This window comes from Cervus elaphus, chromosome 28 (assembly GCF_910594005.1).
Source record: "Cervus elaphus chromosome 28, mCerEla1.1, whole genome shotgun sequence".
NCBI lineage: Eukaryota > Metazoa > Chordata > Mammalia > Artiodactyla > Cervidae > Cervus > Cervus elaphus.
Genome location: NC_057842.1, coordinates 58,396,818 through 58,468,906, shown reverse-complemented (window position 1 = coordinate 58,468,906; position 72,089 = coordinate 58,396,818). Strand labels below are relative to the sequence as shown.

Below are 72,089 nucleotides of genomic sequence, written 5' to 3'. Positions count from 1 at the left end.
GTAAATAAAAACTCTTTATTATAATTTGAGTGTGCCATTTATTCCTGTTGGGATAAATATCTTATAATCCTTTTGGCAATTTTTTTCAGATTTTGCCTTGAAAAAAATGTATTTGTGATAGAACACAGACATCAAAGATGTATACATAAAGTTCAACCTCATTAAATTCAAATCGGCTGTATCTTTATTTTTATGAATTTAATCTATTATACTCAAAGACCCATAGTTTTGTTTAAATCTCCCTATACATTTATGCATTTGTCCATTTCTCTTTGAATTTCCAGCTGTTTTAAAAATAGACTTTATTGCCATATATTTAAATATACAGAGTCTTGATCCATAAATCCTTATTATAAACACTACTGTTTGGCTTTTACTCACCTTATTATTTCCCTTTATTTCTCATGGGTGTGTAATTTTCTTAGGTATTAATATTCATATCTTTTTTCTTTTTAGACTTACATGCATTTTCCCAAACTCTTAGCTGGACTTTTAACATCTTATGTGTTTAAATTTGTCTCTTGTAAGTAATATATAATCTGATATCCTTTGCTTCTTTTGGAGAAGGAAATGGTAACCCACTCCAGTATTCTTGCCTGGAAAATTCCATGGATGGAGAAGCCTGGTAGGCTACAGTCCATGGGGTCGCAAAGAGTCGGACACGACTGAGCGACTTCACTCACTCACTTCTTCTTTTAGCAAAAATATTAGCAACAGCAAACACTTATAAATTTTCTATGTGCTGGCATTGTCCTAAGAGCTTTTCTTATTGAAACTAATTGAATCATCCTCATAACCCTTTGGGAGAGTATGTTATAATCCTCCTTTTACTTCTGAAGAAACTAAAGCCCAGAGTTTTTAAACAATGCCAGACACTAGCAAGCATTAGATCAGGTCTCTACTCTCAGGCTCTCTGCTCCAGATCCTGTTCTCAGCCACTGTTCTACAATCCTGCTCACAATAGTAAATTTAAATCATTGGATGGCATATCTGATGTATGTGGTCTTATGTCAGTTGTATTGGTTTAGATACTCCTTTTGTTGAATAAAAGTGAAAGAGATATAATATTTCTCTTCCTCCCAATCAAGATGAGATATTTGGTGTGTTCTCACTTTTTTCTCTCATTTGGAAACTATGCTAATTTTGTGTGAGTCCATAATAGGAAGGGTAGTTTCTCATTTGTGTTTTGTATGCCTGTGTTTTTTTGTCCACATGTTTTTTTGTTCCCAGCTTGCAGCATGCAGGATCTTAGTTCCCTGACCAGGGATCAAACCTGTGCCTCTTGTATTGGGAGTGCAGAGTCTTAAAGATCATCACAGAAGTCCCAAGGGTAGTTATTTTTAATAATACAATATTGTTAAATGTAATAATACTTAAATACAGTCTCTTTCAAAAATTCATTTTGATTTTATTGTACTCAATTTTTCCACAGTTTATTTTTATTACTTATTCCAGAAGATCTATATCTATGTATTTTGATGCTAATCTCTTATATATTTTTGTTTGAAACAGGACTTTTAAGTGTTAAGTTCTTATTTCATCTTACTTATTATAGCGTGATTCTACGTATATGTAAACATCTAACTATATCTATACTCTGCATTCATGCTTCTATACATTTATATAGGATACAATTGGAAAATATATTAATGTAGGTATACATATAGAAATATGGGCTTCCCTGGTGGCTCAGTGGTAAGAATCTGTCTGCCAATGCAGGAGACACATGTTCGAAGACATGAATTCCATTCCTGGGTCGTAAAGATTCCCTAGAGTAGGAAATGGCAACCCACTTCAGTATTCTTGCCTGGAAAATTCCGTGGACAGAGGAAACTGGCGGGTTACAGTACATGGGGTCGCAAGAAGTTGACTGAGCACAGATGCTTGTGCACATATAGAAATATACATAGATATTCTCATTTCCTACATATTTAATAATGAATTCCTATTGTGCTTCATATATAAACTATATAAAAATGAATATAGAATCTCAGCTAATAAGCACATTTTCTCAGAACTATGTTTCTTATAACCAACATGTTTTCTTTCAATTTTCACCATTGAAAAAGGAAAGTCTAATGTAGGAGGAGTTTATTAGTACGCATTTTTGTTATGAAAATTGTATGCAAGTTAAGTTTTTAATGTAATTTTTCAAATATACTAGAATTGTGGATTTTATGGTCTTAATTATATTAGAAAAGTGGTGATCTTTTTCAGATGAAAGTCTTAGTTTCTTTTTTGCAGCAGAAAAGCTTTGACTTCTACTCAATTTATTCTGGATTCTTTTTCAATGTCCATATGTTAAAGCCTTGTTCTTACATTTATGATTTTCCTGTAATCTGGACTATTTATTGATAACATTCAAAAAGGGTATGTGTGTGTGTACATGTGTGTGACTTGTGTCTATATGCTTGTAAGCAAACTGTTACTCTTAATCCAACTTGGCTCCTTTATCTCTTGACAACATATTCAGTGAATCTGAAACTATAAATGCATGTTACTTGAACCTGGCAGATTGCACGGGCTTCCCAGGGAGCACTAGTTGTAAAGAACCCGCCTCTCAGTACAGGAGACAGAACAGATGTGGGTTCAGTCCCTGGGTTGGGAAGATCCTTGAAGAAGGAAGTGGCAACCCACTCCAGTATTGCCTGGAGAATCCCATGGACAGATGAACCCACTGGGCTACGGTCCACAGGGTCTCAAACACTCGGACACCCCTGTAGTAACTTAACAGTAGCAGTGGTAGGTTGCACATTCTGACATATTTGACTGGTTAGTAATACATGTTTACTCAGAATGAATAATAGATTATAAAATGTATAGAGAAAGACCAACCTCTACAATAGCCATTAGTAATCTGCCTAGCTAGACAAAGAATCAGCATAAATATACCTGGTCTCTCTTTCTGCATCCTCTCTTCTCAGTTCCCAGACAATATCTTGCCCTTAGAGATATTACCTAGAGTAAAGATAGCACAGGTCTTTTAGAATGAAATGTATGGCTATTGATACAAAAGTAGACACATTTCTCCTTCTTACCACCCATTTTAAGTAAAACATCTATGTTTGGGGTTAGCACACTGATGAAATTGAGTTAGACAAGGCTGTGGTCCATGTGTGGCTAGTTTTCTGTGATTATGGCTTCAGTGTGTCTGCCCTCTGATGCCCTCTTGCAACACCTACTGTCTTACTTGGGTTTCTCTTACCTTGGACATGGAAAAAAGTTGGCTTAAAGCTCAACATTCAGAAAACAAAGATTATGGCATCTCGTCCCATCACCTCATGGGAAATAGATGGGGAAACAGTGGGATAAGTGTCAGACTTTATTTTTTGAGGCTCCAAAATCACTGCAGATGGTGATTGCAGCCATGAAATTTAAAGATGCTTACTCCTTGGAAGGAAAGTTATGACCAACCTAGATAGCATATTAAAAAGCAGAGACATTACTTTGCCAACAAATGTCCATCTGGTCAAGGCTATGGTTTTTCCAGTGGTCATGTATGGATGTGAGAGTTGGACTGGGAAGAAAGCTGAGCACCGAAGAATTGATGCTTTTGAACTGTGGTGTTGGAGAAGACTCTTGAGAGTCCCTTGGACTGCAAGGAGATCCAACCAGTCCATCCTAAAGGAGATCAGTCCTGGGTGTTCATTTTTAGGACTGATGTTGAAGCTGAAACTCCAATACTTTGGCCACCTCATGCGAAGAATGACTCATTGGAAAAGACCCTGACGCTGGGAGGGATTGGGGGCAGGAGGAGAAGGGGACGACAGAGGATGAGATGGTTGGATGGCATCACCGACTTGATGGACATGGGTTTGGGTGGACTCTGGGAGTTGGTGATGGACAGGGAGGCCTGGCGTGCTGCAGCTCATGGGGTCGCAAAGAGTCAGACACGACTGAGCAACTGAACTGGAACTGGACTGATGAAATTTGTTTTTGTTTTGCAAAGTTTGTGTTCTATGAATCTGGTAAGTGTTTCTTTAGAAGGAAAATCTAGAACATTTTATGCCGTTACTTTATTTCTTAAGTGCAACAATTATTTACCCACTACTAAGAAAGCTTTCTTGACATGTAACTGTGACAATCTTGAATTTAGTCCCAAAGTTTGAAATTAGCTTTCAGGTCCTAAAATAGGACATAGGATTAATGAATGCAGAAGATGGCTGTCATAGATCAAGATATAATAAGACATTAACATAATATGATTAATTGTCTTTAATATATACACTTAGATTTCAATTTATACCAAGTTGCAAATGAAAGTCTGTAATAAATGCAGATCGTGGGGAAAATGCTGATTGAGCTCAGTAAGTAGCTTTTGTGTTTTTAATCTTGTTTACCATGTCATGCTAAATATATTGAGGTCATAAAAATGATTGGGTATGACATTATATAAAAGAGACTTAATCAAATACTAAACATTTAACTTAATTAATTTTATAATTTTCATACATATAAATTAATGCCTGAGACTAAATGTAATCAAGTATATAAACTTAAGAGATATTTTTGTTGAAAAAAAATAATGTTCTTACTACCCAAGAAAGGTGTTCTTATTTGACTAAGGATGCATCCTAAAAAATTGATTGCTGTTAAATGTATGTCCTGCCCAATGGTCACTGCTATAAGTTTTTTTGCAAACTTTATAACTGGTATGTGCAAAGATGAACTTTACATTTTTAAAGTATTTTCAGAATTCTTATTGCTAATTACTTATCAAAAATAAGGAATCACTTATTCCTTCAACTTAACCTCACATTTTAGTCAACTGATTATCATCAGAGACTCTTTCCTACAAATGCCCTGTTATCCATTCAATTTCTGTACATTCTGAAATTCTTAATCAGAATGCTTCCAGAAAGCTCCCAACCATTATTCACCATCCTCTTTTACCTCTATAAAAATATCATTCATCCATTTCATACAATTTTACTAAAATAACAGACTGTGGTGTTGCAACAGTAATACATACAAGTAGTTATTTAATAAAGACTTGACTGATAGTCTGTTATTTTTAAGTAAGATACTAGTGTTTGTACAAAAGAGTGATTTATAATGATGAATCAAAAAACTTAATCTAATACAGAAAGAAATAACTGACCAAACAATTTATTGGACCCAATTGATTTGAATTCTAAATGAGGTAGAAAGAATCAACACAACAAAAGAAATTAAAAACAAACAAAGAGTAACCTACTGAATGGGAGAAAATATTTGCAGAGGTTCTGGCTATTAAGGGATCAATATTCAAAACATATAAAAACTCATACAACTCAAAAAAAATCCAATTAAAAATTGGGCAGAGGACCTGAACAGACATTTTTCCAAAGAATGCATACTGATGGCCAACATGCACACATGAAAAGATGCTCAACATCACTAATCACTGGGGAAATGCAATCAAAACCACAGTGAGATATCACCTCACATCTGTCAGAATGGAAAATGTCTTGTATATAAAGAACAAAAACCAAGTTTAAGTGAGGGTGTGGAGAAAAGGCAACTCTTGTGCACTCTCTGTGGGTTATAAATTGGTACAACCATTATGGAAAATATTATGGAGGTTCCTCAGAGAATTAATGGAGAAGGCAATGGCACCCCACTCCAGTGCTCTTGCCTGGAAAATCCCATGGATGGAGGAGCCTGGTGGGCTGCAGTTCATGAGTCAGACATGACTGAGTGACTTCACTTTCATTTTTCACTTTCATGCCTTGGAGAAGGAAATGGCAACCCAAACCAGTGTTCTTGCCTGGAGAATCCCAAGGATGGGGGAGCCTGGTTGCCTGGGCTGCCGACTATGGGGTCACACAGAGTCGGACACGACTGAAGCAACTTAGCAGCAGCAGCAGCAGAGAATTAAAAATAACATGACCACACAAGGCAGGATTCCAATTCTGGGTATTTATCTGAAGTAAACAAAAATGAAAGCTCAAAAAGATATGCAGTACTTGGGTGCGGTCTCAAATATGACAGAATGATCACTGTTTGTTTCCAAGGCAGACCATTCAATATCACAGTAATCCAAGTCTATGCCCCAACCACTAATGCCAAAGTAGCTGAACAGTACTATGAAGACCTACAAACTTCTAGAACTAACACCAAAAAAAGATGTCCTTTTCATTATACAGGACTGGAATGCAAAAGTAGGAAGTCAAGAGATACCTGGAATAACAGGCAAGTTTGGCCTTGGAGTACAAAATGAAGTACAGCAAAAGCTAACAGAGTTTTGCCAAAGGAACACGTTGGTCATAGCAAACACCCTCTCCAGCAACACAAGAGATGACTACGGATATCAACAGATGGTCAACACCAAAATCAGACTGATTATGTTCTTTGCAGCCAAAGATGGAGAAGCTCTTACAGTCAGCAAAAACACGACCTGGAGCTGACTGTGGCTCAGATCATGAACTCCTTACTGCATAATTTAGACTTAAATTGAAGAAAGTACAGAAAACTACTAGACCATTCAGGTACGATCTAAATCAAATCCCTAGGACAATACAGTAGAAGTGAGAAATAGATTCAAGAAATTAGATCTGATAGATAGAGTGCCTGAAGAACTACAGACAGAGGTTTGTGACATTGTACAGGATGTAGTGATCAAAACCATCCCCAAGAAGAAGAAATGCAGAAAGGCAAAATGGTTGCTTGAGGAGGCCTTTCAGATAGCTGAGAAAAGAAGAGAAATGAAAGACAAAGGAGATAAGGAAAAATATATCCATTTGAATGCAGAGTACCAAGAAGAGCAAGGAGAGATACGAAGGTCTTCTTAAGTGAACAATGCAAAGAAATAGAGGAAAACAATAGAATGGGAAAGAATAAAGATTTCTTCAAGAAAATTAGAGATACCAAGAGAACATTTCATGCAAAGATGGGCACAAAGGACAGAAACAGTATGAGCCTAGCAGAGGCAGAATATACTAAGAAGAGGTGGCAAGAATACACAGAGAACTATACAAAAAAGATCTTCATGACCCAGATAACCACGATGGTGTGATCACTCACCTAGAGCCAGACATCTGGGAGTGTGAAGTCAAGAGGGCCTTAGGAAGCATCACTATAAACAAAGCTAGTGGAGGTGATGGAATTCCAGCTGAGCTATTACAAAGCCTAAAAGATGATGCTCTGAAAGTGCTGCACTCAATATGCCAGCAAATTTGAAAATCTCAGCAGTGGCCACAGGGCTGGATAAGGTCAGTTTTCATTCCATTCCCAAAGAAAGGAAATGACAAAGAATGTTCAAACTACCACACAAATGCACTCATTTCACATGCTAGTAAAGTAATGCTCAAAATTCTCCAAGTGAGGCTTCAACAGTATATGAACCAAGAACTTCCAGATGTTCTAGTGGATTTAGAAAAGGCAGAGGAATCAGGGATCAAATTGCCAACATCCATTGGATCATACAAAAAGCAAGAGAGTTCCAGAAAAACATACAAAAAAAAAAGAGAGAGAGTTCCAGAAAAACATCTACTTTTGCTTCACTGACAATGCTAAAGTATTTTATGTTGTGGATCATAACAAACTGTGGAAAATTCTTAAGAGACGGGAATACAAGACACCTTACCTGCCTTCTGAGAAATGTGTATGCAGGTCAAGAAACAACAGTTAGAACTGGACATGGGAAACTCAGCAGTGGCCACAGGACTGGAAAAGGTCAGTTTCATTCCAATCCCAAACAAAAGCAATGCCAAGGTATGCTCAAACTATCTTACAATTGCACTCATCTCACACACCAGCAAAGTAATGCTCAAAATTCTCCAAGCCAGGCTTCAATAATATGTGAACCTTGAACTTCCAGATGTACAAGCTAGGTTTAGAAAAGGCAAAGGAACCAGAGATCAAATTACCAGTAGTCACTGGATCATTGAAAAAGCAAGATAATAGCAGAAAAACATCTATTTCTGCTCTATTGATTATGCCTAAAGCCTTTGACAGTGTAGGTCACAATAAACTGTGGAAAATTCTTGAAGAGATGGGAATACCAGACCACCTTACCTGCCTTCTGAGAAATCCATATGCAGGTCAAGAAGCAACTGGACATGGAACAATGGACTAGTTCAAAATTGGGAAAGGATTCCATCAAAGCTGTATATTGTCATCCATTTAATATGCAGAGTACATAATGCAAATGCTGGGCTGGATGAAGCACAAGCTGGAATCAAAATTTCAGGGAGAAATATCTATAACCTCAGATATGCAGATGGCACTACCCTTATGGCAGAAAGCAAAGAGGAACTAAAGAGCCTCTTTATGAAAATGAAATAGGAGTGAAAAAGCTGGCTTAAAACTCAACATTCAAAAAATGAAGATCATGGCATCCTGCCCCATCACATTGTGGCAAACAGATGGCAAACAGTGGAAACAGTGAAAGACTTTATTTTCTTGGGCTCCACAATCACTGCAGATGGTGACTGCAGCCATGAAATTAAATGATGTTTGCTCCTTGGAATAAAAGCTATGAAAAACTTAGCATATTAAAAAGCAGAAACATTACTTTACCGACATAAGTCCTTATAATCAAAGCTATGGCTTTTCCAATAGTCATGTCTGGATGTGAGAGATGCAACGTAAAGAAAGCTGAGTGACAAAGAATTGATGCTTTTGAACTGTGGTAGTGGAGAAGACTCTTGAGAGTCCCATGGACTGCAAGGAGATCCAACCAGTCCATCCTAAAGGAAATCAGTCCTGAATATTCATTGAGAGGACTGATGCTGAAGCTGAAACTCCAATACTTTGACCACCTTATGTGAAGAACTGACTCATTGGAAAAGACCCTGATGCTGGGTTAGATCGAAGGCGGGAGGAGATGGGGACGACAGAGGATGAGACGGTTGGGTGGCATCACCAACTCAATGGACGTGAGTTTGAACAAGCTCCGGGAGTTGGTGATGGACATGGAAGCCAGGCATGCTGAAGTCCATGTGGCTGCAGAGTTGTATATGACCAAATGACTGAAATGGACTGAACTGAATTGGTGGGACTGCAACATATGGCATAGGGAATATAATCAATAATATCATATTGGTAATAACTTGGATGATTACACATGGTAACTAGACTTAGAGTAGTGGTCACTTTATAACGTATAAAAATATTGAATCATGATTTTGTATACCTGAAACTAACATAATATTGCAAGTCAATTATACTTTAATTGAATAAAATAAAATAAGGTGGAAAGATTATTGTAGAGGAATACTGAGCAAATGAAAAAGATGAATGAAAGTAGATGGTCATTTCCTGGTTGGCTCAATTTTTTTTTTTTTTTTTGGTTGGCACAATTTTTGATTTTACTAACCTGAAGGATAAGACACAGGGTAGAGTTTAGATGGGAGGCAGTGATATTAAGGGCAGAGTGCAAGATGGGTCACCCCTAGGGATAGCATCATTTTCAAGCCCCTTCTTTGATGGCCAAGAGTATAGCATCTGGTCTCACTTTGTCTAAATGTCCCTTTTTTTCTGGTTTGGTTAAGCTTCTACTGTATTCTTTCTATAGATCATACATGCCAGGATTTCATTACTTCCTATGTTTAAATTCAAACTCTATGGAAAAGGTTTATATTTGATTTGTCCCCCCTTTGAGAACAAACCTTTCTCAATAAATGTCTGAAGAAGTTTTTTCCGTTATTTTCTAGAAACGATATCATCTTGTGTTAAAATCATATGAATTTGTCTGTTTCCTTGATCTTTGAACAGTCCTTTCAGCCTGATAAGCTATTTTCTGTTGTCTTTGTTGTACTATATTAATTCTGAAATGTGCATTTCACTGTCTCTGACAGGAAGAATTCCTATTTTAGTTAAATTTTAAAAATGCATTTTCTCCATTGTATTAAATCATGACAATCATTTGACATTACTCCTTTTAATATTCTTTTGGCATTAGTAGTTCAGATATTTCACCATTTAATTACTTCCATCTCTTCTATCATGAAGATTAGACTTGCTGTACTGAATGGTTTCACTGTTTTCTCCAAGGAAAACCAAAAACTGCACTGAGTTAGGTTGGTGCAATAAGATCTCAAGTTGCTAAAATTCTTTATTATTTATTTTTCTATCATTATTGACTATAATACTAACACTTTTTTTAAGGCTTCAATTTGGGAAAACCATCAGGAAACACTATATGATAAAACTAAGATAATCATAGACATAAGAAAGCAAATTAAAACTTCTGAATTGAAAAAGAAATGAAACACATGTAAATCCATGGCTGATTCATGTCAATGTATGGCAAAAACGACTACAATATTGTAAAGTAATTAGCCTCCAACTAATAAAAATAAATGGAAAAAAAATGAAGAAGAAATGACAGCTGTACTCAAGGTAAAAAAATAAATATGATAAAAATACAACAGGAAAAAATATCTGTCTGAAAAATCTGATTAGCTTACTTCACTGATTTTAAAAATGTTCTGTTCAGTTCAGTCGCTCAGTTGTGTCCGACTCTTTGTGACCCCATGAACCGCAGCACGCCAGGCCTCCCTGTCCATCACCAACTCCCGGAGTTTACTCAAACTCATGTGCGTTAAGTTTGTGACGCCATCCAACCATCTCATCCTCTGTCGTCCCCTTCTCCTCCTGCCTTCAATCTTTCCCAACATCAGGGTCTTTTCAAATAAGTCAGCTCTTCGCATCAGGTGGCCAAAATATTGGAGTTTCATCTTCAACATCAGTCTTTCCAATGAACATTCAGAACTGATTTCCCTTAGGATGGACGGGTTGGATCTCCTTGCAGTCCAGGGAACTCTCAAGAGTCTTCTCCAACATCACAGTTCAAAAACATCAATTCTTTGGCACTCAGCTTTCTTTGTAGTCCAACTCTCACATCCATTCATGACCACTGGAAAAACCATAGCCTTGACTAGACGGACCTCTGTTGGCAAAGTAACGTCCCTGCTTTTTAATATGCTGTCTAGGTTGGTGATAACTTTCCTTTCAAGGAATAAGCATCTTTTAATTTCATGGCTGCAATCACCATCTGCAGTAACTTTGGAGCCCAGAAAAATAAAGTCAGCCACTGTTTACACTGTTTCCCTATCTATTTGCCATGAAGTACTGGGACCGGATGCCATGAGCTTTCTTTTCTGAATGTTGAGCTTTAAGCCAACTTTTTCACTCTCCTCTTTCACTTTCATCAAGAGGCTCTTTATTCAATTATTCTCTATTACCTAAAGCAGTTGTCTGTATATCTCTTTTTCTATCATATATCTGCCTTAGTAGAACAGTATTGGACAAGCACATCCATTGTATACATAGTTTATATTTAAATTGTAGTAATACATTATTCTACCCATATATTCTATACAATTATGTATATATATATAATATAGGGATTCCTAAAGGATAAGAGAAAATATATAAATGAAAGTCTTTTGTTTTTCCTACATTCTAGGGGTTCATCTTGTATAACTTAGCACATATTCAATCTCCTGTGGCAACTACGAACCTAGACCATGGGTCAGCATCTATGGTCTGCAGATAAAATCAAACGTGACATTTTTAATAAATAAATAAAGTTTTACTGAAACACACGCACATTTGTTTACATATTGTCAGTGACTGCTTTCATACTACAATAATGAGTACTTAACAAACGCCCAGATGGTCCGCAAAGCCCTGACCTATCTTTTATATATTGTTTTCCTACCAATAACACTCAATCTCCAAATATCTGGAGCTCCTGTCTGAGAATATTCCTCATTGTTTTTTACAGTATATCATATGTTTTCACACAACTTCAGCTTTAAGCATGTTTTTCCCTTTGCTTAAAATTCCTTAGTGGAGGTCTTTTGTTTAGTTCTTTATATAGCGTTCCTTACTTTTTGTCTGTTAAGTTCCTCCTCCTTGTGAGCTCTATGGCATTATAAATTGTGGGTAATAAACTGTAGTCTCTGTGGTTAAAAATAAGAGCCAAGCAAAGCAAATGTAACTCTGTATCCAAACTTTGAATCACAAGTAGATACTCCAAGAAAATGCAATTGGAGTATTTTTTTTTTTTTCCCAATGGTAGTGTGCCCATAGAAGGGTTCACAAAACTCACTATAGAGATTCTTGGAAATGTCTTTATTTGCATCATTCACCTGGTCTGGTCATTTTAGGTCTTCCTTTGATTTTGTAAAATATGTAATATTTTTCTAATTTATTTGCTTTTGCTTAAGCTAACCGTGATCTAACATTATTTGTAAAATGTGAACAAGTCTATCAGTATCTCATTTGCTGATTAGAAACTGTCCACATTCTTTCAAGGAAAGTTTTTAAGTTATTAATTATTAAAACAAATATTTAACACATTCAGCTTGTCATATAATTAAATCATGTCTATAAAAATTAGGACCAACTGTAAGTTATAGAGACTCGAAACAATTTTCTTTTCAGCAACTATTTGATTCCACTACACTCTGGGAAAGGATACTGGCATAGTTTCCAGTGGCCCAGTGTAAAAATCTGCCTGCAGTGCAGGAGACGCAGGAGACTTGAGTTATATCCCTGGGTCGGGAAGATCCCCTGGAGAAGGAAATGGCAAACGCACTAGGTATTCTTGCCTGGAAAATCGCATGGACAGAGAAGCCTGGTGGACTGCAGTCCTTGTGATCACAAAGAGTTGGATATGAATGAGCATGCATGTACATTGTAATGGTCAGTATTAGTATAGTTGTGAAACCCATTTATCATTATCATGCATAACATTGGATTCAGAGACTGACTGGAGGTGAGTAATGAGAAAAAAGAAATAGTACATATTTTTGAAAGAGAATTTAGCAAATGAAAATGTTTGTAATCTTAAGAAATTTATATTTAAACAGAAGAAATCAGCAACCTTTTTCTATAAAAGGCATTTGATAAATATGCTCAGTTTTGCAGGCCATGTAGTTTCTGTAGCCACTAAACAACTCTGCCATTGTAGGACAGTAGCAGGCCACATATGAACAAGCATGGTCATGTTCCAATAAAACTTTATTTATAAAAACAGATATAGTTAGCTGACCTGGTATATAGACTGGAGTTTATGCATATAATACTTTGGCCACCTGATGCAAAGAACTCAATGGAAAAGACCCTGATGCTGGGACAGATTATTGAAGGCAGGAGGAGAAGGGGACAACAGAGGATGAGATGGTTGGATGGTATCACCAACTCAATGGACATGAGTTTGAGCAAGATCCGGGAGTCGGTGATGGACAGAGAAGCCTGGCGTACTGCAGTCCATGGGGTCACAAAGAGTGGGACACGACTGAGTGACTGAACTGAACTGATAGGCATCTATACCTGAGGTTTCAACTGTCTTGCATGGTTTTAAAATGATTATAGCTCATTTATTGATTGGTTGAATGCATATTTTTGAGCCCATATTTTAAATCAGGGGCTTCACTGATGGCTCAGATGGTAAAAAATCTAGCTGCAATGTGGGAGATCTGGGTTCGAACCCTGGGTTGGGAAGATCCCTTGGAGGAGGGCATGGCAACCCACTAGAGTATTCTTCCCTGCAGAACCCCATGGACAAAGGAGCCTAGGAGGCTGCAGTCCATAGGGTCGCAAAGTCAGACACAACTGAGCAACTAAGCAGAGCACATTCTGAATCAGGAAAAATATGCAAACTCACAACTGCTTTTCCATATTTCTAAAGGCAAAAAAGTGCATTGCTCAATTTAAAGCAATTCCTCAGATTAGGTACTGGAGAAAGAGCTTTTTAGATTCCAAATGTACATACATAACAGATGATCTAATGGCAACAGAAATCTGTGTTTGGATTTATCTTCTGTTAGTTTGAGGGACTGTGTCCCAGAATCTATGCTCAGATTCATTTTAACAACTAAGCCCAGGAACTCCTTCTCCTTTATTAGTGATTTACTTTGCTTGTGTCATGATTTGTTGGCTTTTATATTGTAATAGAAATATGAATATATATTCATATTTAGAGTTAATACATTTTTTGTGCAGTACCATCTTGAAATGTACTATCATTAACTCCATCATGGTTTCATAGTTGAAAGTCTTTATGGAGCTAAGAAAAAATTCATTGCATATGAACCTTGAAATTTGTTTAAAACTCTGGATTTTGCAGCTATGTTTTGAGAATGTTTCTTCCATTAGACTTACTTTTATGTGATAATCTTACTGTTCAAATTGTGAATTAAATATACTTGGAAAGTGCTATGTTAAGGCTCAAAATGGGGAAGGAGTAATTGTTTTCATCTCCAATTCAGAACCCCTTATCAAGACTATAAGTAAAAAAAGAGGTTACAGCTTTTAGGTAGTCAAAAAATGGAAGCTTCTCCATTGAACATGTGGATAAAGTTTCGTCTTGTTTTAAAGATAATCTTGTAGTTGTAGTTGTGTTTCACTTATTGAGTACATTTTCTTGATGCTTTCTACTATCATTATCTTCTTGACAAAAAAGTTCCCCGTCCCTGTTTTTTACCCTGCATTGCACGTTATTGATTTGCTGTCCTTGGGCAGTATTTATATGTATAGTTTACAAATTCTTAATTCATCATACTGTCTTGTTGGGCTTACAGCTTTAATATTTTAAAGACAATCCTTGTTCCCAGCAGTTTTTGAAAAAAACAGTTATCCACATGAGCTACTGGGATTCAACCCTGTCATCTAAATGTTTATCTGTCTCCTCTGTTTGGCATAGAGATCAGGGTCATTGCTAAAAGAAAAAATGATACGCCTTCTCTTGTGAAAAATGCCATTATTTGCCCTCTAGAATTTCCTGTCAGGTGTAAATAAAAGCAGATAAAATTGAAAAATGCATAGTAATGGCTCTCCTTCATCTTAGAAAAAACCTAATTATGCTTTAGTATTCCTCAGTTGTTTTCATTATTCATATTTCATATATTTAAAAACTTTCATATGAAAACAATCACTATGAAAATAAAAATTTAGTCTATCTGTAACATTCCTTTTTTCACAAGTTCTAAAACAAAAATTTCCTCTACATCAAAAAGGGAGAGAAAAGCCACTGCATTAGCCCAGAAAATAAACTGTACAATTATAGTTTATTGCTCTGAAAAGTAAAACAAATGCTGAATTCACTTAAAAATAACACATGTAGCCACCTTCGTAGTCTCGCTTCTTACAGGGGCATAAAATTTAGTTATTATTGATACCACATGAATGGGCAATTAGAACCTGTTTAAGGAAAACCCCCAGAATGGTTGTGACCATGCTCATATAATACTGCAAATAGCTTCTAATTGCATAGCTTACATTCAGGTTAATTGTGGTACAGACGTTGGTTTTGCTGGTCCACTGTGAAGTTGGCACCTATAGTAAACATTGCATAGTTCAAGATTAAGTGTTACTTAATACTCACCTTAGATTCAAAATGACTCAATACAGGTTGATTAAATGTTTCTCTAGTATCTTAAGCTTCACGGTTTTTAGGAAGAAATATTTTTTTCTCATTTTAATGTAATTATGAATATTGTTTTAACCCCAAAATATTGGGCACTTGAGGGGAAAATTATAAAAATATTACTCAAGAGATATGTTTCTTTCAAAAAAACTAATGAAACATTAGAAATAAAGATCTGAATGCCAAAATACATAGAAATACTTGATTGTAATTGTTAGATCCAAAGGCTTTTATGCTTTTAACAGGAGGGTCACTGCAGACCTACTGAGTGTGGATAAGAGAAAACTTAGCTAAGAGTGGAGTGCATAGTAGACACAAAATATTTGATTACATTCATTTTTGTTATTTGTGTCTCAAAATGCTTTAATTTCAAATTTTTAAAACTGGAAAGAAAACTAAACCCATTCATTTCACAGAGGACTTCCCTGGTGACTCAGACGGTAAAGCGTCTGCCTACAATGTGGGAGACCCAGGTTCGATCCCTGGGTGAGGACATCCCCTGGAGAAGGAAATGGCAACCCACTCCAATACTCTTGCCTGGAAAATCCCATGGACAGAGGAACATGGTACGCTAAAGTCCACGGGGTCGCAAAGAGTCAGACACGACTGAGTGACTTCACTTTTATTTTACAGAAGAATAATTTGTGTCTCAGACAGTTTAAACAGCATCAAAGAATTAAGAACAATCATTTACCAGGGGGAGATCTGGATAAAACTTATTTGACCTTAGGATTGTGGGCTTTATAATTATTTCAAGAAGAGATTATGTATTTAGGATGGAATATATGTTATTTCTATTTATTGCATAAATGTGTGTGGGTGTGTGCAGCTGGAGTGGGCACAGTAGAAGCTTACTCAGCTATCCTGGAAACCAAACTCTTCTCATTCAATCACCAATGAAATGTTCAGGCAAATGAACACATGTAAAGCATATATGAGTTATAAAGCAAACGCTTCAAAGAATACTATCTCCCCAAGTTTCAGTATGTAACTATTTGATGATGTCCCTTGAGATTGTTTAGATTTCAATTTAAGTCATTCATAATTCAACACCTTTACAATTCCAGACAGACACAGTTCACTTCCTGTAATAGGTGCAAGTGAATCAAAGTGAATGTGAAAGTGAAGGTATGAAAGACTGAAATATGTAATATGACAATGCAGAAGAATACAAATTCTGATGATGTGTGTGTTGTAAATAACCTGTATGTAATTAGCAGCTAAGTCAAACAGGAGAAACATAACCTTTGACTATTTGACACAAAGTAAAATCTTTAAATTTGAAAGTAGCACAATAACTTCTCATAATAACATGATTGCTGATCTTACGCTGTTTCATACATCTCTGGTGGAATGCCCCATAATGTTTCCAGATTAAACATGTGAACTTATCCTTTAACCTTCTAAGAGAAATTTCAAGTTTTAATGGACTCATACTTTAAACATTTTTTAGCCTTTTACTATAATAGCCAATGTTTTCATCATGGTAATTTCACACATATTTCATACATGCGTACATATATCAGTGACAGGCTCCTGTAAGCTTTGCAGCATGTCACAACAGCTTCCTTTATCCTAACTTGCCAGGATTAAGTTTATTCTGTGGGATTAACCAAGAAGAATCCTTACTGAGTATTTTTGTCTCTTCATGGCTTGGACAGAGGAGCCTGGTGGGCTATAGTCCATGGGGCTGCAAAGAGTAGGACATGCCTGAGCACACACACAAACACACACCGGTGCATGTTCGGGGGCACTGTGCTTTCTTCAGTTCAGTTCGGTTCAGTTCAGTTCAGTCGCTCAGTCGTGTCCGGCTCTTTGCAACCCCATGAATCGCAGCACGCCAGGCCGCCCCGTCCATTACCAACTCCCGGAGTTTACTTAAACTCATGCCCATCGAGTCGGTGATGTCATCCAACCATCTCATCCTCTGTCGCCCCCTTCTCCTCCTGCCCTCAATCCCTCCCAGCATCAGGGTCTTTCCCAATGAGTCAGCTCTTCGCATGAGGTGGCCAAAGTACTGTAGTTTCAACTTCAACATCAGTCCTTCCAATGAACACCCAGGACTGATCTCCTTTAGGATGGACTGGTTGGATCTCCTTGCAGTCCAAGGGACTCTCAAGAGTCTTCTCCAACACCACAGTTCAAAAGCATCAATTCTTCAGTGCTCAGCTTTCTTCCCAGTCCACCTCTCACATCCATACATGACCACTGGGAAAACCATAGCCTTGACTGTGCTTTCTTACCATGTCCCAATTGGTTAAATTAATACCACAGAGTTTAAGCCCAACTCCGGGCCCAAATATATGAGAACTGCTTAAACATTAAGTGCACTTTACTCTTTGTAGAAAATGCATTAAAAGAAATTTCACACTAGTGCTCTTGAAATACCTATAAATTTTCTGAATTTATTCTCCTCATTAAGTAACAACTACTGGACTTCCTTTATAAAATTTTATTTCCCTATACTGTAAGACTGAGAGGGAATGAATACAAAGGCTCTTTCAATTATTCATAACTTATTAATTTATTTAATATTACTAGAACCTTAGAAATGTGGCAAACAGAAATGGTGAGCTTCAGTTGACTTGTGATTGCATTTTCAAGGAGGGCCAATAGGATTTATTGTTGGCATTGTTGTGAGTGCCCCCTGTTGGGCAAAAATAGGGGTGGGATATGTGTTTACTTGTATATGGATACAATTTTAGAAATATACATAATACACATGCATAAAATCTACATACAGAAATCTATTTAACGGTGTGCCGCTTGCTGATGGGGTGGAACCGGACAAGGAATGGGGGGAGACACTGATGGTATATCGTCTGTCTTAAAAAATAACAGGCATGTTATCAAAGATACCATTAATTTAAAATAAGATAACTCTAATGAAAACTTAAGACACAAACTATTACAAACAAAAAAGAATAAAAAAATAAAATATCTTTAAATGAATCCTCTGTTATAATTATTTTGAGGATTATATTTACTTAAAATTACTTTGTATACAGTAAATCAAGCATCATTTACTATAAATTCACATTGCTTAGAGCTACTTCAAAGCTTCCCCAGTGAATCTGAGTGCAATGCAGGAGCCCCAGGAAACATGAGTTTAATCCCTGGGTCAGGAAGATCCCCTGGAAGAGGAAATGGCAACCCACTCCAGTATTCTTGCCTGAAAAATCCCATGGACAGAGAAGCCTTGTGGGTTATGGTTCATAGGGTCACAAAGAGTCGGACACGACTGAGCATGGACATGGATAGAAAACTACTTCAAAAGACTCTCGAATGATATATAATACCTTTAATCAAGTCACTCTAGTCAGATGTTTAATAATGGTATTTCTTTAGTTTTATAGCTGTGAATTAAAAAAAAAAAAACCCAAACTTACTTTAAAAAAATAAAATAAATTTCAACTCAGATAGTTTCAGACAACCTAGTCCTGCTGCTCAAAAAGTCATCACAGATGTTTTTCTTGTCCTCCTGATTTTTTTTCTTTTCCAGGTGAGGTCTTTCCTTTTTCCATTTGTTGGTGAAGATGGCTTCTGGTCTCTCTAGGCTTCCATGGTTCTTCTTATCAGTGAGCTCAGGAGGAGAGTATCTTTTTCTATGTAGTTCTGGCAAAACTGGCAGAAACGAGCCACTATACCCAAGCCTGAGTCAGTGTCTGTGTTCTGAAATGAGGTGTACTCTGATTCAAAAACTAGAATTCATTGCAAGTCTTGAGAACAGAGAAACAATTTTTCCCCAAGAAAATGCAAGAAAGAAGCCAAAAAGCTGATGACCACTATAGATATCTTCTTATCATTCAGTCTGTACAAATGCCTATCTTAATAGTAATACACAATATACCATAGCAGCAGAATAAATGTTCAATTTTTACTTCCTCTCATTACTTTTTTCAGACATCCATGTCTAAGAGGAAAGGAATGAGGAAATATTTTTCCCAAGGCAGTGTATGTTAATTCATTGAATGTCAAGACAATAGGGTTTATATTTTATCTGCTTAACTACTGGATATGAATGGAGGTTCATGAACAGGGAGAATAAGGCCATTATAATGTTTGAAATGATTATACTCGTAAATTTAAATGATATGTGTGGTTGAGGTACAGAGAACACAAATAGGACTTTGTACTCAGAACATGAGGTAGAAAATCCAGGTTTAAGATTGTTGTAGAAATGGAGATGAATAACTTTTCTTTTCTCTCTGGAAGAAAGATTTAACCACACGTGGATTCAAATGTAACCAATTTAAACATGTTCACATAACCTTCTTAAGTGAAATGAAGCAGCTTTCATTTCAAAGAGCCAAAGGCAATAGGCTTATATTTGCAACAATCACCATAACAAAACATTTTTCCAGTGGAGCCATACTTTAAAGAATGACTCATATATTCTTTCTATAATGGATACTGCCCCTTTAAGTAGCAGGAAACAGCTTTAGAGGATAATAGTTGTTATTATGATTGTCAATCTATCCCAGATCTGCTATTCTGTATTTTGTTGCTTATAGTCATAAATAGTACTTTCAGTGTGAGAATTTTATCTCAAGCCAGAGTGTCAAATCACTGATGAATAGGAAAAGGATGATATCTGTGTGTGTGTGCGTGTGCGTGTGTGTGTGTGTGTGTGTGGAGAGAAAATAGAGAGAATGAAAGCACTTGATGCCAAAAAGGAAGAAAACTACGCTATAGACCCTTAAATCAATATAATAGTATATACTTTAAATTAACTTCTTAAAATCAATTAACTGATAATTGCCTTTTACTGTTTAATTAGAAAAATATGTCAAACCAGTATACGGAGAATACATGGGATCACAGCATGCGCTACCACATCTTTGAAATATCTCATTTCTATTATTTGTCAGTAATGCCTTTGAAAGCATGTATCTGACTGTGTAGGATTAGGCACCATTTTAATGGATCTGAAACTATCACCTCAAGCTTACATGTATATCTTTATTAATTTCTCATTAGTTTGTTGACTAAACAACAGTTAAAGGCTCAAAAGCCTTTAGATTTTTTTTGAGTAGTTTATAATTTTTTAACTCCAAGCATGCATTTAATTTCCTTGTGTTGGTTAATTCATCTGTTAAATGGGTCTCTCCATATTTACAAAGCATTATTTGAAATGTTACGTCAACAAAAGTGCCATGAAGCATCATGCTCAATGTTTCAGAAATATAAAATTGTCATAAATGGAAAGTCAGCTTATTTTATTTAAGGATGAGTCTCTGGTTCATCTCAGGAAAATCTCTGCCTAATCATGAGTTTGTCATCCAATAATGAACAAGTTCTCTGAATGGCTGATTTACTTCTCATACATCATCTAGGATGAGATCTTATTTTAAGAACTCAGTGTCAACATAATATTGTTCTTCCAGATGTTATGTCAAGAAATAAGGAAGAAAAAAATTTGAGCATTTTTTCTAATGAAGTGATATTTATGCCACTGGGCAGCCGAAAGAACAAAATACTCCTCAGGAAATAAATAATATAAATGCCAAAAAATACACTGCTTAGAACATAAGTTGATGAAGCAAACATTAGCGTTAGAAAAGATTACATAATTAACAATGACAATTAAGGAAATTATAGAGGATCTGGGCAAAGCTATTCTACAGAGAAAATTAGAACGGGGTATGAAGCAAAAATGACTCGGTAAAATCTTCATGCCCCTTTACTGTCTATATTAGTAGGAAGAAGTTTAGTAATCTGAATCTTTGTCGCCAAAACTGGAAAAGTGGGATAAAAAGCATATCGGAGACTCCTTTAAGAGTTAAAAAGTAATGGTAAGCAGGGACTTCGCTGGCGGTCCAGGGGTTAAGACTATGCTCTTCCAGGGCAGAGGGTGTGGGTTCAATCCCAGGCTGCGTACATGTCATTGCCAAAAAAAAAGTAAATTATAAATGAATAAAACATTTTTTTAAAAAAGTAGTGGTAAGCATAAGCAAATTGCTAAACACATTGTCTAGAACATTATAGCAGCTTACTAATGGTGTGTTCAACCTTCCCTAGTGGCTCAGCTGGTAAAGAATTCGCCTGCAACTTTCACTTTACAAGGGTTAGTTCTCTTTACCTATAAAAGAGAAATAAGCAAATAACATGAAGATTGTAACAAGTGAGAAGGATTTCAGGTTTTGGCATACACATTTTTAAAGGGCTCTACTGGAGGAATTATAAGACTTGAATTCTAGTCTCAAATACGGTAGCCATCTGCTCTCTTCAGTTTTCATAACTAAAAAGAGAAAGTTGGCTAACTTAACACTAAGAAACTTATAATTTCTAATATTGATGACTGGGTGACTATTGGTATGTTTTTTTGGCTTTATTAATACAGACTATTAGTCTATTTCCTAATGCTTGCAAAAAATTTAATAACTTAGAAAATAACGTAAGTTTGGGTGAAATGAGTTCTCCAATTTAGCATCCTTTGTTGTGGATTTGATGACTAACTTTTATATAATAGCTGTAGAAAATACAAAATAAAATTCAACTGTTCAGGAATCATGCAAAAATAAGAATAAAATCAGTACGTCAGTAAAATTTGTACATAAAAGGTAGAAACTGATGTACCTTTGAGACACTATAGAATCATGCAGCTAGTAAAAACAGAAATAACAAAATCAAAAGTTCAATAATGTTGGGCACTCAATAATACTGGGTACTGGTTCTAGTTTCCATAATGATTATTAGACTGTGGGTTTTGACTTTGTTTATTAATATAGTTCACAGTTGGTGGGGTAGTGGTGTTTTTTTTTTCCCACTATTACTTTAAAATTATCACCACTTTTGAGGAGAATTTAGAAAAAGTCTATCTCTAGGAAACCAAAGATTTCAATTCTAGTTAGAATTTCTTCCACCATCATTGTATGCCTATTTTCTTTTTGTGTTCTAATCTATAAACCTCAAATGTCTAACTCGTTCAGTTTGAAAACTGATTTTTGCTATAAACAAGTCTTACAGATGATTTTTTAAATTCATTTTGATCACTATTTTGCAGAGGACTCAACAATTTCTAACTATCTTCTACTAAATCTACCTGTTTATGAGTAATGCTTATAGTAATTAAAAAGTACCATGGCCCAGTGATTTAGTAGGCATGGCATGAAGCAACATTCTTCAGAAGCATGAATCTTTCCACATGTGAACATGCATCAGCGCTCATGGTAGGAACATGTGCAGAAGATGCACTATACAGATAAACGTTTCAACTCTCTTTGACCCCGAAGCAAAATAAATGAGAGTAATAAACTTCACCCCTTTGAGTTTTGCCTTGTTATCAAATATTTCCCAAATCATGAAGCCAATAAAAGTGAAAGAGTCTGTCAGGGGATAAACAACAAAAAATACTTCCTGGTGTTTTCCCCCAAGCATTTTAAGAAAACTTCAATTCTAGATGTATGAATGAAATTACTTCTAAAAATCAGAAAATTTTATCAGCTCAGAAATAAGTGAACATCTTTAGCAGGAAGTTAGGCTTCTATCCTCACAAAAAAATAATATTATGTCATTTCATGGGTTTTCCCTGCCTCATTATAAATTGAGGGAAATTTTTGACATAGCTTTTCATGTTTTACTTTAAGTCAATTAGATTCACATTTACAAAAATACAAGATTGAAATGGTCCTAGGGAGACTCAACACTTCCCCTCATTAAATGGGTGAAGATCATTGCTGAAGAATCTTCATCACAGTTTTAGTGGATTGTAGGTGATCAAAAAGTTAATGCTTATTGAATAAATGAAAGGATCAAAGTCATAACCCAGGACCTACTCCACTGCTTAAATGCTACCCTGGCCTTGGGGTGGACTCTCTCCCTTTGAAGTCCTTCGACAGCTATTTCAGTCACTATTTAACTGAGATTTTGATTCCCTTGGGCCTCACTCTCCTCCACTCACACTTCTCTCCTACTTATTAAACCAACTCAGAGGCTAGCGACTGTGGTTCAAGAAATATATAAACTTATGCATATGGCCTTCATCTTCATTTAAAAATGCCTTATCATCTCTCCTTAACACTTGCTTGTATTTTTGTATCACCTTTCCAAACGTGTCCCATTTCAATCCTCATATAAAGGAGAAACAGACCTTCAATTTCCCTTGCCACCTCACCTTTCCCCCCAGTCTTTATGAATCTACATGTGACACACCCATTATCAGAGGATGACGTGGTCCACACACTGAGGCTTATTCCCTTCAAGTCTCCTTCAGAACTCTGCTGCATGACGGATGACCCCATGTCCCCATCTTCAGTTCCTCTCTCCTCTGGATCCATCCCCTCAACTCTTTTTTTTCATCTCTCAACCTTTTATTGATTACCTATTTCATTTCTTATTTCCTCCAGTTGAGATTATCCACTGGCTTCTCCTGGTTTTTCCTCAATAATTAGCTGCCTTTTCTACATATATATCTGTACCTACTTTTCATTTTTAAATGGAGGTGTCCTTAAGCCTGGAGCTAAAGGCCTATTTTATCTTTCTTTTATAAGCTCCCCCTTAGTGATCTTATCCTAAAATCATAGCTTTGTTTATCTTTACTTTATGGGGGATTTCCTAATAAACAAATGTATGTATTCCCATTTCTATTCTCAGTCCTAAAGTCCTAGTTCCAAATGCTGCTTCTTTAACTACAAAATCACACCTTCCCCCCTCTAACCACTATATTTTTTTTTATAAATGGTGCCTTCATACTATGCCCCTGCACCCACACCTATCATCCTAATCAAAAGAGAACAGTTTTTATTCCAGCCTCTTTTCTCTTGGTCCCTACATCCAATGAGTTGCCCAGTCCTGTCCATTCTACTGTATTACTCTTTTACTCATCTTCTGGAGGCATTGGATTGCCTGACAGAAGAAAATAGAAGAGAAAAATTATGTAAATTAATTTGCAGTTCTTTCTCATCCAGTAACATGCTTCTCATGCCCCTCCTAGGCATGAATTAAGATGATTACTTATCTCCTTTCCTCCTTACATTAAAGGCTAGATGCCTCATCTCAAGGGACTTAGAAACCTTACACTGCTATTTCAATTATAATTTAAATTCACACCTTTCAGTTATTTTCTGTAGGTGTTTATTATTTAGTCAAGTAGAAAACGTATCCTTTAATCCTATTCGTAGAAACATCCTGAGACAATTTTTGTTTACTTCTGTAGACTTTTCTCTCTTGAGTACATCAGAATGAAACTCTACTGTTTTCCAAGTTTCTCCTAAAGTGAATATAATAAGTAGCATTACATTTAATTGCAGTAAGCTAATTCATAAAGAAATAATAACCTATGAATCTGAATCCTTATTTTGAAGTCAGCTTTCAGAAATTTTGATATTTTACTAGGCATGGTTGAGGTATCTAACCATGTACCTTAAATTATGGTGCTTCTAAAATAAAAATCTTGATTCAAAGCAATGCAAAAAGTTAACAAAACAAAAATTCTCCAGCGTATTCACTTGATTTGTTGTTATATAAGTGGATTTTATAACAAACTTCTCAGTAATAAGTAGTACAGTCAGTATACATATGTCTATGTGAAAGTCACTTAGTCGTGTCCAACGCTTTGAGACCCCTCAGACTGTAGCCCAACAGGCAACTCTGTCCATGGGATTTTCCAGGCAAGAATACTGGAGTGGGTTGCCATTTCCTTCTCCAGGGGATCTTCCCAGACCAGGGATCTAACCTAGGTCTCCTGCATTGCAGGTAGACTCTTTACTGTCTGAGCCACCGGGGAAGCCCATAGTACAGTTTATATCTTCACTTAAATTCATCAAGAAATTATATTTTAGTATCAAAGCTCTCTGTCACTGAATGCTCCTGGAATGCATTCTTATAAGGAGTCACCATTGATCCTATCCTACAATTTACTGACCGCCAGAAAGTGAAAATTATATTTAATTGAGCTGAATCAGAGAATCACACAACAAAGAACTCTGTATTATTCAATTCTCAGATATTTCTATCGTGGGATGACAAATAAACATAATTATTGACAGATGGTATATATTAATGTGCCACATAGTTTTAATCATAAAAGTATATTTTAACCTCATCCTAATCAGAAACATTTTAAAGCACAAAATGTTACCCACCAATGGGAGGGGGGATCGGGATGGGGAATACGTGTAAATCTATGGCTGATTCATATCAATGTATGACAAAACCCACTGAAATGTTGTGAAGTAATTAGCCTCCAACTAATAAAAAAAATAAATAAAAATAAAACAAAAAATAAATAAATAAAAAAATAAAACATAAAAAATGTTACCCACCAATTTCAAACTCATGGTTGCTGACAAAGGTCCTTATAGTCAAAGCTATGTTTTTTCCAGTAGTCAGGTATGGATCTAAGAGTTGGCCCATAAAGAAAGCTGAGCACCGAAGAACTTACGCTTTTGAATCATGGTGCTGGAGAAGAGTCCCTTGGACTTCAAGGAGATCACACCAGTTAATCCTAAAGGAAATCAACCCTGAATATTCATTGGAAGGACTGATGCTGAAGCTGAAGCTCCAATACTTTAGCTGCCTGATGTGAAGAGCCAACTCATTGCAAAAGACCCTAATGCTGGGAAAGACTGAAAGAAAAGAAGTGGGCAGCAGAGGATGACGTGGTTAGATAGCAACACTGACTCAAAGGACAGGAATTCTAGAAAATTCTGGGAGAGAGTGGAGGACTGAGGAGCCTGATGCCTGTAGTCCATGGGGTTGCCAAAGGTCAGGCATGACTGAGCATGCATGCATGATTTGTGGTAAATCTTTCATTTCTCTCCACATGATTTATATCAGCCATATACATGGCTTACCACAGCTACTGATCCTTCTTGATACAGTCTCTACAAGAAATTTTCTGCAAGAATTTTCTTCTCAGCACCCTGGATGAGAACGTACATAGATTGTTACCAGAGAGATACCTTAACGAATCATAAGTCCTGCTAAGAGCTACCAAAATGGCAGATCTACCATCTCCCACAACTATATGGTAAAAGCCTCTATGAAATAGATTCTTCTTTCAAGGATCTCTGACTGGCTAGCACAGTGCAGCAGTATTTGTGAGTGAATAGCTCAGGGTTGAGGAAGTAATCCATAGCATAGCTACGTGAACATGTAGTGTATCTTAGATGCCTTCTCTTAAAGCAAAAGGACTCATAACCCTTACCTGACCTGAACTCAGAAAAAAACACATGAATATTTATTCAAAAATTGCATTCACTGAACATTATTTCCATTTAGGTTGATATATGAATGCTGAGGTTTGAGTCAATTATTTTCATGTTTAGGATATGACTTCTAGACTAGATTAAAAAAAAAAAAAAGACTAGCAGGCTCATCCTTACCTTGAAAAAATATCATTACCATTATCTAGAATGCAAATACATTCATAAGTCTGTTCACTTTTATTGATGAATGAATACACAATTAGTTTCTATAACAAAGTGTACTCAAACTTCAAGCAGTCTCTGTTTATGTATATATTGATTCTATATTTCCCTGATTTAAAAATATGTAAAAATTTCTATGTAGACATACAGAATTTTTATTTTTTGAATACATTAACTACTTAATTTTGACCCAGTTGACATATTTCTCTCTTAGTTAAAAGCAAAAGGATTTGCCTACAGCACTTTCTGCATCTCTTCCTATATTATATATAAAGAAAAATGATTAAGGTTTTTAGTTTAAATTTTTAACTTTCTGAAGCAAAGCAGTTATGACTTTTTCCAGGTTTTTTTCCCCATATTTCTCAGAGACCCTTATCTGTCAAAATCCACATTTGATCTTTAATTTCTTGAGGCTATTTAATACTGACATATGTGTTAACTGACTATCTTTAGTTCTTCAGAGTTTGGTTTCATCCATTCCATAAAGTATTTTAAGAAGCTTGAAATGCTCCCAGGATTTCTTATCTAAAAGAGATTTAAAGAAAGACAATGCTAGTAGGATTTTATTATATATCTATCTAAAAGGAAAATTAATTTTGCCTCAGGTATCAAATGCAAATGAGAACTCCATCATATAAAGCTTTGTATGAGTAGCCTAATTGAATTAAGGTATGATATTCAGATATTTTATGCCAAAAGATGTACTTTGTTTAAATTATTACAACTCAACATCCAATCTCTCCCCAATTCACCATTCTAGCAATGTTTCATGTTTTGTTTCTATATCGGTGATATACTTCCTATAACATCCTAATGAAAATGATAAAATGATCTCATATTACCTCAACGTTTCACAGTAGAGTACATAGATTTAAATGAAGAATGGCAAAAACTGACTTGGAGATGTGAGACAAGATCAATCACAGATGATTGGAAATTATATTGCTTTTATTCCCCTCCTATAATAATTCTTCTGAAGAGTCAATTTTGTGGGATAACCTACTCTTCCCACTTAATAATTTGATCCCATTGTACTATAAATATAATATCAAAATCTCCTGCAGAACAATGGCTGGCAAAACCTTGGAATATGAAGGAAGCATATTTCTTTCCATCGTTTTAATGCACAAATACCCAACATCTGGCCCACATTGAAATACATAGTTCCTGGCAGCTGGTATCAAACTTTGTACACCAAATGCAGTCAGAATTTTTTCTGAGCAGGTTCCCTCTACATGATCTGGGACACATGTTTGATATTATCTGGGAAAACAAAAACAATGAGTCAATGGTTTGAGCTCTGCTTCACACTGAAAAGAAGTTTGGCTCCATAAACTATTTCTGAGAAGCATATTTCTCTCTGAGCGTAGTAGCTAAAAGTTCCATTATTAATGTAAATACATGAGAAGGAAGAGGGAAACCTTGATGATTGCCATGGTAAAAAATTAAACAGCCCTGGGACTGTTGATCAGAGTTGACTTTGGTAACTGGCTGGGAATGCAGACATTTGATCCAGCATATACGCTATTACCAGAATTCACACTGACCAATGTCTTCTCCTATAAAACATTTGCACTCCAAGGAATTATAGAATTTCCAGTGACATTTGTGAAACCTCATGAATTTCTGGAAAATAGCTTTAGGAATAAACACTATCTGGATTTTAGAGTTAAATTTAAAGTAGTTTCATGTGTAAAAACCAAATATTTTCCCTTCCTTAGACAACATATAGATTTAAATAATTTAGAGACCTCTTGTTGATTTTAGACTACATATGCACTTCTGTGTTAATATACAGGTCCCAAGATAAACAGGACCCATCTTTCAGAGCATCAGTTTTACTTACTGGTAATACCATATCAGTTTGAGCTCCAAAACAATTTCCCAGAAATGATTGGAAATCATATATACCTGCTTAAAAAAAAAACAAAACTGTAGACAAATGAGTAAAATTTTATTTTTAGACTTCATGATTACTTTGATGGAATATTTTGACAATAATTCGTAAGAGGAAACGTTCCCAAGATGTAAATCATCTTTGCAAACTCCTATTTGGATTAAGTTACACATATGTTGCCACTAACTGTTAGTTAATAATGTCATGGACCAAGTGACAGATGGGTGTTGCCTTAAATTGAATTTATTACAATACACATACTTAGGAGTTCCAGATACAAAGACATACAGATACATATGTATGTAAAGTAATCATTCCTCTCATTTCAGTTAGGTATCTCATCCTAAATATCAGTTTTATTATTCCCATAGAATTCCACCTGCTTGTTGGTAGAACAGATTGTTAAGCTAAATCCATTCTTCTACAGTCCCCAAATGTGAAAAGAAAAAATTAGGTGGGGTGAAAATATGCTAATCTTTAGTAATTTCCATTTCCTATTTTCCAAACAATATCTATTGGATCACCATAATAAAATGGTATATCACAATAAAGTGATTTGAAAGATAATTCTTTTTTCATGATTTTCAGTGAAATAACTTATTCTATAAGTAGATAAATGAACTCTGGTCTATACAACTTAGAATAAAAGGGAATTAATGGACAATAAGTATCTGATGATCCAAGCCCATTTGGGGTTTGAATAAATGCAAATGAAGACCATATCAAGTTATCATTTTGTACTCATTTTACTGTAAAAAATAAAAGTCAGACAATAAAGCAAATGTCAGAAAGTATGTGAATGCTTAGGCTCTCTTCATTTTGGAATAAGGCAAACACACATCCTTACATGAAAAGGGATGGGATTGTTACCACAATATATCAGTAAGGTGAGAAATAGGTAAGGGGAGAGGAAGAGATTTAAAAGATGTTAGTTTTTGTGTTTAATGGTGGTTTAGTGAATGTTTATTCTTTTATTAAAAACAAAAAGTCCATCCAGTTAAATTTAAAAAGGACATTCATAAAAAATAATGTCTGTCATTAATCAAAGACTACATTTATGTTAATTCAATGTATCTGAGGGAAAATAAATATATAAGTAAATCAAGCTGTAGCTGTGAAAAAACATCTGCCATATTAGAAACAGCATATAAGTTTATTGCATGTTTTGCACCTGAATTTTATTTGATTTGCCCTTCCTTTCTTTAAATTCAATTACAAAGGAGCAAGGATGAGAGAATAACAGAATAAGATTCAAAATTCAGAACTGTTTTAGTCTCTACCTTAACAAATTGATTATCTTGCACTTCATTCCTTTAGGCTTTTGTTTCTCCACTTGGAAAAATAACAGATATACTTATTTCTGAATTTACTCAGAAATATTAAAACAAATTTTAGTACTTTTATGTGCCAGATTAGGCTTCCCTGGTGGCTCAGATGGTACAGAATCTGCCTGCAGTGCAGGAGACCTGGATTAGATCCCTAGGTTGGGATGATCCCCTAGAGGAGGAAATGGCAACCCACCCCAGTATTCTTGCCTGGAGAATCCCCTTGGACAGAGGAGCCTGGCGGGCTACAGTCCACGGGGTCATAAAGAGTCAGATACAACTGAGCAATTAAGCACATGTTCCAGATGGGCTTCCCAGATGGATCAGTGGTGAAGAATTTGCTTGCAATGCAGAAGACGTGGGTTCGATTCCTGGGTTGGGACGATCCCCTGGACTAGGATTGCAACCTACTCCAATATTGTTGCCAGGAAAACTCTAGGGACAGAGGAGCCTGGTGGGCTACAGTCCCTGGGGTTGCAAAAGAGTCAGATACAACTGCATGACTAAACAACAACATATTCCAGATACCATTTTAAATAGTAGAGATACAGAGAGGTGTGTGTGTGCTGTTGCTCAGCCGTGTCTGACTCTTTGTGCGGCATGGACTGTAGCCCGCCAGGCTCCTCCTTCCATGGAACATCCCAGGCAAGAATACTGGAGTGGAGTGCCATATCCCTCTCCAGGGGATCTTCCCGACCCAGGGATCAAACTCAAGTCTTCTGCATTAGCAGGCGGATTCTTTACCACTGGGGCCACCTTGGAAAATCCACAGAAATGAATAAATATCAAATTTCTACACTTAAAATTTACAGTATAGTGGAAGAAAGAAAATCTAATTAAACTCCCAATTAAATATAGCATTGTCACTGAGGTCACTGCTATGAAAGAGAAATGTGGTGGTCCTTGTGGGGGTAGAGGATCACAGCACATTAAAGTGACTTGAGCTCTTCAGAAAGATAAGGCAAGGCTTTCCAGCATGTGATGGCTGAGCTGAGATCTCAAGAATGATCATGGGCATTGCCTGGTAAGGGAGAGAAAGAAAAGAACTTCGTGCAAAGGGCTAATATTGGCATGATGGGTGGGAGGGGTGTGACCTCTCTTAAAGGATGAAGCAAGAAGATGGGGTTCAGAGAGAGAATGAGAGAAAGAGAAAGAGCAAGAAGGGGAGGGCGGGAGAGAACATAACAGTAGAAGGGGCTGAGGGTCAATACAGAAAAAGACTACAAAAGACCTATAAACTGGGTTGGAAGATTTTGTCATAGTCCCGAGAGCAGTGAAATTCCATTCATGGCTGTAAACAGGAAGGTAAGGTGCTCATATGTTTTGCTTTAACAATGATGCTTGACTCAAGTGAGAAGACAAGACGGGTTGGTCAAGAGTGAATGTGGTGACATAGCATTTTCAGAGTAGAACCACACAGAAGAGAGGATAATTTGCATTAGTACACTGGGGATAAAAAGGAATATAATTTGATGAACTCGGTACCTATATAGCAAGCAATATCTGGGACCCAGCACTGAGTTAGACACGAAGGAAAGGGGAGAATGCAGAACCAAAGATAACTCTTCCATAAATTGGTAAAATATTCCGGGAAAGATTGGTATTACCTTGTAATTGTGATGCCTTCTAATGAGATAAGGAAGAATGGGAGAGGATCTAATTTGGTAAGAAGGAAATACTCATGTTTCATTATGGACAGGCTGAGTTTTGTGTGTTGAAATTCTCCCAAAATGTTTGGCTTTGACGGGTAACAAAAATGAGTGCTGTAACGTAAGTCTTAGGTAAGTTTCAGTCTTCTCATTACTATAAAAATTACATTTTCATCCAGGCATATTAAAGGCTACTAGGATAAAGGACACTGGAGAAAAAAGCCTGCTGAATCTTCTACATCCCTCTTGGGTTATGTGTTCCCCTTGACAGTGATGACATTTTACTTGCTTTTGGTGAGGTGCTGCCAAGTCATAGAATATATTAAATAAGGGTTTAACTTTAACAAGCTTCTTTCATCACAGATTGTGTCCCATAGACCTAACTACTAAGTTCTATACACACTCTCTAAGTCTGTATTGGCGCTAACTTATCAACATCGACCTGGGATTAAATAATTATCAGTAGAGTTGATGTATGTATGTATGTGTTGCAGTTTTTCACTGATAACTTGTCTTTGAGCTTACAGAAACACAAGGCTAGTCATCAACAGCTTCCTGCTGTTACAAGGAGGTTTAGGAGGAAGTGAACACAACAGACCTACCTGGCACTCACTGTAGATGCCATCGAGACATTCATGAGAAAGTTCTCAGTAGTGAGGAGAAGTAGGGAGATAGGTATTTTTAATCTTTTGAGCACAAACAACAATTAAAGCCAAGGGCACAAAGCTGATTTTAGAAAGTGTTGGAGTGAGCAGAGAGTCAGGCAGTGTAGGTAATACTCAGATGATGAGTTTAACAGAGAAAATTGAATTGTAAGCCAAATAATAAAATAAATATCTATGAGTCCAAAATGATTTAAAAAATAAATTACTTTTAAGGACAGTGAGTGAATGCCGGATGCAGAAGGATTCAAAATAATTTATGAAGATATTCCACCCTCAAGAAGGTAGAGGATAACTCCCTACTCTTTGTCTTTACAGTAGAGAAAACCCATACTGTCTCAGCCAGGTAATTAAGGTTAACATCATCAACGGTAAGCCATATTGACAAGATGTATCTTTGCTAGTCTGTGAAGAGATTATCACTTTACTTCATCCTTCCTGCAAACCCAAGACTCTAGTCCAGTCATGAGATAATATCAGACAGATACCAATTTGGGGACACTCTATGAAATACTTAACCTGTACTCCTCAAAAATATCAGCATCATCAAAGCCAATAGGAAGCTGCTTATAACACAGGAAGCTAAACCTGGTACTCTGGGACTGACCTAGGGAGGTGGGACGGGGTGGGGGAAGGAGAGAGGTTCAAGATGACAGGGACATATGTATACTTTTGGCTGATGCACGTTGTTGTATGGCAGAAAGCAACATAACATTGTAAGGAAATTATCCTCCATTAAAAACAAATTTTAAAAATATGTTTAAAAAGGAGGAGGAACTAAAGTATCCAGGTAAGCACATGTTATCTCCTAAGGTCACTTCATAGATTTCATTTTGTTTTTTAGTACCTCTATTCTATGTATCTCCTTTCTTAGCCAGCTTCCTTGCATTACTTCATGGCAAATAGAAAGGGAAAAAGTGTAAGCAGTGACAGATTTTATTTTCTTAGGCTCCAAAGTCACTGAGGATGGTGACATAGCCATGAATTTAAAAGATGTCTGCTCCTTGGAGGGAAAGGCTATGACAAACCTAGACAGTGTAGTAAAAAGCAGAGACATCACTTTGCCAACAAATGTCCATATAGTCAAAGCTACGGTTTTTCCAGTAGTCATGTTTGGATGTGAGAGTTAGACCATTCAGAAGTCTGAGCGGCAAAGAATTGGTGCTTTCGAATTGTGGTGCTGGAGAAGACTTTTGAGAGTCCCTTGAATAGCAAGGAGATCAAAACAGTCAATCCTAAAGGAAATCAATCGTGAATATTCATTGGAAGGACTGACGCCGAAGCTGAAGCTCCAATCCTTTGGTCACCTGCAGCAAAGAGCTGGCTCATTGGAAAAGACCCTGCTGGTGGGAAATACTGAAGGTAAAAGAAGGGGGTGGCAGAGGATGAGATGGTTAGATAGGATCACTGACACAATGGACATGAATTTGAGCAAACTCTGGGAGATAGCGGAAGACAGAGAAGCCTGTAATGCTATGGTCCATGGGGCTGCAGAGAGACAGACATGACTTAGTGATTGAACCACGGCAACATCCTCTATTCTATACAACCCCTTTCTCAGCCAGCTTCCTTAGCTTGATTAAACATGCTAAAAAAAAAAAAATGTGACTGACATCTAGTTTCCAAGTCTGCATAACTTTGCAGCACCTGAATCAGCAGACAACTGATATCTTCTGTCTCTAGATCCAAATCCACAAGGAGATAATTGGTCAGCCTATCTTTGGTACAAGTTTTCAGATATCATAAATTATTGGCTAATCTATAAATGGGCTCCTTCTTCAGTTAGATGTTCCCCTAGTTCCATTCAGCTGTGACCAGTGGAGATGGGCAAACATTTGAGAAAGGGTACACTCAGGGTGGGTCTTCCCAGGTGGCACCACTGGTAAAGAACCCAGCAGCCAACGCAGGTAGCTGAAAGAGATGTAGGTTTGATTCCTGGGTTGGGAACATTCCCTGGAGAAGGAAATGGCAACCCACTCCAGTATTTTGCCTGGAGAATTCCATGGACAGACGAGCTTGGTGGGCTACAATCCACAGGGCCACACAGAGTTGGAAAAGACTGAGGCAACTTAGCACGCATGCATGCTTAGGGTGAGCACCCCCAAAACATTTCTACTGCCGCCACTGTGGTTAAGGAACACAACACCTGAGCATGGAGTGGTAGGCCATATAATAACTGCCAAAGATGTCCATGTTCTAATATCCAGAACCTGTGAATAATTGTTAGTTACATGGCAAGAGAGAACATGGCGTGTACAGATGCAACCACGCTAATGATCTGACCTTAATTAAAAAAAGGAAGAGTAGTAGCCTCAATTTCCCAGGTGGGTCCTGAGTAAACAATCATAAAATCCTTAGAAGTGGAAGGGGGAAGAAAACAAATCAATGTTAGAATGATGAGATGTGATATTCAACCTGCCATCACTGGCTTTGAAATTGGAAGGGGTCCTGGAGCCAATGAATGCCGGCTTCCTCTAGAAGCTGGAAAATGCAAACAAAAGTATTCTCCTCTTGATCTTCCAGATCGGAACAAAGTCCTGCAGACACCTTGAATTTGGCCCAGAGGAACCTAGTTTGGACAAGTGTGGATTGACTGTAGGAAAATTTGCATTGCTTTAATCCATTGAGCTCATGGCAATTTATCACAGCAACATTAGGCAACAGATGTAATTGGTTTGCAAGTGATATACATATCTTAATCTACACCTGAAGAGTACTTTAGCAGAGTCTGTATATTTAGTAATTGTGGATATCCCTGTATGGACTATGCCTGATTTGCTGATTCATTTCTCATAAAAAAGTGGGGATTATCCATTAAAAAAAGATAAATGATCCAGAGAATTAATATAAGAATAACCCCATTAATAATATGAGTCAAACTCTACCCCCCACATAATAAAATACTCATGAAAGGTTCCTATAAAATATTTGGTTTTGAGAGGAAGCTGTCTGGATCTTGAGGCAATGAGATCCATGCTTATTTATATCTTACCAAGTGCTGTTGTCAGACATGATCTATTTGTATTTGTCATAGTCAAATTCTTATGACTTTAGCACAGTAGGCAATGCTATATAAAGAAACTGAAGAAGGATAAGTAGTATCATTCACTGATATGTGTAGGTTAATATATGTGTTAAGGAACATAATAAAAAAATTAAAGCTAAAGGACACTTGGAAACTATTTACTTCAATAAATCCTCAACATTTTCAAGAGAAATCCAAGAGTTCTCACAGTTAAGAAAAGAATAGAGCTTCCAAATATGCTTTCCTCATAAATGGTACAAAGGAAAGGAATGCAAGGCTGATGGTGAAATTTTGCTGTGCTTAGAAAAAAAGGTCTCTAAATTATGAAGCCTGCTTCCTTTTTACAACTGCGTGATAACTAAAATTTCCCAACAGAGAACAGTTCTGCCTATATCTTTCTCTACCTCCTCTATGCTTTCTAGGTCTCAAGAAGGTTTTTCTGGGCATCAGACCTAATGCATCTTATATTATCACAGAACAAAGGTATTTTTAATCAGCAGCCCAAGTTAGAGGAAAATTGAAGTAATTTGGGGTCAGTGCCAGCATCAATCTGAACTTGAGTAACACTGTCCTGATTTCAACTCTCTCTGTCTGCCAAACCTAGATTTTCCCACATTATTTTAATATGACTTGGATATGACAAATGCACATGCTGTGGTGCCCAGACTTTGTCTTGGAAAGGAGGGGACAGAGTCTTCCGGAGAGTGAAGAAAAAGAGCATGGGCTCCTAATGCAGACTAGGACTGCGAGATCAGAAAAACATCTTGTAGCCAATTTTTAAAAACAGACATGCATTCCCAAGTGTTTGGCAAATACTTTCAGTCTCTCTCTCTAGAAATGGTTCATCAGAAAGAACATAATGGGAAGGGTGACATGGGCCACCTGCTATTGTTCCTGTCATCCGCAGGGGACAGGGCTCCTAAACTGTCAGTGTTAGCATCTGTAGCTCTGAGAACTGGAATCAAGTAGCTCAGAAGAGGGACTAAGCAGACATCTCACGTTTAAAACAAAGTCACTGGGGCAGAATCCCTTAGGAAAAGGGGGCAACAGAGGATGAGATGCTTGGATGGCATCATCAGCTCAATGGATACGAGTTTCAGCAAACTCTGGGAGATAGTGAAGGACAGGGAAGCCTGGTGTCTACAGCCCATGGGGTCACAAAGAGTCAGACACGATTGAGAGGCTGAACAGCAAGAATCCCTTAGAACACCAAAAAGGACTCCTGTTCTCATTATAAATAGGCTATGCTTCTTACTGATTTTAATATCTAGCTTAAGATAATTAGATTTATATTTAAATATTTTGAAAAACAAGCTAATGAAAGAGACATGTTTGTAAGGCGCAATTTTAAGATATAATTTTAAAGTTTTAAGCATCTGCCTTAATAAATAAACAAGATCATGTATCCCAAAGCAATTTACATTTTGTGGTACTTTGTCTTAAGCTGAGAGCCAACCTCTTGATGAAAGTGAAAGAGGAGAGTGAAAAAGTTGGCTTAAAGCTTAACATTCAGAAAAGTAAGATCATGGCATTTTGTCCCATCACCTCATGGGAAATAGATGGGGAGACAGTGGAAACAGTGTCAGACTTTATTTTTGGGGGGATCCAAAATCACTGCAGATGGTGACTGCAGCCATGAAATTACAAGATGCTTACTCTTTGGAAGGAAAGTTATGACCAACCTAGACAGCATATTAAAAAGCAGAGACATTACTTTGCCAACAAAGGTCCATCTGGTCAAGGCTATGGTTTTTCCAGTGGTCATGTATGGATGTGAGAGTTGGCCTGTGAAGAAAGCTGAGCACCAAAAAAATTGATGCTTTTGGACTGTGGTGTTGGAGAAGACTCCTGAGAGTCCCTTGGACTGCAAGGAGATCCAACCAGTCCATCCTAAAGGAGATCAGTCCTGGGTGTTCATTGGAAGGACTGATGCTGAAGCTGAAACTCCAGGACTTTGGCCACCTCATGTGAAGAGTTGATTCATTGGAAAAGACCCTGATGCTGGGAGGGATTGGGGGCAGGAGGAGAAGGGGACGACAGAGGATGAGATGGCTGGATGGCATCACCGACTCGATGGCCATGAGTTTGAGTAAACTCTGGGAGTTGGTGATGGACAGGGAGGCCTGGCGTGCTGAGGTTCATGGGGTCGCAAAGAGTCGGACACGACTGAGCGACTGAACTGAGTGTAGAACACGTCTCTAGGCTCTTCCTTCAATTTATTTCAACAGAACGTAAATGCAATGTCATAACTCTCTTGTTATTTCAAATAAAATGTTTACTCATCATAATACATGGGCATGTACTCAGCATCTCTTGGACTCTTTCTCTAGGAACATCTCAAACATAGGACTTCGGTTCAAGGTACACCTCCTGACATTCTCCTACCATGCTGTTCCTACTCTTGGTTGATCACCAGTTATCTACTAATGCATGCTGGAATTTGGATCATTTTTCTTCTCTCCATTTTCTGAACTTCTGCACCTGACATTACTCAATACATCTTATCTAATCCATTTTTGAAATGACTCAGAATCCCATCTCTATGCTCCCCTCTTATAGCCCTTGGATTAACTGATTCTTTCATTTTCAGCCTGGATTACAAAGCTGATTTCCCTTACTAAGTTTCTTCACCATTCTCATCCATGTGAAGCAGCTAGCATTATCTTTCCAAGTGCAAATTCAATCATGCCATACTCATGATTAAAACTATTCAATAACTCATTTTCTGTAAGACAAAGTGCCACTTTGAGGCTAAGGTATACCCTCAGCCTTTCTTCTTTTAATTCTCCATATCCTTTGTCTCCATATGCAAGCTGTATTAAATTCTTTGCTGTCCCTTAAAACTCCCATCAATTCCATGACCCTCAGATTTCCATCCAACTATCTTTGACCTTATCTTTCTTCTTTTTCCATGGGAAAAAATAGAAAAGTCCAGGTCAGGTCAAAGTAATGTCATCACACATTTGGATTTCCCTTTGTGATTTCTGGTTTACATCTATTGTTTCAACATAATCGGTAATATCACTCCCTTTCACTCACAATCATAGTTGCCCAGATGGTGAAATAGATGATTCCCTTAGGCAAAAGCCATCTTTATCTTTCTTTCCACTAAAACTTTCCTTGAATTATTTAGGATCAAGTAGGTGTCCAGGGAACACAAAATATGTTTACATAGTTTGCATGGTAATATAAAAAACTTATGTAGCAAATGTTCTACTAATGTATACATTCTATAGTAGTAGGCCTTTGACTGTGTGGATCACAACAAACTGTGGAAAATTCTTAAAGAGATGGGACTGCCAGACCATCTTACCTGTCTCCTGAGAAATCTGTATGCTGGTCAAGAAGTAACAGTTACAATTGGACATGGAACAACAAACTGGTTCCAAATTGGGAAAGGAGTATGTCAAGGCTGTATATTGTCACCCTGCTTATTTAACTTACATGCAAAGTACATCACGCAAAATGCCATGCTGGATGAAGCACAAGCTGGAATCAAGATTGCTGGGAGAAATATCAATAACCTCAGATATGCAGATGACACCACCCTTATGGCAGAAAGTGAAGAAGAACTAAAGAGACTCGTGATGAAAGTGAAAGAGGAGAGTGAAAAAGTTGGCTTAAAGCTCAACATTCAGAAAACCAAGGTCATGGCACTTAGTCCTATCACTTCATGGCAAATAGACGGGGAAACAGTGGAAACAGTGAGAGACTTTATTTTTGGGGGGATCCAAAATCACTGCAGATGGTGACTGCAGCCATGTAATTAAAAGACACTTGCTCCTTGGAAGAAAATCTATGACCAACCTAGACAGCATATTAAAAAGCAGAGACATTACTTTAGCAACAAAGGTCCATCTAGTCAAAGCTATGGTTTTTCCAGTGGTCATGTATGGATGTGAGAGTTGGACATTAAAGAAACCTGACCACCAAAGAATTGATGCTTTTGAACTGTGGTGTTTGAGAAGACTCTTGAGAGTTCCTTGGACTTCAAGGAGATCCAACTAGTCCATCCTAAAGGAAATCCAGCCTGAGTATTCATTGGAGGGACGGATGCTGAGCTGAAACTCCAATACTATGGACACCTGATGTGAAGAACTGACTCATTTGACAAGATGCTGATTCTGGGAAAGATTGAAGGCAGGAGGAGAAGGGGACGATAGAGGATAAGATGGTCAGATGGCATCACTGACTCGATGGACATGAGTTTGAGTAAACTCTGAGAGCTGGTGATGGACAGGGAGGTCTGGCATGCTGCAGTCCATGGGGTTGCAAAGAGTCAGACATGACTGAGCAACTGAACTGAACTGAATCGTAGTAGGAATAACAGTTAACATTTAATGCAAGCTCCGTGTGTGTCAGACAATTTAAAAACCCTAGTAAAATTTCACAACAATCCTGAAAGGAAGACATTCTTGTCATCCCCATTTTGGACATAAGGAGATTGAAGCAAAGCAAGTTTAAGTAACCTGGCCAAGGTTACATACATGATAAGAGGCGAGAGAAAGGCAAACCAAGGCAATGGTTTCAAAGTGCACACTATTCTGAAGTGCAATGTGCATATTTACCTGTGTGTCCCTTTCCCTTCAAGTAAGTATCTAAGAGATGCATAATAAATGCCGTTGTAAGAAAATGGTTATTTTAAGGATAAATGTCAATTCAAATAGCATAGTCAAATACAGCCTTAGATGACTGGTTACGTCAGAATGCTATCCCCTTCCTCTTTGTTTTATTTTATAAAATTCCTGTGATAGCACTGTTAACTTTCTCTCCCTCAACCAAGAATGCTACTCCTGAAATTATTCTAATTATACAGCTAAATAGTTATACAAAATGCTTCTTTGAAAGTTATAATGAGTAGATTTCTTTTAACCACTTCTAATTTTAGAACTATTTGTTGCTTTTCATTTTCATATATGTGTTTATCTTAATAGTAGAAGTACACTCATGGTTTATACTGGTATTGGGAAGTCTTGAAATAAGAATAGATGGAGAAAAATTAAAATTTCAAATTGTATGTTGCTGGCAAGTGGAAGGATTGCTCAGATGCTAGCATCAGTAGTGAAAAGTGACTAGAATTCCTTAATCAAGTATTTGGCTTCCTACATAGAAGAGAACTTGCCTCAACAGTTGGTAAATTCCTTAAGAGTTAAGTAGAAAAACATGGCAATATCTTATTTTCAGAGCAATTAGATTTGCAAGTTAAGTTTAGAGAGAGAGAGAATACTTAGGAATACTCTGACCTCTGAAATTAAATATAGTTATTTGTAATAGAAGAGATTTAAAGAACTGAGAAAAATTGTATGCATTTAAGAAGAATAATCATAAAGGTACCAATCTTCAACTCTCCCTGACTGGAGTCTGATTCCATAATGAGTTGTGTGCACATACACACACACACACACACTTATCTGTATAAAGTTTCCTTTGGATCACAGCACAGGAAAGAGAATCTGATATCCTTCAAGAACAGACAAGTCTATATTTAAGCAGACAGAGCCTCAGATCAATTAAACAAAAATGAGCTTTGTGAGAGAAAACATTAAGCTGACTCCTTCCTGGATTATTTTTCTAAAAGAAAATTTTAGTTCTAATTGATGTCTTGAAGTTTGTTGCTGCAAATTGAAGTTTATGTCAAATATTTGGCAGGGCTTCAGGAAAAGGTTTCAGTTCACCTTGATTCCCTAATTGAGATGTTCAGGGGGTGTTGTGCTTCCTTTTTACCTAGAAGTGCTGCGGTGACATTGTCTACATGGGCTGTTTCAACTTGAGTTCTCGCTTCTTTTCTTGCTGAGTGCTAAATTGTTTTTCAGTCTATCTGGCAATCTGTTATTTTTTTCTTCCCCCCACAGGGTTCAGTATTTGTCCTTGAAGAGTTGTCAACTGCAAAACGCAAAGAAAATTGTATGTCCAATTAAAGTGAGGCAAAACACAACTGTCAAATCAAGCCCATTAACCCCATGAGCACCGTAATTTTTGGTGTACCTGAGATCTCCCTTCTCAGTTCCTGCAGTTCTAGTCATTCCCAACCCCTTTCCTTTTTGGAAAGACACAGCTTATGGGACAGAGTCCTGTGGTATGCAACATCAATCAAGTTTTGTCACATCTTCATCCAGTTGCAAATAGCATATTTAATTTATTGGACATATTTCCAGAATGAATGATTAAGTGTATTTAGAAGAATAATAGTAACTCCTCATATTTAATATTTTCAATTTTATCCCATTCATTCTTTTCACTTTACCATAAAAACATCATTCCTACTTTTCAGGGTTATACTGGATAGACAACATTGAATAAGGCAGGAAAGTTTATAACCCTTACAAGTTTATAATCTAGTGAGACGAACAAGCAATTAATAGACTATGATTCAATTACAGTTGTCATCAGTGATAAGGAAGAAGAGGGCAGAGTGCTATGAGAACAGCAGATCTGAAATAGCCTTTGGTCCACCTTGAAGGGTGGACGGAAAGGAACTGAGCCACAAAGAGAAGACTTGAGGTCACTGCCTTCCCTGCAGGGGACAGAGTTTGTGTTAAGGATTGAAGGATGATGCTAATATTGAGGAGAAATACATAGGAGGATGAAGAAGAAGATAGCTAACATGTTTTGAGGGCTTCCTGGTTTTCAGTTCTGGCGGTTTATACATTCATGTTACAGAAAACAGTGATGCTAATTGGTTTTAAAACTCACAGCCCTATGAAATGTGGTCCAAAGTAAAAGTCTCCATTTAGGTTCAGATCATCAAGCACCTAGGATTTTGCATGTCTTTTCAACCAACTGTGTGTGGCGATGGCCCTTAGGCTGCCTCCACTCGTGACTGTAAAATGGCAACAGTTTCAGGTATTATAATCCAACATGACAATATTCAGAGGATGACTCTTTCTCTGTCTAATCTCTCTTTTCATGAGAGGGGCCTGGTTTCCAAGATGCCCTCAGCTAACTTTCTCTCATATTTTATTAGGCAGAATTGGGACACAGTCTCCATTCCCAAGTGAATAATTCAGGAGGAGAGAGATAAGAGATATGATGACATTAGAGATGGAAATTAGCAAATCAGGCCTGTAACTACTTCAGATATCCTGAAGGTTTTTCATGCCACTTTAATGCATATATTGAAAACTCTAGATATATGTCTTCTTAAAGGAAACTTACTATTCAAAATACATTTGCAATTTTCAAGTCAGTTTCTCATAATCATTTCACGCCAATTATTATCAACATATCTGCTACTTAAGACAGTAAACAGAAGATGTTAGAAAACTGTGGTAGCTGATGCATTTTCGTTGTCCAAGTTTATTCATGCAAAGCATTTTAAATCTAAAAAAATAGGGGACAGATGCTACTGAAAGTGATACAGTCTATCTTCCTTGTCATTTGCTGTGACAATGAACAATATGTCATGTTGTCTTTACCAATATGAGAAATAAATCACAGAAGAAATGGAAAAAGAGGAGAAAATTTAAAATATCACCAGGAAACTCTGTACTGACTGTACTCAACTACCTTTTTATTATACTGCTAGTATAATTATAAAATAGTTTCTGGCCATTGAGGATTAACATATGGTTGATGTTAGACATGTAATCTTAATTCTTATAACATCATATGTGCAGTGTACTTTTATTCCCATTATCTTGGAGTTCAGAAATTTCTATGAAGTTAAATCAGTGTGAGAGGCTGCCAATACTCACATTTATCCATCCTGCTCTAAAGCCACTGCTCTTATTACAAAAACACTCTGCCTGGCATTGTGTCTTGACCCTAGAAATTTCCTCCAAAGAATCAGAAAATGGATTCAACAATCAATGGACTTTTGAGAACCCCATTAAGAATTTGTACCTATAATTCATTTGTCAATAAAACTTGAAGAAGTTTACATTTCCACCTTTCATGAATATCACCCAAATTAAAGTTGCTTTGCTATGGTTATACTTTCATGGTGATTCACTGCTACAAACTTGCTACTTTTAACTTTCATAAGCTTAGCTCTCTAAAGATTGAACAGGATGTAAAAAGACATTTATTCTATACAAGTGTCCATGCTTTATGTTTGGCCTAAGGAGTATAGCATTTTCTTACAGGAAAGTTACGAGATACTTCTGACCTTGAGTAGAGCATACTTGCCTTCCTATTTTGATATTTTTTCAGTTTTCACATGCTTACTCACCAATGTCCTTTTGCATGAGATAGATATCATTTTATTCTTTCAGGTAGATATAGTAGTATTATTCTAAAAGTAACTTTGAGTGAGTGAAATTCTAATGACAAGGCTTTTTCATAGCTTATTTTCTTTTGGTTTAAGCCATTGCTTTTCCTGTTATGTGCCATAAACTAATTGAAAGTGTGACGGTATATAATAGGTAAAGGTATTTTAAGATACAGGGAAGAGAGAGAGATTAAACAGTTCTCAAGATAGATTATACATAGAGAGAAAATATTGGTTATACTTCCCTGCTCAGGTCTAGAATACTCCATGTACTGAGTTTATATTTCAGAGAAGTCAAGTTTATAGACCCTTACTCTCAATGCCTCACAGCTTGGATGATTTAGGGGGAAAAAAAATAAACAGAAAGAACGAACTAGTTCTATTTGAATTTTACCTGTACAACAATTTTTTTTTTCTTTAAGTAGGCTTCCCTGGTAGCTAAGTCTGTAAAGAATCTGCTTGCAATGTGGGAGACCCAGGTTCAATTGCTGGATTGGGAAGATCCCCTGGAGAAGGAAACGGCAACCCACTCCAGTATTCTTGCCTGGAGAATCCCATGGACAGAGGAGCCTGGCACGCTCCAGTTCACTGCGTCACATAGAGTCAGACATGACTGAGCGACTAATGGATGAATGAATGTCCCATATAGTGGTTGAGACATGAGGAAGGGTCACCTCCTAGTGAGAATGCAATAGAAGCCCTTACCATGAACCCTCCTAAAGGCCAGATCTGTGAACTTTATATCTATACAACTTAGTTTCTGGCATAGAGTGAGGACTCAAATTGTTGATTGTGCTGGAGATGGAAAATATAGGCATGATTAATAGAAGAAAATAAAGCAGGAAAGAGTATGTGCTTGATAAATGTCAGCTGAACTGAATGAAATGTCACAGATTCTAATGCTGGGTCCTGACGACATTATTATTTATGTACATTATCAGGGAGCAGAACCTAACGAAGACACGTGAGGACCCAAAATCTCGGGACTATGCATCAGAAGCTTTCAATGCTGTCAAAGGTCTGACCAATCTCCTATTGTTAGCACAAAAGGACTACAATTACCAAAGACCATTCAAAAAGTAGATTCTTTCTGATGCCTCTTAAAACATTCAGTTTCACTTATTACCTTAGGGCTTTTAAGGTGTTATCATAAAAGCTATCACATGAGAGCCAAAAAATAATTCACCTAAGACTTAACTAGCAGGTACTAACATAAGAAGTTATTATTTTAGTATGAGATTTAACAAAAGCAGAGCTCTTTTTCTTCTTCAGTGTTCTTTGCAAATTTCAGAGAAATATATACTGAGAATACCATTAAATGCTGTGACAATTTTTTTTTCTATGTGGAATTCAGACTCTAGGCTGCATAGTTCATGCATTTGGCTTATGTGATGTGTTTTGATTTGTATCTTTTTAGATGTTGAGCTAGAATCAAACGGACTCATGACGCTCCCTTAGCACCCACGCTCCTGTCACTATCCCCGCTACAACATGTGACATTTCCGTCACATTTCATGTGACTGTACAGTTCATAAGTCCACACAGAAAGTCCCCTAACTATATCCGGAGCTACGGAGACAGCTGCAGGGTATGGCTGACTAAAACTCACACAGTCTTTTCATATCTGTGATGTCTGAACCAATAACCACATGCCATTTGAACTTTGAACCTTGGAAAATTGTCAGAGCTTATAAAATAAACAGATGATTGATGATGTCTTTTTGCAGATAAAGACAAGTAAAGGGCAAAACCAACTATTCTAATCCTAAACTTCTATTGATTTATATAACAACAGGGAAATGTTATATCTAACCTTTCCCCCTTATCACCTAACTTGGGAAATATGAAAAAATATAACAAAAAACAAAATATGATATGAAACATTCTCAGGGGCATGGAGAATGTGCAAGCTCCAGTACACAGCTAACTATCATATATGATACTGTGGGCTTTTTGTTATTCATGACACATAGTAGGATTGCACACTTCATGATTTGTGTTAGTTTCATTATATAACTTGCCTTGAGTACTGAAATGTAAATGGAAATATCACATATCACTTCAGGGCAGAAGCATTAAGAGTATATACTTTGTATATTACTCAGACATAAAGAATGAAATTTTTCCATTTACAGCAATGTGGATGGACTTGGAGGGTGTCATGCTAAGTGAAATAAGTCCGGTGGAGAAAGATAAATACTGAGTGATATCACTTAAAATACAACCAACTAGTAATATAAAGGAAGTAAATTAACTATACTTCAATTAAGAAAGAAAAAGAAGCAGATTTACAGATACAAAGAAAAAACTAGTGATTACCAGTGTGGGGGTGGGGGGAAGCATAGGAGTGGAGAAGTGGGAGGTACAAACTGTTGGGTATAATACCTGTGTTCATCTCATAATATGGTGGGAAAAAATAACAAAAATTAAATAATAACAAGAAGGAACTGGCAAATCTTTGTTACAGTGAAAGACATTAAAATATATTCCAAGATACTTGATAAGCCAAGCGAACAATAAATGAATTAAAAATAAAAGATTTGTGCAACAAAATCATCAGTATTTATTTAAGGCATATGCATAAAATTTTTATTTTTTTTCATTTATGTTTATTAGTTGGAGGCTAATTACTTTTCAATATTGTAGTGGTTTTTGCCATACATTGACATGAATCAGCCATGGATTTACATGTGTTCCCCATCCTGATCCCCCCTCCCAACTCCCTCCCCATTCCATCCCTCTGGGTCTTCCCAGTGCACCAGCCCTGAGCACTTGTCTCATGCATAAAATTTTTAAAGCATATTTTTGAAAAAACAACTTTTCAAGCCCTTAGCATATTATAAAATTTGTCACATGCTCATTAAATATAAAAAGTTCTAACAGGTTTTAGAAAACTAGTATATAAGATACTCCCTATGCTAATGGTAATAAGGTGAGAAAAAATGAAAAGGATAATATAAAAATGTATAAACATATTTAAATGCACCTTAGTCATTCAAGGATCAAGATATAATACAAATTTTAAATAAAACTTGGAATAGAATGTTAATGAAAATATGCCATCTTAAACTTTATGGGAAACAGCTAAAAATTAATTCGAGGGCAATTCATCTATATGAATACTTATATTTGAAAACAATGAATGTTTACTATTGATGAGCCAACTGTCCAACTTAAATGATTTGGAAAAGAATAAGAGAATTCAAAGAAAAATAGAAGGAATAAAAAGATCAGAAATTAACACAATGGAAAACAGAAGTAGCAGTTAGAGAATTAACGAAGTTGTTTCTTTGACAAGACCATTAAAATTTTTTTTTCAAAAATGAAAGACATAACTAAATACAACATATAATATTTATTTAGAGAATTCTACAAAGAATTCTCTGTTAACAAATTTAAAATTTTAAAAAAAGTTTAAAGTCCCCTCAAGTCTTTGGCCTAGAACTAATTTGATTAAGTCTGAGAGGAAATTACCAAAATCTTGGCTAAACTAAACTGAAAATGAATAGAAAACTTTCTAGTGTCCACGCAGGTCTTGTAATAGCTTACATTTATAACAGCCAAGAGGAAGAACCTTATCAACTACAGAGCATTAGGTAGGATTCACAGAAATGTAGCATTGTAGTGCTGGGATAAATTTGTCTTGGATAGAATACTACTTTGGACTCACCATAAATAACTTAAATTCATGGCAGACAAAAAAAAAAAAAACAAAACCAAGAACACTATTTCTAGGGATATGACAAAATGCAGTAATCAAAAAATTCCTAATGTCTGGCACACCTGAAAGCCAATGAAAAATTATTAGACATGCACAGAAGCTGGAAAATGTAACTCATAGCCAGGAAAAAAAAATCAATAGAAACAGATTCTGATGATGGAACTAGCAGATAAGCATGTGAAAAAAGGAATAAAATGTACTGTATGTCGAGGAATGTAGGAAAAACAAGAGCATAATAGGGACAAAATAGAAGATTTTAAAAGAATCAAAGCAATTGTTCTAAGATGTAATTGGGGTCCCAGAAAGAGAAGTGGCAGCTCCAGGAAACAAAGGTTTAATAGCTTCTTAAGATGATAAGAACAATAAATTTACAGGTTTAAAAGCTTAATGAATTCCCAGGCCAACAAACATAAAAATATCCCAAGGCACATCACAATTTACTGCAATCTAGTGTTTAAAAAGTCTATTCAAAAAGCAGACGGGGAGGGTAGGGGGGCGGGGGGGGGGGGAAGGCACATTATTTACAAGGAAAGGAATTTATAAATTTACACCAGAATTCTCATCAGAAAATGTGCAAAACAGGATATGGAGCAATATTGTTAAAATGCTGAAAAAAATAAACTGTCAATTTAGAAATGTTGCCCTTTAAAATAATAATAAATAAGAACAGACTTTCTCAGAACACAAATCTTATAAGAATTCATTTGCAACATATTACACTATAGGAAATGCTAAAGAATTTCTCCTAGCAGAAGAATTACAGCAGTTAGAAATTTGGATATAAACAAAGTATGTGGGCAAAATACAAAAAAGAAGGAGAAAAAAATATTGTAATTCCTTTAAAAGACAACTGTTTTATGTAAAAATAAAATTTATAGCAACACATAAAGGGTGAAGTAGACAATGAAAAAATACTGTCATTAAATTTATATTTCATATGAACTGACTTAATATTATGACAAGGTAAACTGTCAAGAAATAAAGGTACATATTGTAAATTCCAAAGTAACCATTAATAAGATTATAAACAAAATACAGAAAATGTCAATAGTGCAGAGAAATGAAATCATTTATTAAATCAAATTTAATCCAACAAAAAGCAAGAAGAGATTTTAAATGAAAAAAAAATCCTGAGAAAATAAGATTAATGAATACATTACATTTAAAACATTTAAACACCTCAATTAAAAGGCAGAATTATTAACTGCTTGATTAAAAAAAAAGACCCAGTTCTATACTATCCACAAGAAGACTGCTAAAATACAAAGATACAGATACAGTTAAAGTAAGTAGAACAAAGTTTTCCATACAAATATCAAAAGCAAGCTAGAATGGTTGTATTAATATAAAATGATGCAGATGCAAAAATGGTACCAGATACTTTACAATGATAGAGTCATCAAGAAGATATAACATTTCTAATAAATGTATTTTATATATACTAATATATATATTAATATATACTACTGACAATGCATTTGAAAATACAGAAAACAAAGTGAGTAGAAATGAAAGGAAAAATATATAACACCACATACATCTCTCAGTAAATAAGAGAACATTTAAGACAAACAGGAGACTTGACCAATGCTCTGAACAACTTGATCTAATTAATATTAGAACACCTCAACCAACAATCGCAAAAAATGCATTCAATAAAACATGTAGCATTCATCAAGATAGATTATATTCTATGCCATAAAACAAGTATTGATAAAACTTAAAGTATTCAAATCATGCACATATATAATTATTGGAATTAAATTCAAAAGTAGTAATAAAATGATCTCTAAAGAAAAATCCCAAAATATTTGGAAGTTAACATACTTATAAATGTGAAAGTGCTGCACTCAATAAGCCAAGAAATTTGGAAAACGCAGCAGTGGCCACAGGACTGGAAAAGGTCAGTTTTCATTCCAATCCCAAAGAAAGGCAATGCTAAAGAATGCTCAACTACCGCACAATTGCACTCATCTCACACGCTAGTAAAGTGATGCTCAGAATTCGCCAAACCAGGCTTCAGCAATACATGAACTGGGAACTTCTAGATGTTCAAGCTGGTTTTAGAAAAGGCAGAGGAACCAGAGACCAAATTGCCAACATCCGCTGGATCATTGAAAAAGCAAGAGAGTTCCAGAAAAACATCTATTTATGCTTTATTGACTATGCCAAAGCCTTTGACTGTGGATCACAATAAACTGTGGAAAATTCTGAAAGAGATGGGATTACCTGACCACCTGACCTTCCTCCTGAGAAATCTGTATGCAGGTCAGGAAGCAACAGTTAGAACTGGACATGGAACAACAGACTGGTTCCAAATAGAGAAAGGAGTACGTCAGGGCTATATATTGTCACCCTGCTTATTTAACTTATATGCAGAGTACATCATGAGAAACGCTGGGTGGGAGAAGCACAAGCTGGAGTCAAGATTGCCGGGAGAAATATCAGTAAACTCAGATATGCAGACAACACCACCCTTATGGCAGAGAGTGAAGAGGAACTAAAAAGCCTCTTGATGAAAGTGAAAGAGGAGAGTGAAAAAGTTGGCTTAAAGCTCAACATTCAGAAAACTAAGACCATGGCATCTGGTCCCATCACCTCATGGGAAATAGATGGGGAAACAGTGGGAACAGTGTCAGACTTTATTTTTTGAGGCTCCAAAATCACTGCAGATGGTGATTGAAGCCATGAAATTAAAAAATGCTTATTCCTTGGAAGGAAAGTTATGACCAACCTAGACAGCATATTAAAAAGCAGACATTACTTTACTAACAAAGGTCCATCTGGTCAAGGCTATGGTTTTTCCAGTGGTCATGTATGGATGTGAGAATTGGACTCTGAAGAAAGCTGAGGGCTGAAGAATTGATGCTTTTGAACTGTGGTGTTGGAGAAGACCCATGAGAGTCCCTTGGACTCGAAGGAGATCCAACCAGTCCATCCTGAAGGAGATCAGTCCTGGGTGTTCATTGGAAGGACAGATGCTGAAGCTGAAATTCCAATACTTTGGCCACCTGATGCGAAGAGCTGACTCATTGGAAAAGACCCTGATGCTGGGAGGGATTGGGGGCAGGAGGAGAAGGGGACGACAGAGGATGAGATGGTTGGATGGCATCACCGACTTGATGGACATGGGTTTGGGTGGACTCCGGAAGTTGGTTTTGGACAGGGAGGCTTGGCGTGCTGCGGTTCATGGGGTCGCAAAAAGTTGGACACGACTGAGTGGCTAAACTGAACTGATACTTATAAATAGCCCATGACTCAAATAAAAAACCTTACAGAAAATTATAAAAAAAGTTTTAAGTAAATTAAAATCAAAACTCGACATATTAATAACATTGCAGAACACACTTAAGGCATTTTTACTGCTTATACTAGAAAATATTAAGCCAATAATGTAAGTTTCTACCTTAATAAGTATAATAAAAGGACCCAAAATAAACAGGAAATAATGAAGTTTAGATTGGACAATGATATGGAAAACAAAATCACAAAGGAAGTCACAGAAACAACTAATTCTTTAAAGAGTTAAAAAAAAATTGATAAGCTTCTATCCAGACTAATCAGAGGGGAAAAAAAATCACACATTTGCCCTTGTGAACCACTCTCTGCTAATATATTTTACTCTTTTGCTGAAAGTTTTACATTTGTTTTAGGTTCAAAGCATTTGATAACAAAAACCATTTGTTACACACACACACACACAAAGTTTCAATTTTTTAAATAGAAAGTCATTGAACTTAATTTCAAAATACAGTCTTTAGAAGGAAAGAAAGAGCGTTTTTAGATCACCAAGTTGGGCCGAAACCTACAACCAGAGTTGAGCAATCGTTGGGAAGTTTCTGATAATAGCAATCTGAAGTCCCAACTGGGAGGAGGGCCCAGGCAATGATTTCACCCTGAGGGTGAGACTTAAACTGTAGTTTGGGGGAGTCTCAGTTATAATATGAGGCCCTAAACTGATTCTATCAGTTTGAGTGTAAATGGGCAGCTCTGGTTTTCATCAACAACATTGTTCGTTTTACCTTCGGTATCATAAGATTTTCCATACAAATGCAGGGAGTAGCCAGATTCTCAAAGCTCAAGAAATTCCGCGACTAACTCCCTTCTTTTATCTTAAGCGCCACCGGGTTTAGGAGCAGACTTTCCTGGTGGCTCAGACGTTAAGGAGTCTGTGTGCAATGCGGGAGACCCTGGTTCAATCCCTGGGTTGGGAAGAACCCCTGGAGATGGAAGTGGCAACCCACTCCAATATTCTTGCCTGGAAAATCCAATGGATGGAGGAGCCTGGCGGGCTACAATCCATGCGGTCGCAAAGTGTTGGACACGACTGAGCAGCTTCACATATAGTGCAGGCAAGGTCATGAACAAGTTCATCAGAGGCCTAAATTGTCTGTGATGCTTGAACAAAACTACTTCTCTCTTAAGTTTCCTAACATTTACAACTTAGGTGAAATAGGCCAATTGGTTGAAAGAAATAACCAAAGTTCATTTAAGAAGAAATAGATAACCCAAATAGTCCTATATTCATTCTAGCATTTCAATTTTTAGGTTAAAATTTTCCAACAAAACAAACAATTCCAGGCCCACACAGTTTCACTGGTGAATTCTACTGAACATTTAGGCAAAACAGTTTAAAACCAATGCCAAATTTATACATACATTTAAGAAATATAAGATGGGGGACCCCAGCAATTCATTTGATGAAGCCAATCTTTGTCTAATAGCATTACAAAGCACAAGAGAAAACTGTAAACTAATACCTCTCGTGAACACCGTCTCAAAGATTTTTAACGAAACATTAGCAAATTAAACACTGATATGTAAAACAGATAATAGCTGAACAGACTGAAAACCAACAACTTACTTAGGATTCATTAGAAATAGGAAAACGCAGCTCATAGGAGCTGAGGCTTACCAGTGGAGATGGCCTCAGGAACCAGTTCTGGGGCAGGAAAGCTTGAACTGTAATTAGTGACTTGCTTGAGGTTTGGTCTGGACAACTCTGAGATGTAAAAACTTCAGGGAGACCCAAGCACAAGGGTCCCCACAGTTTTGCAAGATTTACCTACAGGAGCTCTCAGTAAATATAAGAGAAGAATCCTCTCAAGCTTCAGCAAGGAGCGGGGAAAGAAGCCCTTTTGAATTGCAAGAGCTCTCCTTTCTTAGCAAGGTCAGCCCTCAGGAGCAGCTAATTAAGCAGTGATTAACCCACAAAGGTATTACTAGAGCCTAACTGAGCTACTGGGATATTACCAGAATTTAACTAACTTATTGATGCTGATCTTTTACCATCGGTACACTTAGAGAGGCTTATTTAGTTCATGATGAGCTCAACTGCTCATGATCAAAGAATTCACAGGTGTTCTGACTTGGCTGCTAGCTCGCTGGGAAACGGCGGGTAAGAAACACTACGAAAAAAATACGATCCAACACAATAGTGCAAAGCAGTTACCCTTCAGTTAAAAATAAATAAAAATACAGCCCAGCTAGAGAGTGGATTTGGATGTAGATGAGAGACAGCCTGTGGGACAGTATTCTCAGCAGAAAAAAAGACTTTAAGAAAAGTCACACTGTGGGGAAAAGTAACAAAAACAGCCTACTTATAGGGTTACTATAACCCTATAGGGTACAGGATGAGATTCAGTTGATGAGAATGATATTAAGTTACTAGAACCAATGCGAAACCCTGCATATTGATCAACTTGCTTCCTGGGGATATATAATAGAATAAGGATGCCATGTGTGTGTGTTTTAATAGAGATGAGTTCTTTCAAATCAGCAGAGAGTGCTAGCCTGTCCTTAAAGGACTCTTAAACCATGGGATTGTTTTTGAAAAATCCATTTGTGCAGGGATTGTCTTTCATCTACAAAATAAAATGCTTAGCCAAACATTAAAAATAATATTCCCTAAATACAAAAAAGAACAAAGCTTGTCTCAGGGAGCATGGCAATTACTGTGGTTGTGGCTTTGAAGATAGCTCCAGTATTTTTCAACATTTCTCCCATTATGTTTGTGGTGGTGGTGGTTTAGTTGTTAAGTTGTGTCTGACTCTTGAGACCCTCTGTACTATAGCCCCCCAGGTTCCTCTGTTCATGGGATTTCCCAGACAAGAGTACTGGAGTGGGTTTCCATTCCCTTCTCTAGATTGTCTGAATCTCTCCCTTTATTCCAGATTACATCACTGCTTGGCCAAGGGAATATGGTGGAAATGATGCTGTGCCAGTTTCTATATCCAATCCTTATGAAACTGATGGCTTCCATTTCATCTTTTGGATATTTGCTCTTAAAAATCAGCCCCTAAAAAAAAAAAAAAAAATTGTAAAATCAGCCCCTAAGCAGTGAAGAAGCCCATGCTGGCTGTCCCATGGAGAGGCTCAAGAACAAGCATCAAATTGCCAGTCAGGAGATTAAATCATTTTGTAAGTAGGTCCTCCAGCCAAGGTGAACAGCTCCAGCTGACAGCGTGTTGAGTAGAGATTAGCTGACAAAATTACACATTGGTAAGCAAAATAAATGAGTATTTTTTTTGCAGCAGCCCTGGAATTTTGAGATAGGTATTGCACAGCTGTGGATAACTGGATGACTGGAACAGCTATATACTTAGCAGCCCTGGAGTTCTGTACAGACCTCATAGACCTGTGGGAATTTTCCCTTTATGCTAGGAGTTCTAACCAGAACAGATACAGTAACATCTTTCTTTCTTTAGTTACTACCAAATCTTTGTTAAAATAAGCAGCCTGCTATTATCCCATTCAGAAAACAATTTGAGGAAGGATTTTACTGTACAAATGAAAAACCAAAGACAAGATTTTAATTTGTTCCAAATTACACAGTTATTAGCAGAACCAAACCTGGTTGATTGGACATGATTCTTTATATAGTTGCCTCTCAACTCTCCTATGTAAACATGTCTTCCTTAGAATCCCAAAGGATCTCATGAAGAATCTTTGGGCCATCTTTGAATTGCCAGGAGTTGTATTTATCACCAAAGTTTTATTTTGAGATTTCCAAAGTTTTATCAGTTTCTCAGAAGGAACCCTTCAGACTTTGTTAGCATTATTTATGCTCAGTTATCATAGAAAATTTTGTATTTATTGAGTTAAAAACAGCAGTTGTAAATTTATGGAAGAATAAACTGAAGTTATATCTGCATCTTAATAAAAATATGGCACACTCTACAGACTGCTATCCAGACATCTGAGACATGATAATTCCCCATTACTTCATTGAAACTTTATTAACAAAGATCCTACTAGGTGCCAGGCATGTAAAAAAGGAATGAGGTGTGGTCCCAAGCTGAATTTTCAGATTTGGAATTTTCTCTTCTCGTGCTTTCCTATCTAAGGGCTTTGGTTGGTAAACACAATCTGAAGAATGGAACACCTGCCTTGCTAATCGTTTGGTTTTCACCTTCTCCCTGGATTCGAAGCAAAGTATTGAAATGCCCTTTTTGCGTCTTTGTCTTTAAAACTTGACTAGTTCTCTGTTTCCTAGCTTAGTTCCCTCTCGGGTGACGGCAGTTTTGACAAAGCTCCCAGTTGTACTTATTCCCTGAGCTACCAAAAAATATATATATCTTTCAATTTCACATAAGAGTTCTTTGTAATCCTCTTTGCTCTCAGATCAGAAAAACTAGAATGAAAGCTTAAAAGGACATTTCCCAATTGAGAGAATTTCTATTTACACTTTCTTCCCTAGGTTTGATATTTTACAACAAACAAAAAGAAGTAAATCTCTACTTTACCAGTTTTGAAAGAGAAATGAAAACACACATCTTTCTTGTCAGGGTATTATGTCAAGTAGCTGTATGTTCATTTTTTGGGGTCCACTTTTTAGCAAAGGTTAGCGCACTGCAACTGAATAATCCTCACCAAAGAGTGCTTAAGAAGCTGTTTGTGAAAAAGATATGTAGGCATTCTCACAGGACACAGGATACTTGGGCATTTTATAAGCTTTTAATTTTATTTGCTTCATGACAGTCAATAAAAATGTTAAAAGCCCATATTGGCTTCATTTGATCATTTATTACATAAGTTCCACTAGGAAATTAGTGTCACATAATGTAAAATGTGGTTTCTAGAGAAATCGGCAAGTTCTTTACCCAAACACAAGACCCTTCCTTGGAACCAGAGACTTTCCCTGGATGGAACGGTGAATGCATCCACTTTGGACTGACCAGGACAAAAGCAAGCTTCTTTACATTATATCAGGTGCAGCCAGCTATAGGACGTAGGGCTGACCATAGCATTTATTGTCTCAACCCGTCTATCTCTGAGGGTGAAAGGAAAGGCTTTTCACAAACATACAATAATAGACATAAACAAGGCAACTGGGTTATTCTTACGAAACTGGGACTTGTGGTCTTCCACCATAGATCATGGCATGGGATTAGGGCTTACTTTTTTCCTGAACTTTTCTTTAAATTCTATCTAGGCAAGGAGAGAGTTTTTTTGTCAATGCAGAGCTGTAAGATTGTGGATTTGAAGTTGTCTTAGACTTTGTCACTCACCATGTGTGGAATTTGGGCTTCCCTGGTGGCTCAGTTGGTAAGGAATCTGCCTGCAATGCAGGAGACCCAGGTTTGATCCCTGGGTAAGGACGATCCCCTGCAGAAGGAAATGGCAGCCCAGTCCAGTCCTCCCTTGCCTGGAGAATTCCATGAACAGAGGAGTCGGGCAGGCTACAGTCCATGGGATCTCAAAGAGGTGGATATGACAGTGTGACTTTCACTTTCATGTGTGGAATTTAATCTCAGCAATTAAGATATAATACAAATAAAAGGGAATATGAACAATAAGAAGAAAGAATCCTGATTTTACTTTGGTTTCTGATTCTTATTGCCCAGGTCCATTTTGCTGTCACTGGCTGCTTACACAACCAGTGTAAATAGTGCGGATAAATCCTTTTTATGCTTATTCATTCATGTTCGGCTTATTCCTTGCAAGTAGAAGTATCCTAATGCACGTGCATGGATTTTAAGGTATTCATTAATATAGGAATTTTCTCTGGGACAAGAAAGGCATAATATTTTAGTGTGGGGACACAAATGCTCTCACTCCTTTTTTTGCTTACTTGGCAATTTTGAAATTCAATCTCCCTTGACTTGCCTTTTTGGATAACATGAGTATGGTTCTTCTTTACAGGAAGGTTCACGTGCCAGGCAAAAAGAAGTTATAGGCCTGTCTATATATTAAAGAATAATCTCCATAGTTTCATGTTAGCCAACTTAGTTCATCCAGAAAAGTAATTAGCTTTTGTCGCAAACACCTTTTAGTAATAACAGAGTTCTATCTGCCTAGAGTAATTTTATGCATATTTATCAATAACAAATCAACACTTCCTGCTTATAAAAAGTCCTGAATTTCCCTGTTTTCTGTTTGTTCCAAGCCCGTCTGTTCAGCTTTCCCTTTAGTCTAGTGTGTTCCCTCATATCCTTTGAGTAAATTTCTTTTACATCAGACAAAGGAAATCATGATTTGCTATTCACAACCAAATCACAAAAGCAGAACACAACACTTTATACAGGAAATAGAATCAGAAAGTAAGTTGCCAGCCAAAAACACTCAGAAAAGTGTAGGATACTAGAAATGTTATCTTGTCAACTGCCTCATACTATACAATGGTAACCTAAATGCCCATAGCATGCTGTGGTGAAATGCCTAATTCAATTATTGCATAATGTAACTAGAACTACAGTCCTACTGAGAGCAGGACTCTGGGATCCTGAGTGCACTAGGATAGGAATTGAAGGGAAGAGGAATTATAGAACTGAAGGGATTGCTTTTGAGGTCTTAGATAATTTAAAGAACGCCAAGATTCAACTTCTATCTTCTTGTCTTGAGGCAAAGAATGAAGCTAAGAGAGTTCTCTTACTGGAAAAGAATTTCTTATTTCTTTATCTGCTGGGCCAAGTGAGTAAAAACCAAAGTCCAGAATTCCTTTCTGTAAGTTTCTTGTACATTCAGCTGAATTCATGGTCTTGGCATTTAGTCTTATGTAAAACTTGAGCATTAGCTAACAGATGAGGGGAAAAATAGGGATGGTTGAGCAAGTCAAAAGACATAAAAGAACTCTAAACTCCCTAGTGCTTCCCTAGCTAATCATGCCAACAAAGCAATATGCTCTCTCTTATCTTCAGGACTTATTGGCTGTTTCTCCCTTGTTTACAGATGTCATTATGCTATGCCCCTACCTGAAAGATCTCACTGCAGGAGAAAACCAGTAAGGCCTGTCTTGCCTCCCTCTTCATTACCATTAAATTGTATCACTGAACTAGCAGATAGCATCATATAAAATCTTTTTGAAAGACTTTCTGAAATTTTTTATATTCAGAACTAACTGTAGGACTGGATGGCAAATTATTGCTTAAATTGACTTTTCCAGTGCTGTATTGTTGATAGGGCTCCACTTACCAGTGAGTCTGACTGCAGTAAACAGCCTTCTGCTGCTAAAGGCCCCTAATGATTTCCTGGGTTGAATAAAAGCAAACCTCAGCTCAGCAGAGGGCAAGAATGTGGGAGTGCCAGAAATCATCTGGTGAAATGCAGAGGAAGAATTCCACAATACCAAGAGTTTAAAATGCTGGACAAAATGTGCTATGTGTGAGCCATTATTCCAATCCCTGCATGTGTTTCACGGCAGAATCCAGAAAAGAACTGTATTTGTTTCCTAGGGCTGTCATAATAAAGTACCACAAACTAAGCAGCTGAAACAACAGAAATTTTTGTCTCACAGTTCTGGAGGCTAAAAGTCTGAGATCAAAGTGTCAGAAGAGGGTTGGTTCCTTCTGAGCTCCGTGGGGAAGAAGCTGTTCTATGTCTCTCCTAGCTTCTGATTTTTGCTGGCAGTCTTTGACACTGCTTGGCTTGTAGTCATCTTCATCATCACTTGGTGATATGCCAGCAGACCTGCCATCTTTGTATTTAAATTTTTCATAAGAACAACAATCTCATTGGATTAGGGGCCACCCAAATGACCACTTAACTTAATCATCTGCAAACATCTTTTGTCCAACTGAGGTCACATTCATAGGTAGTGGGGATTAGGACTTCAGCAACTTTTGGGAGAAGTGATTCCATTCATAAAAACAATCAAAGAACTGAAAGATATCTTGGCAAGTGAAGCAGCTGTACAGTTTTTCACCACATTACTGGCTAATAATCTGTGTGCCTGGTTATTTATGTCACAGAGTTAAATTATGCAAGGATGAAAAAGACCATTCAAAGCATATTTTTGGTGAAATGCTCTTCCAACAATCAGGTCTTCAGGAGTTTTATGTATTAAAATGCAAATTGATACATACTGATTTTTTTCCTTCAAATTAGAAATTAATTGATAACACAGGATACGGGAGAGGAAAAGAGTTTTTATAGGAAAATATACAGTGGAGAGAGGTGAATATCAGAAATGGAATAGTGACTGGGACACAGGTATCAAAGATGCTTTAAAAAGAGGGCTACTGATAGTGAAGAGTAGGTGGTAGTGTTCACAACATAAAGCTGTCTAGCATACTGAAAAAGAGATTCATATTGAAATTAATACAGCTTAAAAAACTAATGGGAGATTATTACATATTTTTCCACTACTACTCCATTAACATATGTGATTTATTCTATACAGGCATTGTACTTTGCAGATATTACATCTTTTACAAATCAAAAATTTGTGACAACCCTGCTTTAAGCAAATCTATTGGCATCGTTCTTCTAATAGCGTTTGTTCACTTCACGTCTCTGTGTTACATTTGGGTAATGCACACACTATTTCAAACTTTTCCATGATTGTTATATCTGTCACGATAGTCTGTAATCAGTTACCTTTTATGCTACTGTTAATACGATAATTCACCAAAGGCTCAGATGATAATTAGCATTTTTAGCAATACACTTTTAACTAAACTGTGTGCGTGGTTTTTAGATATGCTACTGGCACATTTAATATTCTACAGTAGAGTATAAGTAACTTTTATATGAACTGAGAAACCAAAAATTTAGTGGTACTATCTGCTGGAGGAGGGATGTCAACGCACTCCAGCATTCTTGCCTGGAGAATCCCATGGACAAAGGAGTCTAATGGGCTGCAGTCCATAGGGTCACAAAGAGTCAGACAGGACTGAAGTGACTTAGCATACACACGTGCTCCATTGCAATATTTGCTTTATTGCAGTGGTCTGGAATTGAACCCATAATGTCTCTGAGATATTCCTGTATTTACATAGTAGACAATCAGGCAGTATTACTTGAATGAATACATTAATTAATCAATCAATTGCTTGAGTAGAACATATAATAGTTTTGCTGCTTGGGATAGTAAATAGAATGCATGAATAAGTAAAGGAGTATATTTAAAGAACTCTGAGTGGCTAGGATACTAGTAAACAGCAATCTTTACATGTTACTGTTGATGGGATAGAGGAAAACTCAGTTAAGACTGTGGGAGTCCTGATGATCATCAATATTATCCAGATAAGGGGATTTCTCAGTTTTATAAATGCAAACAAAATCGATCATAAAATAAACATTTTACAATAGAGAAAAGTACTTGAACTTTATCACACTAATGAAAGGTTATTTATAAAAACACTAACATCTCTTAGTAGCTTAATGTTTGGTACAATCACACCATTAATCAAGTGAAGCAGAATACCATAAAGAGCAAGATATGAAGCAGATGTGTGATGTCTACCATAAAATCCCAGAACAAAAATATTTAAGTGGAATGTTATAGTCCATCCTCTGTATTTCAACATTATAATGCCAATCAGTTCAGGCAAGGAAACAAATCCAAATAAAATAAGTCAAAGTTAATCTTATTAATAATCAATTCAACATTAGTGCAACTTCTAAGAATGACCAGTTTGATAGTTATGGTCATTTCCTATTATATTTTTATACATGTCCTGTATGAGTTATAGTTGTATACCAACAAAAGGCAGGTAATATTCTTAGTCATCAGAACTTCTTTATTGATTCCAGTCCTCAATGACATTATGAAATCCACTCTTCAGATTGCTTCCTGGGCATATCTAGTGAATTTGCTTTTCTCTGTGTGTGTCTATAAAATTGACTCTATAACAATATTACCAAGATAGTGACTTTGCTTGAGGTACTACGTTCCGCAGGCAGGATTAATGATGTGCCTACTCCACTGCAGTTTAAACCTCAACTAATGAACATTGAAGAACAGGCAGTGCAGGACTTCACCAAGTTGCAAAACTTAATATTAATGCCTGTTCCCGAATTGTCACATCTATCACCACATGAACGGAATGAATAACCTAAGAGAAAAGAAGCTTTACTTACCAGTTAGGTCAGCTGAGTCATGCCCAATAGGAGAGAGAAAAGGCACCAGAGCGTCTTCATATGAGCAAAGCAGTGTCCAAGTCCTCCTCCTGAGAGGCTGAAGCAGGTATGCTTGAAATAATCCCCTCTAGTTGCTCTGTTAAGAGACACAATAAGGTTCGTTAGATTTAGTTTACCTTCAGTTTAAATGTTTTCATTTTATTTTCATCAAAATTCTGAAATATATAGAAATTATGAAAGTACTACATAGTTTCTTCATGAAGGGCACGTTTGGATTATTTTCTTCTGTTTTTAAAGAAAAACAAACATGACATACCTTTTTTAAAAAATAAATAAGCAGAAAATAGCTTGAGACACTAGTGAGCTCATTTTTCTCTACCAGCAAATAGACACAGTTTTAGGAAAAGACAAAAAAGCAAAGCGCTGTGAGGCAGTGAAGGACAGGAAAGCCTGTGTGCTGCAGCCCATCGGGTCACCAAGAGCCGGTCAAGATTTAGTGAGGGAGCAACGATAAACACTCCATCAGTGTCGATGGAACGCATCCTATTCCTTTCTTCCTTCACAGAGAATGCGGTTAATCACACATAAAAAAGGACTAGACTGTATACACATAGAGAGTGTTTTACGTACTGCTTTCGGGATAAGGGTTAGAGTTGTCTAGGACTTGAATAAGGGCTTCCCCAGTGACTCAGCGGTAAAGAGTCCAGTGGCAACGCGGGAGCCACAGGAGTCGTGGGTTCAATCCCTGGACTGGGAAGAGGCCCTCAGAGCATGGCCACCCACTCCAGGATTCTTGCCTAGAGAATCCCATGGATAGAGGAGCGTGGCGGGCGACAGTCCACAGGGTTGCAAAGAGGGACATGGCTGAGGCAACTTAGCATAGATGCATGTAGTACTTTAATAAACCCACACATACCTCAAGGTTTTTTCCCAATAGTACCTAGAAATCATGTATGTGGTATTCATTCAGCAGAAAAGGGCTGACTCACTGGAAAAGCCCCCGATGGTGGGAAATATTGAAGGCAGGAGGAGAAGGGGATGACAGAGGATGAGATAGTTGGATGGCATCACTAACTCAACAGACATGAGTTTGAGCAAGCTCCGGGAGATAGTGAAGGACAGGGAGGCCTGGTGTGCTGCAGTCCATGGGGTCACAAAGAGTCGGACATGACTGGATGATTGAACAACAACAAATTAAATTAAACCCATCATAAAGAAAGCTTCAGAAAAATGTCAGTAGTGATATTTTATTTCTCTTCTAACTATACCCTTTCATATGTGGGATAAAATTCATTGTGTATGGCAGTAGCTATAAATAAATGGTTCTGTTGATTATTCTGAGAATTTCTGATGCTTAATATATGCATCAAGGAGATTAATATATTTGAAATAATGGAGTAAAGTAAAAATAATCCATAATTTGGGAGGCTCAATTATTTTGTGGCATATTTTTATGTGGATTTATGCATGTAATGGAAAAGAAACCAAGTAAAGACAATCAGTAATATTATCACATATATTTTATATAAGAAATTGATAAAGTTAAAACAGTTTAAACATAGTAAATTACCAGAAAAAATAATCTTTGAAAGGCCAAGAAAGCAAAAAATAAATAATATAGAAGAGAATAAAATTGCTTAAAAATGCACTGAACTTTATGTATTATTAAGTGATTATATTCATGGGACAAACTAGTCACTATAGTAGGAAACATATACCTTCATCTCTCCAAGGAATAATTCTACACTACTTTTCTTAAATTTAGAATCCAGTATGACTAAAGTGGATATTAATATTCTAGTTAAAGTAAACACTTCAACATGCATATGACATATGTACGTATATATATATATATATATGATATTATGTCTATATATTTATATACAATTGCTAAATAATAAAAGTTTTTAACAATAAGGCTAATGCAATTTGATCTATAACTAAAGCCACACTTACAGAAAGCTTTTCATTATTACATACAGAAGTGTTAAAACAAACTAAATTCATATACAACTTGAGAACTTAGAGAATGCAAAAAAATAATAATAACTGTATAAATTACTTTGAAACATAAAAATGGAAAAAAATATTAGAAAAAAATCTAGAAAGGTATATTAGTAAAGCAGCTTCTAGTCACAGGTAAACTCTAACTCAGTTGACATCACTGTTGATAAAGTGTATTATCTCACAAGATGGGAAGTTCAGAATAGGGCTGCTCCACATACCACACTGTAAGGGGTGGGTGATGCTCCTCACTCTACCCTTCTCTGTCCATGATTTCATCAAAGGCCAGCTCTACAACATCGTTACAGTGTTCCTAGGGGTCTCTTTCAGAGGTGAATGAGGATGCTTAAATGTGTATTCTTTGTATCTCTTTTGAAGAACAGGAAAATTAATCCCAGGAACTTCCCAGTATAGTTCACTTCATATCTTTTGGCCATAGTTATATCCCCTGCTTTCTCCCAAGTCAAGTAATGGAAAGATGATTGGAACAAAGAGCGGCTTAGATCAGTCGTGACTCAAGTCTCTGGACTAGTTCAGAAGTGACTCACCTAAAACCCACAGCCCTTCTGGGGAGGCTGAAGCTTTAAACCACACACTGCAAACAAATCTGCTAAAAAAAAAAGCAAATTGATGTCTATAGCTAAATTTTACTTATTTGAAAAAATCTGGATACATAATTTTTAAAATCATGTTTCAAGTCTGGCCAGCTAAAATACTCAAATCCATATTATATCAAATGCAGTATATAGTATAGAAAAGGGTAAAACATTAGAATTGCACATAACTTGAATAAAGTGAATGAAATGGACAATTTTCTTAAAATACTAATGCTAACTAACACAGGGAGAAGAAAAATATTTAAACCAAGAAAAAAACTGTTCTAAAGTATTTCTAAAACTACCCTTGACTATGGCAGGTAAATGCTTAATCTTCAAAATTAAGGAAAAGATTGAGAGGATCCTGATTACTTTTCAAAATTAGCATATCTTATATCAAAAACATTAGATAGATTTTAAAAAGTGGAAAATTGCAGACCGATCTCACTTATGACTATGGATAAACCTAATCTATGAAGATTAGGTTTAGGTGAAGCAGGAGAAAATGCAAAATTATAGTCACTTAAGGTAGAAGTTGATTTCTCATATAAATGAAGTTCAAATGTAGGCAGGTGGGGGTTGGTATACCAGCTACAGAAACATCAGAGACCCAGGTTTCTGGCATCTTTCTCTTTTAGTCTCTTCATAGGAGGCTTTCTTTTTAGATCATGGTCTAGAAGGGCTGCTGGAGCTCCAACATAGAAATTTGTGCCTAAAAAAAAGGGAGAAAGGAGAAAGAACAAAAGGGTACATATCCTGGCTACATTAGATCCTTTTAGGAATACTTCCTAGAAGTGAAGTTGCACTTCTGCTTGTAATACATCATCTGAACTCTAGCCACATAGAAATCCAAGAAAGTCTGAGCAGTGTAATCATATAGTTGAGAACACTGACATTCAAAGAAACCAAGTCACTATAACAAAGAAAGCATGGGAGTTTCTGCTGTATATGCAAAAACCCTTTTCAGTTCAGTTCAGTTCAGTTCAGTCACTCAGTCGTGTCCGACTCTTTGCGACCCCATGAACCGCAGCACGCCAGGCCTCCCTGTCCATCACCAACTCCTGGAGTTTACTCAAACTCATGTCCATCGAGTTGGTGATGCCATCCAGCCATCTCGTCCTCTGTCATCCCCTTCTCCTCCTGCCCCCAATCCCTCCCAGCATCAGGGTCTTTTCCAATGAGTCAGCTCTTCGCATGAGGTGGCCAAAGTATTGGAGTTTCAGCTTCAGCATCAGTCCTTCCAATGAACACCCAGGACTGATCTCCTTTAGGATGGACTGGTTGGATCTCCTTGCAGTCCAAGGGACTCCCAAGAGTCTTCTCCAAATGGGTAACTAAAAAATCTAATCCACAAATGTATTAAAAGAAAATTAAAATAAAATGTTTAATGTTCCACAGCCTATTTGTAGCATTCATCACATAATGAAATCAAAGGAGAAAGATTATCCCAAAAGTTTGCAAAAGATGATTTGACAAAATTAAACAACAATTCCTGAAGAAAAGAAAGTCTAATTAAAATGACTAGTTAACATGACAAATAAAAGCTCTAAAAAATATAACTAATGAAGCACTTAAAGGGAAAAATTAGAATAACTTGTTTTATGTCTGAAATAATTCAGACACGTTTGATTTCACTCATATCACTCTTGTGACAGTGCTTTGTGTTCAGTGCTTCTTCAGTCTTTTCTCATTATCAACACAAATAAGGAAATTATACAAGAACTTGTGTGTTTAGGAAAAAACACCTTCATGGGATTATTATTTACTCCCAGCTATACTGTAGTGAGGATTCACCTCTCCAATTCAGAATAACTCTAATTGACGTCCTATGCAAAATTCAAAATACAAAATTGAAAAAAAATCAAACTAGAACTAGTATTATATTGTATAATTTGGACTATTGCCAAAAATTGCAGACAATATCATTAGTTTCCTTATATCCATAAAGAAAACAAGCTGAAGAACAATTCCATGCAAAATAACAATAGAAAACATAAAATGTCTAGAAATGAACTTAACAAACCAAAGTATCTAAAAATAGTTATACAGAACTTATACAGAGGAAACTATAAGTTGAATGAGACATCAAAGAATATTGGTATAAGGTAAAAGATGATGTTTTCTTGCTTGAGAAATATTGCTTAAATATTCACTTAAATATTTATTGACTTTCTATTATTTGCCTTCTATTATTCTAAGCACTGGGGATAGAGCGGATAACATATTTGCTATGACCTGAATGGTTTTGTTCCCCCTGCCAAATTCATATGTTATAAACTGATGCTCAATATGATAGTACCAGAAGGGAGGCACTTTGAGAAATCATTACATCATGAGGTGGAGCCAATTTATAACTGGATTAATGCCCTGATAGAAAAGGCCCCGGAGACTTAGCTCATCTCTTCCATGATATAATAGTTCAACAGGAAGTCTGGAATCCAGAAGAGGGTCCTCATCTAACATTCGTGGTAGTCTGATCTCATACTTCCAGCCTACAGAACTGCGAGAAATAAATTTCTATTGGTAATAAGCCTGAATGGACTAAGACAATATTTAACATTATACTCTCTTGGAAGCATACTATTAAGGGACAGTAATTGATATTTTCAATAATAAGATAAAACCATTCTGCTTGTTAAAGAATATGCAGTGGGCAACTTGTATTTGAATGGTCAGCAAAATTCTTTTTGTGGAGACATTCCAGCTGAGACCTGAATGACCAGGAAGCAGATATACTACTATCTGGCTTAATAACATACCAGAAGAAGAAATAGTAAGTAAAACAGTCTCAGGTCGAAACAAGCTGAATTAAAAGAGACAAAGAAGGCTCTTTTTCTTACAGGAGTGTGCAAGAGGGAAAGTTTTATGAAGATATGAAAATTACAAGGCAATAAAAGAAAACCATTGTTAAGAGAACAAACAATTGACAGAATCAGATTTAGATATGAAGCAGCGATTGATGTTATCAGACAGAGAATTTTAAAATAACTATAACTAATATGCTAAAAGATCCAGGGGAAAAGGTGGGAAATATTTATGAGCAAATGTGGAAACTCATCAGAATAAAGAAATAGTAAGTATGAATCAAATGGAAAAGCTAGAAATGAAAACTTGCAATACAGTATTAGAGACAAGTTATTACTTTAATTGGCTTATCAGTAGACTCAGCACATCTGAGAAGCAGTCAATTTCAACAAAAATCCCAACAGGATTTTGTAGACATCAATAAACTGACTCTAAAGTCTTAAAGAAAGTCTGAGGAAGTAGAATAGCCAAACAGTTTTGAGAAAATAAGAGCAAAGTTAGAGACCGCACAGCTCCTGATCTGAAACCTCGGTGTAAAGGTATCATGCTCAAAGTGGGTGCTATGTTCATAAAATTACAGTTGTATCAACCAGCGGAACAGAACAGAGTGTCCAGAAACACACACAAAGTTGATGCATTTTGACACATTTTGCAAAGGTATATAGTTAATTCCATGAAGGAATACAGTCTCATTAATAAATGGAGCAGTAACATTTACACAGCTGTATATAAAAGTAAACTTAAATCCATAGTCAGCGAACTCCTGTAGAAATCATAGGAGAAAATGTTTATTACCATGTGTTTCACAAAGATTTCTTAGCTAGAATAATATTCACTTAAGTCATTTAAAAAATGCCAAAATTAGACTGCATCAAAATTAATAATTTACATTTTTTCAAAAAAGATACTGTCAACCAATGAAAGGAGAAACCAGTGTCTGGGAGGAAAGATACACAAATCATGTACCTCATAAAGAACTTTTTTTACAGAATGGGTAAAGAACTCTTACATCTTAATGATAAGAAAAAAACAAACACGGTTTAAAAGAGAGGTGGTGGTAGAGGCTTTGAAATAACACTGCACCATGAAATAATACAGAGATGACAAATACATAACAAGAGGCTTGGTACCCTTAGCTTTCAGTAAATGCAAATTAAAACCACAGCGAGATTGTACTACACAACCGTTAGAATGACTACAGTGAGAAAGGAAAATTGACAATACCAAGTAATGGTGATGACCCAGAACAATTGGATGATTCATATATTGCAGATGGGAATGAAAAACTGTAGAACCACTTTGAAAAACAGCACGCTAGTCTCTTGCATGAAGTTATGTTCACTTAAACATACATGTACCATATGATATACAAACACAATGCTACATGTTTAAAAAGAATTTACATTTATATAAATTTACATTTATATAAAGATCTGTGCAATACTGTTTATAGCAGCTTTATTTGTACGGTTTAAACCTGTGAAAAACCCTTTTCTAGCTTCTGGTGAAGAAATAAACAAACTATGGCCCATTTATTGCAGTAGAAGCACTGGATAAATGTAAAAACATTTTGCTAAACATAGTAGCCTGACATAAAGTGAAGAGCATGAATTCATCTCCACAACCTTTTTTAAAAGATAAAGCTAGAGAAATAAAACCTGATAGTGGGATTTTAGGTGCAGGGAAGTGATGAAAAAGAGTGTTAATAAAGAAGTACAGGAAAATTTTCAGTGACGGAATTCTATATCCTTACGGCAGTGATAGTTATATAGCTCTATATATTTATCTACTGTACTCCAAAAAATGGATCTTACTATGTGTCTGTTATCCCCACATGTACTTGACTGAAAAGGAACCTCAAAAAACAGAAAGCAGTGTTCTACTTATTCTAAATGGACATGAGACAGGGGTGGTTCCAAAGGCTGTGATCACGTCCCTGGATGCTCACATTCTTCATTTTTGCCTACAGTTTTCTATCAATCTTGTTTTTGCTTTTTAAAGGTTGTACATATTTTGCCCCATTGTTTAGTTGTCTGAGGCAGACATTATTAGAGGCTGAAGTTGAAACCTGCTTGTTCTACATTTTCACAATAAACTAGAAAACTATTTTAGGCACATCCAAAGCAATGCCGTTAGCCAAACCAAATTATATATAAACAGACTTGGGAATTGCCTATAGATGTGAGGTTTTCCTCAATCACATTTTTGGCTTGTTGTACATGATTAAAATGAAACCATCTTATTGCTATCTCAAAAGGAGTCTGATGGGATCTACCTGCTCATCTTCCCAGAATGTTATTAAGACTTCAGAAATAAGTGCACCTGTCTGTTTAGTTCTTTGGCCCATTTTTTGATTGGGTCATTTATTTTTCTGGACTTGAGCTGCAGGAGTTGCTTGTATATTTTTGAGATTAATCCTTTGTCTGTTTCTTCATTTGCTATTATTTTCTCCCAATCTGACGGCTGTCTTTTCACCTTACTTATAGTTTCCTTTGTTGTGCAAAAGCTTTTAAGTTTCATTAGGTCCCATTTGTTTAGTTTTGCTTTTATTTCCAATATTCTGGGAGGTGGGTCATAGAGGATCTTGCTGTGATTTATGTCGGAGAGTGTTTTGCCTATGTTCTCCTCTAGGAGTTTTATAGTTTCTGGTCTTACATTTAGATCTTTAATCCATTTTGAGTTTATTTTTGTGTATGGTGTTAGAAAGTGTTCTAGTTTCATTCTTTTACAAGTGGTTGACCAGTTTTCCCAGCACCACTTGTTAAAGAGGTTGTCTTTTTTCCATTGTATATCCTTGCCTCCTTTGTCAAAGATAAGGTGTCCATAGGTTCGTGGATTTATCTCTGGGCTTTCTATTCTGTTCCATTGATCTATATTTCTGTCTTTGTGCCAGTACCATACTGTCTTGATGACTGTGGCTTTGTAGTAGAGTCTGAAGTCAGGCAGGTTGATTCCTCCAGTTCCATTCTTCTTTCTCAAGATTACTTTGGCTATTTGAGGTTTTTTGTATTTCCATACAAATTGTGAAATTCTTTGGTCTAGTTCTGTGAAAAATACCATTGGTAGCTTGATAGGGATTGCATTGAATCTATAGACTGCTTTGGGTAGAATAGCCATTTTGACAATATTGATTCTTCCAATCCATGAACACGGTATGTTTCTCCATCTGTTTGTGTCCTCTTTGATTTCTTTCATCAGTGTTTTATAGTTTTCTATGTATAGGTCTTTTGTTTCTTTAGGTAGATATACTCGTAAGTATTTTATTCTTTTTGTTGCAATGGTGAATGGTATTGTTTCCTTAATTTCTCTTTCTGTTTTTTTCATTGTTAGTATATAGGAATGCAAGGGATTTCTGTGTGTTAATTTTATATCCTGCAACTTTACTATATTCACTGATTAGCTCTAGTAATTTTCTGGTAGAGTCTTTAGGGTTTTCTATATAGAGGATCATGTCATCTGCAAACAGTGAGAGTTTTACTTCTTCTTTTCCTATCTGGATTCCTTTTACTTCTTTTTCTGCTCTGATTGCTGTGGCCAGAACTTCCAACACTATGTTGAATAGTAGTGGTGAGAGTGGGCACCCTTGTCTTGTTCCTGATTTCAGGGGAAATGCCTTCAATTTTTCACCATTGAGGGTGATGCTTGCTGTGGGTTTGTCATATATAGCTTTTATTATGTTGAGGTATGTTCCTTCTACTCCTGCTTTTTGGAGAGTTTTAATCATAAATGAGTGTTGAATTTTGTCAAAGGCTTTCTCTGCATCTATTGAGATAATCATATGGTTTTTATCTTTCAATTTGTTAATGTGGTGTATTACATTGATTGATTTATGGATATTAAAGAATCCTTGCATTCCTGGGATAAAGCCCACTTGGTCGTGGTGTATGATTTTTTTAATATGTTGTTGGATTCTGTTTGCTAAAATTTTGTTAAGGATTTTTGCATCTATATTCATCAGTGATATTGGCCTGTAGTTTTCTTTTTTTGTGGCATCTTTGTCAGGTTTTGGAATTAGGGTGATGGTGGCCTCATAGAATGAATTTGGAAGCTTACCTTCATCTGCAATTTTCTGGAAGAGTTTGAGTAAGATAGGTGTTAGCTCTTCTCTAAATTTTTGGTAGAATTCAGCTGTGAAGCCATCTGGTCCCGGGCTTTTGTTTGCTGGCAGATTTTTGATTACAGTTTCGATTTCCTTGCTTGTGATGGTTCTGTTAAGATCTTCTATTTCTTCCTGGTTCAGTTTTGGAAAGTTATACTTTTCTAAGAATTTGTCCATTTCATCCAAGTTGTCCATTTTATTGGCATAGAGCTGCTGGTAGTAGTCTCTTATGATCCTTTGTATTTCAGTGTTGTCTGTTGTGATCTCTCCATTTTCATTTCTAATTTTGTTGATTTGGTTCTTCTCCCTTTGTTTCTTAATGAGTCTTGCTAATGGTTTGTCAATTTTGTTTTTTTTTTTCAAAAAACCAGCTTTTAGCTTTGTTGATTTTTGCCAAAGAAGACATACAGATGGCTAACAACACATGAAAAGATGCTCAACATCACTCATTATCAGAGAAATGCAAATCAAAACCACAATGAGGTACCATTACACGCCAGTCAGGATGGCTGCTATCCAAAAGTCTACAAGCAATCAATGCTGGAGAGGGTGTGGAGAAACGGGAACCCTCTTACACTGTTGGTGGGAATGCAAACTAGTACAGCCACTATGGAAAACAGTGTGGAGATTTCTTAAAAAACTGGAAATAGAACTGCCATATGACCCAGCAATCCCACTTCTGGGCATACACACTGAGGAAACCAGATCTGAAAGAGACACGTGCACCCCAATGTTCATCGCAGCACTGTTTATAATAGCCAGGACATGGAAGCAACCTAGATGCCCATCAGCAGATGAATGGATAAGGAAGCTGTGGTACATATACACCATGGAATATTACTCAGCCATTAAAAAGAATTCATTTGAACCAGTCCTAATGAGATGGATGAAGCTGGAGCCCATTATACAGAGTGAAGTAAGCCAGAAAGATAAAGAACATTACAGCATACTAACACATATATATGGAATTTAGAAAGGTGATAACGATAACCCTATATGCAAAACAGAAAAAGAGACACAGAAATACAGAACAGACTTTTGAACTCTGTGGGAGAAGGTGAGGGTGGGATATTTCAAAAGAACAGCATGTATACTATCTATGGTGAAACAGATCAGCAGCCCAGGTGGGATGCATGAGACAAGTGCTCCGGCCTGGTGCACTGGGAAGACCCAGAGGAATCGGGTGGAGAGGGAGGTGGGAGGGGGGATCGGGATTGGGAATACATGTAAATCCATGGCTGATTCATATCAATGTATAACAAACCCACTGGAAAAAAAATAATAATAATAAAAAAAAAAAAGAAAAGAAATAAGTGCACCTGCAAATCAATTAGCATAGGCAGATTCATTGTCAGAAGCAGGATTTCATCTACAAGAATGCATCTGTACTTTGATCTGTTGTTTGCCACTTGATTAGAATGTCTTATGATATTTTTGTTATAAATGCCAAGATATGAAAAAGAAGTGTTAATAGGTAACACATTTATTTCTGTAATCAGGTCTCCATTTGTATTACATTTTCTCACATACATATATAACTGATATCTTCTGTACATTCATAAATAAAACAAAATATTCATTAAAGTCCTCTCCATGACACCCAGTGTGATGGATACTAGAAATAAATAGATTTTATAAAAAGATGAGGTTCCTCCATACAAGGAGCTTATAAATCCAAATCCACACATGCAAATAATTCTTAAAGACATGAAAAATGACTGAAAATATTATTGTAAGAGTTCTGCTTAAATAGCTGAAATAAAAGAAAGGTGTTTGGTAAACCTTCACTAGTATTAATAATACTTTCTTTCCTGGCATTAAAAAAAAAACCCTCTCAGGCATCCCCCAAAGGATTATATAATAGAAGAGACCCATGTCCCCAAGAGATTACTTGGCACAACCCAAAAGGAAATGCAGCTAGGACATCAAGGTCCTTCCTACCCATTCAACAAAAGTCTTATTCAATGACTCATAGACTCCACCAAATCCAGTGTTAACATGCTACGCTTAAGAATATTTTTCTAGTGTTATCACTCAGCACCCACGGCAAATTGCTCTT

At 36.6% G+C, this 72,089-nt stretch overlaps 1 long non-coding RNA gene across 2 annotated transcripts; it reads right to left on the bottom strand.

Moving 5' to 3' along the window:
- Positions 1–40,946: 40,946 nt before the first annotated feature.
- LOC122685513 lies at positions 40,947–64,086 on the bottom strand. Of its 2 annotated transcripts, none has more exons than XR_006338416.1 (5): positions 63,715–64,086; positions 63,079–63,140; positions 60,527–60,662; positions 52,140–53,522; positions 40,947–41,177 (listed from the first exon to the last, which is right to left on the bottom strand). It is a non-coding gene; the product is annotated as an uncharacterized LOC122685513 (long non-coding RNA). The 2 variants fall into 2 exon arrangements; XR_006338417.1 differs by having other exon boundaries at positions 63,079–63,137.
- Positions 64,087–72,089: the final 8,003 nt, after the last annotated feature.